The sequence below is a fragment of the Nesoenas mayeri genome (genome assembly GCF_963082525.1).
Source record: "Nesoenas mayeri genome assembly, chromosome: Z".
In the NCBI taxonomy this organism is placed as follows: domain Eukaryota; kingdom Metazoa; phylum Chordata; class Aves; order Columbiformes; family Columbidae; genus Nesoenas; species Nesoenas mayeri.
In genome coordinates this window covers 11,236,083-11,308,171 of record NC_137542.1, presented here as the reverse complement: position 1 = coordinate 11,308,171, position 72,089 = coordinate 11,236,083, and the positions used below count along the sequence as shown (strand labels likewise).

Below are 72,089 nucleotides of genomic sequence, written 5' to 3'. Positions count from 1 at the left end.
AAACATAAAGAATTAGAGTATTCCTACATATTCAGGGACCAACAAAATTAGTCCTATGGACTGTCAGTAGAAATTGGGTGTTTCTCTGCATTCCTTATGTATTTAAATAACTTAAATCTGACCTCCTAATGGAGGTTTAAACACAGTTTAAACTCTGATCTTCCAATACTGAGTTCAATAAATATTTGCTCTGATAGGGTATGCCTTCCTAAGGAACAGGCTTCCTTCTTTTGTCCTGTTTTGAGAACACCTTGGACTTAATAGTAACTGACGCAAGACCATGAAATAAAGATGTGCATTTATCTGGTGGACTGTCTCAAGAATTTAATACCATCAAAGCGAATACTCTCTGCTGTTAGGCTGGGGTTACCCATGGTGTGTGTTTGATCTGATATGCCAGGGGCAGCAGCTCCTGTGGTCATGTATCCATGGATGCTAAGCCTCTCATCTGTGGGTTTAAAAGTGATATTTGAAAACAGGCAGGTGGGTAACAGTAATAAGGGATAACTGGGATAATAGATAATGGGGATGACAATTGTTCCTTACAGAGATTTAATGAAGTTGTGCTGTCTAATTGCTTGGACTTTTCTAAAGGTCTGGAGAATTAGCAAAGATGTAAGAACCACTGGCTGTTCATAACAAACATAGAATATCTCCTACAGTAAAATGCCATCCTCAGCATGACTGCAATATTCACTGTTATAGTAAGTGCTCTGACTACGGCTTAAAAAAAATTCAAGACTAGAAAATGTCTGTTGAGGCAGAGACAATGAACATAACCAGACAGCTGTAGAAGAGTATTTCATTAGCAAATATTATTTTCATCATTTGGTTAAAGAGTATTACTTTTCCACTCCTCCTTAAACCTTATAAAGATGTTAACTTTTTTTAAGTTGTCACGTGTTCAGAAAGCTCTATCAAGTCAATATCAGTAAGTATGATATGGGAATGTGGCAGCTGCATTATCAAATGCCTTTGCTTCCCTTCTTTGATCTTATTATTCTGCTAAGAATGATTTAGATTTTAATTTGAAACCACACAACCTTTTGGAACAGGGAGTGATTTGAACATTATGTTAATGATGGGTTCAAATGCTGACTAGATTGCAGCAAAGAGTTTGACATGTGCAGCAAATGCTTCACCGCTGAGTGCTGTACTCAGAGGAATTCTATATGCTTTTAAAATAAAATAATACAGCTCAAGACCAGAAAGATTCGCTATGGTTATCTCATTTGCCCGAGCAAAAAGCATCAAGTTAGACTATAGACGGATATCAATTTTATCTCCTAAATCTTCTCTCATTATTTTAATAGTGAAAAAGAAGATATTAGGCCAGTAAACTTCTTTTAGGGATAAATCTAAAATTGTTTTATCATTCAGTTGCCTTTTCCATGATGGATATTATTTGAGATTAATCTGAACATTTTAAATCTATATCTGTATATTTCTCAGCAGAGATATTCCAGAACAAGAGATCTGCCTCAAAGATAGATGGGATGCCTGTCTTGGATGCCAAAGGAGTGCTGTTTGGATGAAGTGCTCCCTATGGCAACTTGGGAAAAGTCTGCCACTCCAGTGGAAAAAGGTTCATGCAGTTCCTAAGTTCCCAGAGAAAATGTTCATGGATATTCTATGGTATTATGAGGTTATGTATTCATCATAGGCTGAGATTCAATGCACTGGAGCTCCAGTGACAGTGTGTATCCAAAGTCATTCTGCTTTCTTTGGACACTTTCAAAACAGGATGCTATTTCTCTTTTCTGTTAAAAAAATATGACCTTTCCTTCTCACATTTTATTCACTAATAGACTGAAGTGAACCTTTCCTGACTGCAACAATGTTTAGTAGGCTCACATTTGCAAAAACTGGCATTATAGTAGGTCCATGCAGTGTGACCCTGCATTACTAGAGTTCTGCTTCCTGGGCTTTAACCTGTCTGTCCTTGCTCCAGCTCCACAGTCTTGTCAGGAGAATGAATCACTGTGGTCATTCTGTTGACTTTGCCCTGTTGCAGATTCCAGGCAGGCTGTCATGCCTGGAGAAGATGAGATCTCATTCTGGGAAAAGTCCTGCAATAACATGCAGCAACAATCTTCCCTGCCAGAATCTTCTCCACTGCCATCTTGTCTTACCTCTCAGTATACTGGTAGCTACCTGGTTATGGATGCCAAACATTCTCCCTTGCATTTAATGGATCACAGATTTTCCAAGCAGCCAGTTTTTATTGTGAGACTTTCAAACCTTTGGGCTTTTGTAGAAATGACTTAATTTATCTTCATGGCATAAGTCCAATAATGTATTGTCGTGGTTTAATCCAAGCTAGCAATACAGCCATGATAGCTGCTCACTCACTCCCCTCCACCCCTCAAGTAGGGAAGAGAATCAAAAGGGAAGAGACAACCTTGGATTGAGATACAGTTTAATAAAATAACAAAACAATACTAGTAGATATATAAAAATAAGATAGAATATAAAATAAAGTTACTCAATGCAATTCCTCGCAAACTCCATCCACAGCAAGCAGACAGTCTCAGGAAGCAGCACCTGGGCCAAACAGCTGATCCCAGAGAGAGAGAAACCAGAAGATCTCGACTCTCCTTAAATATGAAGCATGATGCTAATGGAATACTCTTATTGATCAGTCTGGATGTCAGTCAAGCTCTGCCCGATCCATGCCCCCCTTCCTCGCTGCCTCACACCTGTGAGCAGAGCACTCAGAATGTCCTTGGCTGTCAGACCAGAGCAATTGAAAACATTAACTCTGTGCTGGGGTGTTATCTTCTTGTTCTCAAACTAAGTCCAAATAATGATGGTGCTAGCTAGACACACACACACACACACACACACACACACACACACCATTTCTAATTGCATGAAGAAAGTTAACTCATTTTCTGTCAAATTGGTACATGTATAGAGAAAGTGTTTTATGTGTTGGGGCTACCTGACTTGGGTCCTTAAAGAGAATTCACAGCAGAATAGATGCTTCTTTGATGCTCAAACCTTCTGCTTCCTTAGACAGACTGCTTTAAGCCCACTTCACAAATGCCCAATATATCCACTCAGTTTCAACCTGATTATCCATTTCAGCAGGCAAAGTAGTATTTCTTGTTTAATTTCCAAGGAATTTTATTTTCATCTATCCATAAAATGGTAATTGTTGGGAACACAGGTTTTATTAAGCAGATAAACCTTAATTCGTCACATGCATTAAAGTTGAAATTAAGGAGCACTCATTCTTAGGCATTGATTGTATGCAATCTTGGTCTCACTACATATTTAGGAGGGATGGGCATATAGATAAATGCACTTGCATTCTTGTTCATAAGAAAGTGCTAAATATGTTTCCTTCTCTGTGGATAATTTCTGGGTTTAGTTCAGAGTGACTGTTTTGTTTTATCCTGAAAAGTACCTGTGCTGAGGCATTGGTAAAGTTATTATATTCTCTGTGAATCCACTGAAGTGCCTGGGGATTCTTGTGATTGAAAAGAACTATATAAATTTAAGATATTATTAGTATTACTTTTACTAATAATAATTCAACCTTAGAATAAAGTTTACGCCTGAGTTATTATAATGCCCTAAACAAATGGGTTTATGCAGCAGCAGAACTGCTGACACAAGTCTTCTGTAACAAGACAATGCCAGCAGGTATTACTATAACTCAAGAAAGGGCCAGTCAAAATGACACAGCCATTGTGTTGATGTGTTGTATATGGTTGTGAGTATTGGTGCCAGCTGTGTCATAAACCACTCCCTGGAAATAATAACCCTGACGGATAATGGAAATGAATTAGCATTTTCTCCTTAATCAGAATGTTTTGTAAGCCTGACCATAAAGTCTCAATATCCAGTAAGGAATATTTTCAGCTCCCTCAAAAAAAAAAGAAAAGTTTCAGTGAGGTTATGTCCTCTGTTTAATAAAGTTGGCAAGTTTTATTTTCTCGCTCCTTATGAAGCTCTGCATGAGATGTTGCTTCAGTGGAGAGTGACAGTCATACAGGGAATAGCAGGCTGTTTACTCTTAGTAGCCCTGATTGCTGCATGACAGCAATGCTGGAAAGCTATTCTGGAGTTGAAGTCACAAGTTGTAAGTTGCAGCAGGGACTCAAAGCAGACTCACTTCATTTGGTCACTTGTGGGGAGGTGTGGTAGCAGGGGATGATTCTGTATCCATATATGTTAGGCACTCCCATTGGCTTGTGGCAGAAGAAAGGTTTTGGGTTTGACTGATCAATGCCTTGAGATCTTTTAAGCTATCTCAGGTAATTGCAATACATCTAAACAGACAATAGATATCCTCAGTTAAAGTTCAGCAATCATTTTATTATCTGACAGTTAAACTCAGTTGCTGGAAGTTTTGGAAATGGATGTCTTAAGTGAAAGCCCACGCTTGGTCAAAACACATCCCAGCCTGCAAGGAGAAAGTAAGAAACATTACACTTCCCAGCTCCCTCACAGTCCTAGTTTTGCTAAGACTGCTATTTTTTTAGTTTATGAAAATTCATGTTTCATAAATAAGGCTATTCTGGAAAATAATCTTAAAATTGGTTTTAATGACACCATAGAAACATAGAATTGTTTGGGTTGGAAAGGATCTTAAAGATCATATAGTACCAACCCTCCTACCATGGGTAGGGACATGTTTCACTCGATCAGATTGCTCAAAGCCCCATTCCACCTGGCCTCGAACAAATCCAGGGACTCGGCATCCACAACTTCTCTGGGCAACCTGTTCCAGTGCATCACCACCCTCATGGTGAAGAATTTCTTCCTTATCTAAATCTACCCTCTTTCAGTTTAAAGCCATTACCCCTTGTCGTGTCACTACATGTTCTTGTACAAAGTCCTTCCCCAGCTTTCTTGTGGGTCCCCTTTAGATACTGGAAGGTTGCTATAAGGTCTCACTGGAGCCCTCTCTTCTCCAGGTTGAACAACCCAAATTCAGCCTGTCTCCATAAGAGAGATGCTCCACCCCACTGATCATTTTCTTGGCCTTCCTTTGGAGTCATTCGAACAGATCTATGTCCTTCTCATACTGGGGACCCAAAGCTGAATGCAGTACTCCAGGTTGGGGTGTTCATAGAGCAGAGTAGAGCAGGACAATCACCTCTCTTGACCTGCTGGTCACACTTCTTTTCATGCAGCCCAGGATATGGTTAACTTTCTGGGCTGCATGCACACATTGCTGGGTCATACGGATCTTCTCATCAATGAACACTCCCAAGTCCTTGTCCTTCGGGCTGCTACCAATCCATTCTCTCCCCAGTCTGTATTTGTCCTTGGGACTGCCCTGACATATGTGCAAGACCTTGCACTTGGCCTTGTTTAACTTCATAAGGTTTGCACAGATCCATCTCTCAAGTGTCTCAAGGTCCCTGTGGATGGCATCCTGTCTCTCCAGCATGTCAATTGTACAGCACAGCTTGGTGTCACTGGCAAACATGCTGAGGGTACACTCAGTCCCATTGTCTATATTGCCAACAAAGATGTTAAACGGTACTGGTCCCAATACCAGCCCCTGAGGAATGCCACTCATCACTCATCTCCTCTTTGACATTGAGCTGTTGACAACAACTCTTTCAGTGCAACCATTCAGCCAATTCCTTATCCAGAGGGAGGTCAATCCATCAAATCCATGTCTCTCCAACTCAGAGAGAAGAATGTCAAGCAGGACAGAGTCAAACACTTTGCACTACTCCAGGTCTATCTCTCCATAAGATTTAGATTTTTGCTTTGTCTGGAAAAGTTCATTTGGCTCTTTTCAAAACCCAGATTTCCTTGCAATGTTAAAAGTACACATCAATACATTTACCAAGATTTTGGAAGTAAACAGAAGTTCTTTTTCTATCATGCTTATTAACAATGTGAACTTCCTTGACAGTTTATCCAAAAGTCTTTTATTAAAAAGACAAATAATTTTTACTTTAATCATATATTTCTTCCTCTTTTCCCAAAGCCTCCCTAGTGTTCTGAAATTATATTGAGTTTGGTACACACATTAAAAAGAATGAAATGTTTTAACTACAGATAAATTACATTAAATTAATTTAGACTCCAACATGTATTACCATGTGCCAGAAAAACTAAGTTTTCAAAATGTAAGCTCTATCTCAGACATAGTACTTGTTTGTTTCCAACATATGCAGTTAGAATAAACACTAAACTTTCAGACTCAGAAGTCATTCTTAATCTCAGTACAAGGGCACGACACTGGTCAAGTAATAAGACAGGTATTTCCTAGATTATGTCTTTGTCTTCAGTAATTGTAATTAAGCGAGCTGCAGCTGTATTTATCAATCAGCAGCATGCAGATAAATACAGATTTGTCATCAAGACTGTGCCTCTTAAAGAGCTGTGCTGTGAGTTACTGGTATGGAGAAGACAGCTGTACCAATGAGGCTGCAAAGTTATTACTTGTTGACTAGGATGTCCCTTCTAAAAGGAAGTGCGATATGAGATTTTCCCTGCAGAATTTATTAGTAGGCTTTTCATCAAAATTTGGAAGTCTGAAGTTAGAAAAGTCTTACCTAGTGGGTAGATGACAAAAAATGCTTCAGAAATACACATATAAGAGAGGCTCAGATTTAAATACTATCAGGCCAGTTAGAAATAAATACAACCCCCCCAAAATAACACTTCACAGTATTACAGTATGTTTGAGATTTGAAGGGACCTCAGAAGATCATCTAGTCCAATCCCCCTGCTGGAGCAGGAACGCCTAGATGAGATTACACAGGAACATGTCCAGGCGGGTTTTGAATGTCTCCAGTGAAGGAGACTCCACAACCTCCCTGGGCAGCCTGTTCCAGTGCTCCGTCACCCTCACTGAGAAGCAGTTTCTTCTCAAATTTAAGTGGAACCTCTTGTGTTCCAGCTTGATCCCATTACCCCTTGTCCTATCATTGTTTGCCAACGAGAAGAGCCTGGCTCCATCCTCATGGCACTCACACTTTATATATTTATAGACATTAATAAGGTCCCCCTCAGTCCCCTCTTCTCCAAACTAAAGAGACCCAGCTCCCTCAGCCTTTCTTCATAAGAGAGGTGCTCCACTCACTTCAGCATCTTTGTTGCCCTGCACTGGACCCTCTCCAGCAGTTCTCTGTCCTTCTTGAACTGAGGGGCCCAGAACTGGACACAATATTCCAGATGGGGTCTCACCAGGTTGGAGTAGAGGGGAAGGAGAACCTCTCTGACCTACTAACCACCCCCCTTCTAATACACCCCAGGATGCCATTGGCCTTCCTGGCCACAAGGGCACATGTGGCTCATGGTCACCCTGCTGTCCACCAGGACCCCCAGGTTCCTTTCCCCTACACTGCTTTCTAACAGGTCATTCCCCAGCTAGATGCTGAGAAGCAACAAAATCTAATTGAATAGATTATTATTCTTATCTGTAGTGTCCATGTGAGCAAGAGGTACCTGGTACGATCGTGCACACCAAATACAGAAAGAAGAGTGATGGTAAAACCCATTTGGGCACAGAACATGAGAAAGATTGGCAAGTTCTGTAAAGTCTCACAAACTTAGGGTGTTCAGATGCATGTGTAAAACTAATTTACAGCACTGACTTTTAGCTGGAAGTAAGGAAGCTAGATTAAAAGTCCAACTGAGAAAATGGTGTGATCACAGATTGTCTTGTCTTTGCTTTTTCCGCATGCATCCTTCTGACTTTGCTATCTAATGTACCAAAGTAAAGAGGCTGCTTGTTAGAACAACATGAGATGCAGTTTCTTCTCTTTTAAATCTCACACACACACACACACAAAATACTTTTCATACAGAATATGGATTGGTTATTTGTGCCTACACTTCAAATTTCTCCTCCTACAATCTTTTTCTAATGAAAGTGAAGGTAGAAAAACTGTCAAATCAGCTGTGTTGTTCTTCCCTTAGTTTGCTGTAAGTGCAAAGCAATTACAGTTTTCCTGTTATCTCAGCAATATGTTACCTTTCTATTCCTTGTAAAAGCTTTGTATTTGACTTACACTGAGGGAGAGAAGGGGATATTTTCTGTATGGGCAGGCCAAACTGCTGTGATAGTAGATGAGCTAGTCAACTGTTGCCTTGGATCCTGCCCATTGCAAAGTAAAAAACTAAACTGAAGTTCTTTCCTGATTCCCCATGGAAGATTTGGCTTCAGACAGCATGAAAGTTCATAAAGTTCATATTAAATAAAAATCTGACTTGCTGTTCAAATTTACTTGATAGTATGACCTACTACATTTTCAGCTTGAGTTTTTGCTTCAGGGATGCTAATTTTTTTCAGAATAATTTCTAATAGCATCTAATGTTTCCACAGGTAGCTGTTTAAACTTTGTTCATCCTTTACTGCTACTGCATTTTAATTTGCAGTCCTGAAAAATAGTAAGTAATGGTTAGCATGATCTACTCAAAGATGTATAGGGATAATTCAGGCTGTTTGTGTTACAACTTATTTTCTAAAATTAGAATAACTTTAGCTCCAGTGATCACCCCAAGAGTCCAATGACAAATTTTCGGTTAGCCTTGTAGTTAATGCCCATTATCCACAGCATGGCCATGGAACTATAATGTCAGTGCAGTCTTTGATAACAGATATACCTCTCTATAAAATCTCCCGGTGTAGACAGCAGTGACATTTAGCGCTGAGAAATTGAGGTATGTAGATAAAGACCAAGTGACCCGCTCCAAGTCATAAACAGGGGAAATGTCTTGGCCACAGAGCAGCTTAATAGGGACAGTTTCATAACCACAGGATCCTTTGCCTTTCTCTGACACTCAAGAACACAGAAGAAACTCTCCCTTGTCATTAGATGTGGGAGCTGCTACTAGTGCTGGCCATGCCCCTCCAGCACCAGGTCTTGCTACAGATCTGGTGCCTGCACCATGATACCACAAATTCAGTCCTGTTGAAGCCACGTGCATAGATGAGCTGGAAAATACTAATTTCCTGTGGTTTACCCTGCATGAAGTCACGTATCATACCTACTTAGAAACCTCTGCATACTTCTTCAAGAGATTATATTTGCCCTACCAGTTGAGTGGATTTACAGATCTGATCTTTCTGCTCTCTAATTTGACCCACCATGTGCTAAGGACTTGATGGTTAATGCTCTCAGATATTACATGTTTTCATTAAATCCAAAACTAAAGTCTCCTAAATTTCTTTCTGTATATTAGACACAAGAGCAACTTTCAAGAGACATCATCTTGGAGGAGGAGAAGGGAGAAAACGGGGGAATTCAGATGACTGTGGTCTATTAAACTGATTTGTAGCAGAGTGACAGCGAATCTCCTTCTGCACTTTCTGTGCATTTTGGGGAGTGTCATTCTGTGGCTGAAGCAGGACAGACACAGGTCAGTAATTTTTAGGAACAAAATCTCTGCCTTTATAAATGATCATCCCTATACCAATCTCCTGTGCTTAAATAGAACCACTTGTAGCCAGTGGGAGATTTATAACCTACTCTAGGCCAAACAGTGACCCATGAAGGATGTTCTGTCTTGCTTTGATTTGGCATCCAGCCAAGCTGTGTCTCCACTGTTACAGTGTCTCCAGTTACAGAGAAACCTGCAACTCAGCCTTTGTGTGGTCGCTTGAAGGTGTGTGAGCGCATGCTGAGCTAATTGCTAGTGCTGAGCATCACTTCAGACTGAAATATCTGTGTCTGTATGATGATACATGAGTGTCTGAAAGATGTCAGATCTCTAATCAAATGTCTTTTGCCTTGGGGGTTGCCAGTAACCTCTCTGCAGTATTAGTCATTCTGGCAGGTAGTTTTCCAGAAGCTCACAAATGCAGGAGGCTCTGAAAAATAAGGAGATGAAGAAACAGCTCTTTTATCCAAATAAGCAGTATCCGAATCACCATTGTTCTGGCATGCTTTGGACCACCTTTCAGCAAACACCCCCACCAGAAAGCTAGATTCTGCGCTGTTGAAAATCAGTAAGGATCGTCTTCTTTCCACTCAGGCATGATGTTTTGCTTGCTGTGATGAAAAACAATGGTTCTTTATGTATAGGGAGGTCTTTTTATGTTGTGAAAAGTCAAATGTGCCTTAACACTGCAGGCAGTGTTTAAGAGGAGAAAGAAACTGAAGTCGAAACACAGGTTTTATATATATGCCCTTAAGGAATTTTTTTTTTAGCCTGTGTTATCACACCATGCTTTTATACTGCAGCTTAATATACACATGAGAAATTTCAGGGCTGTTGAGCATGCAGATTTTGCTAGCAGATGAGCACAAGGTTATTGAGCATAGGTGTTTCTGTAATTGTACAACACTCCCTATTCACATGCCCATGAGCTCTTATTCCCTTGTGAATTGTGCTGTTCTCTAGCATTAGAGTACCGGGTTCTAATAAAAAACCACAAATAATATTGCTTCACAGTGACCCCTTCTGTGACTCATCTTTCATTTCATGAATGCGTGCACCTCAGGGAGTAGATGCTTTTGTGCTAAATATTATTCATCTAAGCAAGTGTGTGTGCACAATTTTCCCTCAGATGTTTTAAACAATAACATAGTTCACACGCCAGGTTGGATGTACTGTGCAGAACACAACAAAAGCAAGAGAATCCTCTCAATTCGTACGCTGCAGATTATTACTGAAATGGTCAGTCTGGCCCCCATATTTGGCTACCATAACCTACATTGATCATATCTCCACTGAAAAGAATAACATTGTGCTGAAGATACTTAAAGAAGCAGGATACCACATCTGTGTGATTATCTCTATTGCTGCCATGCAGACTCCATTCCAGAAAACCTGTATGCTCTGTTACCCACTGCATTCAGCACATCCATCTACCACGTCTGCAAATCTGATACTTGTGTGTGTAAATGAGCAATCAGGGGATAGCCTACCTGATTCCTACCCACACCACAAACTCTGCTGTACCTTTCTACTTTTTCACTCATACATCTGCTAAATCTCTTGACTACTCTAGCCCACAGACTGTAGCAAAAGGGACACAGAAATTACTGGTTTATGTTAGTCTGGCTTTTATTTTATTTTACAAAATCACATGTTTGTAGCTATCATTGTTTTAGGAGCCATGATTAAACAACACAATATGAATTATCCTGATTTTTTCCTCTTTGACTTATTCTGAGTACATGGAAATTCATGAGCCATCAGCAGGAGGTGGCTGTGCTCAGCATCTCTGATAATCAGCCCAAAAGCTGGAGCTACAGTTACCGAGCTGGTCAGTGTTCTGGCACTTGCTGCTGCTTGGTTTATATTTTTATATTACGGTATCATTTATTATTCATTTCAAATTTAAAAATACACAGCAATGCAGCAGACAGCTGCCTTTCTTTGCTCTTCGATTCTTTTATATTGTTCCTATGCAGACTGGAATCAGTTGCCTGGGTAAACACGAGGTTCTGTAATAAAAAGATTAGTTCTCCCCTGCTCCGCTACACAGAGTCTTCCCTGATTTTGGATCCCAGCAGCCCTGCTTAATTACTAATTAGTGTTCTTTCTATTTCTTCCCATGTCATTTGTGTCTGATAGTGAAGATTGTTTAGCAAGTTGACTTAGCACCTTCGCTAATTGCTTTACAGCTTTGATTTTTTTTTTTTTTTTAATTGGGGGGAGCGTTTGAAACACATTAGCTTCAGTAACCCTTTCAGATGCCCTGCTTCTATTATCGATAGTATTCTTGGTTACAAGAGAAAAAAGTCTGAAGCCTTTGTTTTGTGATAGAAACAAAATGTATATTTTTTTGCTGTGCAGTGAAAGAGGGTGAGATACTGATGGAGGCTGGAAGCTGTAAAGGTGAAATTGAAGGTGTAAAGCTACACAAGATGGCAAAGGTTGGCAGTGGAGGGTTAAAAGTAGTCTGGAATGTGAGTTGGGAAAACAAAATAGAAGGTGACCTTCCTTTAAGAAAGAATTTGTAATTTGGCTCTCTAGCTGTACTGGGAAGTTTACTAATCCAGCTGCAGTTGTATGGCAGCAGCATTTTAAAAACATATGGTCTGGGTCACAATTCCCCAAGGCCCTCCTGATGCATGCCTAAGATCTTGCACATAAAGAGAAAAGTCAGGTTAATGCAGCCTGGTTTACTAATTGTGACATTTACATCCATGTATTCCTCTTGGTATTACCCATCCAACTGCAAATGTCAATGAAAAAACAATACACCTATTACTGTGCTAGTAAATATTGGAAAGAATAAAAGTCTGAAAGCAAACTTAAAAATCTAGATCTGAAAGACTACAGAAAGGGATGGACAGGCATGATAGAACAATAGAAATTGTTCGCCTTGCTATGAGGCTCTTGATGTTATTACATTACCTCATATTCATATGCCTTTCAAGATGCTAGCTGCTGCTCTTCTGGGATCCACAAACTTCCAAATGCTGCCACAGCTATAAGGCCTCCCTTGCATCCTACACTATATTTTTTTGATTTAGCAAGAAGAGTTAAGAGGAGCAGGAAATCTGTAACCGTGAATTTCACTAATGGAGGCGGAATGATAGAAGAAGGAAAATTTCACACAATTTTTCAAGAAAAAATAAAATCCTGGTTTTCAGTTCTTTTCCCCTTCACAAGAAGCAGTCGCTGCTTTGCCACTTCACTTCTCAGTCCTCAATGCATAGCTGGCCTGTAGTGCCTATCTCTTCGAGGACAGAGAGCAGCAGGCTCACACGGCCCCTCTGGGCAGCAGCCTGTTGGCTGCTCTGCCTGCGGGGACAGCACTCACCGCCTGCTCTGCCCAAACAGGCAGGAGGAGCCACACGGACAGCAAGCAGGGCAGAGCCCCTGATGGGCTAAGAGACCCCTGCCCATGCTGGGATGGTGGGCGGACAGCAGCCAAGGGTGACCAAGCCACCACACAACCGCAGTCTCAGAGCTGGATTCCATTCCTCTGAGCTACTACTGCACTCTGCTCAGGCTTTGCAACGTGCAGGGCTGATCTCCTTGCATTTTCTTACGGCTGATTTTTGTCACAGTTTTGGGTGAAAGGTAGAACTTTCCTCTGTGCAAAGCCCCACTGGATGGAGGGGTGAAGGCGTTTCATTCCAATCAATGCTGCTCTGGGTTAGAAAAGAGGCTGGCTCCATCAGGAATGCGGCATTGCATCTCCCCAGGTAATGCTGGCAGCTGTGGAAGAGGAATTACAAAAGGCAATACCACTGCGCAGGGTTGAGCTGGGGAGGAAGGCAGAAAAGTGTGCTTATAATGGTCTGAAATTTAGTGGAGCAGTTTGCAAGATAAGGTGAGGTGGGGAAAAAAATAGGAAGTTGAAAATTGTCACTGGAACACAAAGAAAAGAAATCTATGTTCAGAAACAAAATGATAGTCTGGAAAATGGAAAAAGTTTTAAAAGAAGTTTTTATAATGTCAGGGGAAGTTACATTTGAAAGCAATTTTTCTGAAATGATCAGAACTCTTTGAATTTGCAGAGCTGTCACCTTCAGAAGAGCACAATTTGCTGCAATTAAATGACCTGAAGAATAAAGTAGTACTTAAAGTCAATTGCATTTCTGAAGAGCGATGCAGAAATGTGGAGCTCAGACTCTGTCAGCAAGTATAGAATAAAATGAATGGGACCTGAAGATGTTGTATGATAAGAAGGTGAATTTGTGAAAGTAACTAAAACAGAAAGCCTCAGCTGAAAAAGCCTGTGTAAGACAATACTCTGCCTCCTAATCAGAAGAAGAGTCTTTGATATGATTATTCAAATCAAAGAGCTCTTCTGTTAAGTATGCCTTTATCAAAATATCCATCAGAAATATTGTCCTGTAATGTTTAAACTCTGGGCAAGTGCTGAAACGGTAAGCTTGGAAGTACTTCAAGGGAACAAAGCAGAGTGGTTCTAGATGCAGGATGACAGCCAGGCATTTCACACACAGTGGAAAGCACTCCTGCAGTCTGTAGCGCTGTCTTTTGCAGCCTCCACATACCATCAGTATAGACAGATACCACATCTGGCTGGCTTCCCTGCCTATATGAATATGGGACCACTCAACACACTGGCAGCTTCCTCATCTATTGCCTCCTTCTTCAGCCTGTGCTTAGGACTATGTAGTGCTAGAGAGTTCTACACATCAGACATTCAAAGCAAATAAATTTTAAAAGTGCACAGTGGCCTCACAAGATCAGAACAGGCCATTTATCTGTCACTGTGAATATCCAAGGGTGTCCCTTTTTTAAACTGCCATTTCAGCAGGATCACAAAAGAGAGAAAGCAAGGACACCAAACAGATCTACATTTCTCTTTGCAATGGTGTTTCACATCCATGGGTTTCAGGTGCATGCATGGTGGGCTGGCTCACGACTCCTGCCTTGTGGATGCTTTTATTTTCTTTTCTGATGACGGACAGAGATTACAGTTTATTAAGCCAGAAAGTGAGTGGGCAGAAGTCTCAAACCATCTCCTAACTACTCCTTTTGCTGCAAAAGTATCATAATACACATCTCTGCTTACCATGCTGTCCCAGGACTAGCCGCAGGTTGATCTCTAAGGGGCAGGGGCTGGCACATCCTTGAGCAGGGTCTCAGGCAGATATTCCCATGGCAAGAGCCCATGTCGCCCTGCAGAGTATGAAGGCGGACACAGAACCACAGCACTATAGTCTCTGTCTTTGCATTTTTCTAATCTAAAATCCTCCCATGTTTCCACCACAAGAATCTCACTTCAAAGCTGAGACTCTGCAGGGGTATGAGCTTTACTAATCCATCAGCATATTGTTTTGTTGTTGTGAGCGTGAACATAAGGAATTATGGAATTGCTGGCTGGATGCTGTGTGACTGAGAGTTAACAGAGAGTGCTGCTTGGAGAAGGCTTTTGGGCTGGGTTGTGAAAATGTTATGCAAACCAATACGCACAGTACAAGTAAAACCAGAGGTGCTCTTTTGAAACTGTAGCCCCTATCATGGCTATGATATCCCTTACACTCAATAATACTGAGGGTTTTTTTTTTAACTTTTCCATCTGTACAATAGATTTGTCAGACTTTTTTTTTTTTTAATCTTAATTTGCCCAAACATCAGCCATTTGTTTCCAATTACTTGGGTAACAAGCAGAATGGTGTTTTCTGTGAATGTGTAATAACTTTTTACCCCTCTGAAACCAATGGGGTTTGACCAGGGACTGTTCAAACAATATTTTATTTCAGTGAATTGGCACTGACTTAACTTTTCTAATAGCCTGCATCAGTCACGCTTACAAGGAACACTTCTGCAACCACTTCCTAAATTCATTGCTCAGGAACGAGATGTTCAAGTGGTAGTGCTGCTTTCAGGTCTGTTTCATGTTGTCTCTCAGGTTTGGCATAGCTAAATTCAGTTATGCACCTAGGAGAATGGCAAAGCAAATAAGAAGTGGCACAGTGGATTTCTAATCCTTAGCATGCTCCAAAACCACAATCTTTTAGGCTTTTTTGCAGGTTTTGTTATGTTTGACCACGAAGTTTAGAGTTGAAGGAGGGATCTGGAGGGGACACTAGCTTGAGGTCATCCAGTGCAACAACAAATTTTATGTGTGTTTGTTGCTATTTTTTTAACAGTCTTCAAGGGATGCTATGATTCTACAAATCTTGTACCTGTTATAAATGAGCTCTCTTCACTGTCTTCCAGCATCAGCATCAATACCTTCAGTACCATCAGCTTCCACAACTGCTTCAGTAAGACACCACCTGACTTAATGCTTGTCTCATCACTTTAATCATTAGTGTGCTTTCTGACGTTATTAGCCTTATTACATCTCTGGCTTCTAAAGGTGATAATCTGAGAGTTGTTCTTTCAACTAGTATAAAACCACTTTGAACAGAATCTCTGGGTGCAAGGCATTAGGTAAATAAGTTTCATGTAATTGTTTCATTTTAGAGGTTAAATATATATGCTTGTGTGTTGGAAAGCTTTTGTGATTATTTTTGAGTAGAATGGAAATAGAATGGAGCAGACTGCAAGCCAAGAATAACATCTTATGGGATACTCGTACTCCACCCTCTTCTTTCCATTGTTTCTACATACCAGTGGGTCTCAGACCATCTGAAAAGTCAAATGCCATTTTACACATGCAGCCATGTAATAGCAAGATTTGATGTACCCATACAGGTACACTTACTCCACTTAGTCTGACTTAGAAACTAAAATCAAAACATCCTCATGGTGCAGGCAGCAGCTCTATTATATTATGCTGAAGAATCTTATGGTCCTGAACACAGATATGCAAAGGTCTCACCCTGCTGGAAGTAATTTGAGTTTGTGTTTTACATCATATTTCCTTATTTTATCATCCTTTTTCTTTTTGCATGACTAACATGAATATGTAGAAGATAACAAACAGAACTGTCTTCGTCTAACTCAGTGACCCCAAGATTTTCTTATACTATATGCTATATGCATATACTATATACTATATACTATATGCTTTCCCACTGTTACAACAACAACAACAACCACCACAAAAAAAAAAAAAACCACACACACAAAAGAAAAACAAAACAAAACCTTCAGCACTGTAGCACCCTATTGTTTTTCCCTCGTACTACTGCTGTCGACATCTGCACGGCAAGAACACCAGAAACCAAGATACTGGCAGTCAATCTCTCCACATAGCTGGGTTTGAGTTCCAGATTGCCATTGTCATGAGACCACCCCTCTCTTTCTAGAGTACAGCCCTACAATTACCCTGGCTTTAGTAGCCATTGCTTCTTGATAATCTTTTTTCTCATAAATTTCAACTCATTTCATATAGTCATATCTCATATTAAATTACCATTCCACTTGTCATAACATGTATTTGCATCCTTGCAATTTTTTAAAATTATATCCAGAATTTTTGTCTTCTTTTTCATAAGTCTGATATTTGATTTCCTTTATTATATCTGAGAACTCACTCCTAGCTTATCCAGGCTCTGGACATGAGGCCACTTTCAGGAAAATTCTAGGACACCCTCATTTAATTCCTATACCATGGCACTACATTCCTTCAAATCTAACTTGCTATCCCTGTCATTTTGGAAGCATGCTATTCTAAAAAGCTGCAAAAATATTCCCGAGCAACCTGACGTAACTCTGAAGCTAGCCTTGCTTTGAGTAAGAGGTTGGACTATAGAGATCTACAAAGGTCACTTCCAAAGTAAGTATCTGTCATAGAATCATAGAATCATTTAAGTTGGATCAAGTCCAACCACTAACTTAACACTGCCAAGTCCACCCTTAAAGCATGTCCCCAAGCACCACATCTACATGTCTGTTAATTACCTCCAGGGATGTTGACTCCATCACTTCCCTGGGCAGCCTGTTCCAATGACTGACAGCCCTTCCACTGAAGAAATTTTTCCTAATATACAACCTAAACCTCCCTTAGTGCAACTTGAGGCCATTTTCTCTTGTCCTCTTGTCATATTACAGTATGGACAGTCAGAGAAAAGGCCACCTAACTGAACAGAACATATGTCTAAACCTTAAAGCCAGTTTGAGACAACTCAAATAATATATTTATGCATTGTTTTCAGAATTTCTTGAGGGAAAAAAATGCATTTGGGATATGAAGGATATGGAGCTATTTACAGCATAACAAGCGTAGTCCATTTACAAAATAAAGAAACAATCATCATGCTTTTTTCAGTTCTGAAGAAATGCTGTGACCATGAGAGAGATGAAATATAATGTTGGGAACTGCTGAAACGAATTATGGTAGATGATTGTAACACTGCATCCTCAGTTATGCCTAATTTGCTCTTACAGCTGTAACTAATGAGGTAGATAGGAAAATAATGTCCATATGCACATGTGAACATATGTTTTTATTTAGTAGCAATAGCAGAAATCATTACGTTGGCTAATAAAATGAAAGACCTGGTAACAATGATGCCATGAAGAACACAAAAGTGTGAAACACCTCCACTAGGCAGTAGGAAGAGTCCAGGAAAATGAAGTGCAAAACTTTAAGCAACAAGAGGGTTTCTTGTAAATGCTGCTGGTTCTTTGTGTGTAACTGATTGTGGCAGCCCATCATTGACCTATCTTTGGTTTTATTGTAAATACAATTCATGATAACTGTAAGTGATTGCTGAAATATGATTCAGTCCAGCTCCTCTAGCTACATATTTTCCCTCCCTCCCTTGCATTGTGTCTCCATGCAATTGCAAAGTGAGCTGTTTCCGTGAGATGGCCCACCGGAAAATGTTTTGTGTTATATATATAAAAGATAGTTATTTTGAGTGGATTTAATTTCCACCATGTCAGGTCTGTTGGAGTTGAACATACAGCAATGTGTTTTCTGGACTGAGCACAACAGCAGTGGTATGAGTATGTGGAGAGCAAGACCTGCCCTTTTGACAAGACACAGTCCCCCTAGGACTGTTGGTGCAAAATGGGTTAGCACGCCACTATGAGTTAAAACCATAAATACTTCATGTTGATAACAACGACTGTTTGGACTCTATTGCATGATTTCTCTGACTCTCACATAGAATTTTTTCTCTTTTTCTGTCATCTAGCCCTTTCCAGTACTTCCTATACTACTGCCTGAGGGTTTCCTCCACTGAGGTGTTGGGATGCTCGTATTACTCAAAACATAACAACTCCCTAAACACCTTGTAGAATTGGCAAGAGCACTGAATACATGCCAGGCAACTCTAGGCCACTGGCCTTTCCTTGGAAACTTTCTTATGTCTTGTTTTTCCACACATATCTTGTCAGGTCTATGACCAGTTAGGATTTGTCCTTCCACCTCCAAATAGATAGTGTTTTCTTACCTTTTTTTTTAAAAAAGACAGAGGTAGATGGTATCTACAAATGAAGGAATTGCATCCTAGATTTCATGTGGCATGACCTAACACCTCTGCTTTCCTGCCTTTTATCAACCAGCAGGTGAGGCATGTAAAACCGCTGTTGTAGAATGAGAGACTGGTACCTTCAGTTATCTGCTCCAATCCATTGTTTTACCTTTGTGGGAAGGAGAACATAGGGAATTTATTTCCATTATTACTTGCTCCCACTGTTTTTCCTCTGTTCTTCTTGCCCGCTCTTGCAAGACCACTGTGCACCATACGGATGTCAGCGGAGTTGTTGCTGAACATAGCACATCACAGGTTTTATGGGCTGTGCTCCATTTCACAGTAGTGAAGAACATGGAAAACCAAGGCTATTTATGCTTCCCTGTGCTCAGCCAAGAGATTCACTTTACAAGCGTGTGGGTTTGCTGGGAGGAATAAACTAGTTTTCAGTAGCTCTTTACATGATGAAATCTCTCTTCTACTGCAAGCTCCATCCCCTTTGTATGCATAGGTCCAGGTCAGGAGTGTGGAGGTTCACTTAAGTGCCTCATAAACCTGCCCAGAATTTTTCATCTTGAGTTTTATAGAGGATGCATTAAGAAGAGCTTTGCCTCAGTAAGGCTCATTAATACAAGTCTTTCATACTTAATTAAAGTGCTTCTTTGTTAAAATAATAAAGCACTGTGGAAGATTAAAAAAAAAAAAAAAAAAGAAAGAAGAAACAAACCCCAAAAATTACAGCCTTGATTTTACCATAACGACCACAGATACTAGGCATTGCTTAAAGCTACCCATGTACCTATGATGGCTTACATAGATAATTACAAGGTATTCTGGCAGACCAAGTGCCAATTCTTTACCAATTAATTCCTCAGCTAGGAATTACCCAGAACCGAAATGAGGTCTCTGTATACCTTAGGTGGGCAGATGTTTGGCTATTCTTTGACAAGGAGATCTTGATTGTTTTAAATATAGGGCTAGTTCACACTTAGCTCTCTAATTACCTCTTAAATGAGCTTGATCCTCTCTGAATTTCACATAGCGTAAACTACGGAAATGACAGGACTATGAGAAAAAAAAAGGTGTGTTTCTTTGTTTTTTATCTTGGGAACTTCTTACATTGACATTTTTATAATAAGCCTGAAGATCCAGCTAGAAACTCTTAACTAACTGGGAGAAAAGACATTTTTATTACTCAAGTTTTCATCCATTTTGAGAGTTCCTATTTGCAGTTGTCTTCAGAAAGCTCAAAAAGAGTGTTAAGTTTGCAGTGAAGGACACAACTATACCACATTGCCATTGAAATCTGTGACTCCTGGTATTCTTTTTTTCAGTAATATGCACAGAATATGAATTAAATTTGTTAAAACTGTGACTCACTTTGAGAGGGATAGAAACCATAAAGTGACACGAGTGATTTCATAGAGCAAATCTGTTTGCTTCTTCTAAAGGTATTATTTTTTGGTGGTGGAGAAAAAAGTTATTGCTTGCCTTTACTCACATAAAATCTGCTGTGAAAATGAGAAGTAAATCTTTTTCTGCCCACAGGCAAGAATAGTTACCCAATCCATGGATGTTTCTTCCAGCAATGTTGAGTAGTTTCTGACGGGGTGAATTTTTTTATACAACAAAGAAAACATTAAAGTTTCAGCTTAAATATAGGTGAAAGTCTATCTCTGAGAGAAAATACAGGGCATACTAATGTAAAGTGTCCATAATGCATCTCAGTTCCACGCAAGGACATATGATGCTATATTTGCATCTAAGTTTTGCTTATATCATTGGCTATAGAAAAAAGGGATAGACTAACTGTTTAGGAACTGGAGTGGATCTACACCTAGTTCTACAGTTTTGCTGGCTGAGCTACAGCAGCTCATTTAATATCTGTGTCTCCTGGATCCTAGCTATGAAATGCGGTGACACTTCGCACACAATGCCATTGGTGAAGTAGACATAAATGCACTTGCAATTTAGAGATCCTTAAATATTCTGCTCATTCTACTCAAATGACAGAAAACCAGTGTGGGGAAGAAGGCCTGCTTTGGAAGAAATCTAAAAAATTTTGGGATCTAATAAAAAAATTGGTAACATTTTATTTTAAGCTGCCAGGAGAGTATGACAGTATGACATATCACAGTGATTAATTTACCCATATCACCTATGACGCAATGTAGATGTATTCATAGACTGACGCAATCCACATGGGTTTGATTAGATTGGATGGCCATTTGAATAACACAACCCAAAATTATGTTTTGGAGTGACCCTGTTTGAATGGATAATTCTGTCCTATAAGCTTAAGTGAGTATAATGTCCTTACACTGGCTAGAGGAAGAACTTTTTTGAGCAAAGCTCTGAGGTATAAGCATTTAAACTGGTACATCTACTTTCACTGAGTACAGTTGATTGGACCTGAAGAAATGGCAGGAATGCTTTCCAGCACAGACCTGCTAACAGCTTTTCCCATTGGAGGCTTGCCCAAGGAGGCAGAAATACTGACTGCCATATATCTGCACCAGGAGAGAGCTGCAGCTTTATTTTGGGTTGGAGTAGGAAGACGTGCTGAGCTGTCACCCTCTAGCTCTGTTCAAACATGTGATATTGACACAGAATGAATGCATAGAAAGAAACTTTCCCTATGCCATAATCATGGTAATGTCTTTGCAGCAAAGTAAAATATTCCTCCAGAGCAGTCCTGCAAAGGGAAGGAATCCTAATACATGTCTTATCCCTGTAAGAGTTTTATCTTTTATGGTCATCTATCTCTCTGTGACATCAACTAAGCACACAGCATGTCACCGTCACAGTAAATTCTTCATTTGCATATGCGAGAATAGGGGACACAGTGTGTTCTTTTGGGTACCTGTTTGATGCCATCACAGAGATGAGCAATACGCTGCTGGCCAAGCTGACCTGAGGACAGATCAGCTTAACACACTGTGAGGGTTTGACTGAAATCACGTTAATTTTCCACGTGGCTAAAAAGATTTTCTTCTTAGCTAGCATGGTCTTTTGTTGTAGATTTATTTTAAGAATAGTGAGATAATACTGCTTTTCTCTGGGATAGAGTTAATGTTTTCCTTTCAGTGGCTAGCTGCAGTTTTGAGTCAGTGCAAAAAGAATTTAAGAACTCACTAATACCTTTCAGTTGTCAGGGAGACCAAGGACAACTTTGGCCATCCAGCTACAGGTATAAATTGGTAAGGGGAGGGCACAGGCCAGGCAGCACATAGACCAACATCCAGATTGACCAATGAAATATTCTCTAACATAAAAGTCATGCACCATACATAACTGCAGTCAGCTTGTGTGGCTCGTTATATCCACTCCAGTTCAGCTCCATTCCATTCAGGAGTTGCATTTGGAATTGGGTCATAGTTTGGCCTTTTGCCATTCTACCATTTTGTAGCTGACTTTTGATTCTTTCTCCTTTTGCATTTTTTGCTCTCTCTCCCCAGGACTGGTGGTCCAGGACCAGGGTGCTCATTTCTCCAGGACTAGTGTGTACACATACGCAGGCACGTCACAAGAAGAGCCAGAGGCCATGAATGCATTGCAAAGAGCCAGTTTTATTTTAGTTACCTCTCTACTGGGGGATCTCTGAAGCTGCACCTGAGCTCCCAGGCAGAGGTGACACCAGCGGGGATGCAGGCGCTGGTCAGTTCAGCCCTGCTGGAAGATCCCTGGGCCTGCTGAGCTCACCTGTATTTCAAGGCTTTCTCACAACAAAGCAGGAATCTCAGACACAGTGATAAGGTGCCTGGAGTTTCTCACAGGCCTGTGTTATCTAACACAGAGGTTCTACTCATCAAGCACACAAGGTCAGTAAAACAATTAGTGTGATGTGTGTGCTTTTTCTACACACAGGTGCAAGTCACTCGAGCGTATTTACGTTTAACTAACCTCCTTGCCAAATCTTCCACTATATCCCCATACAACTAGCTGTTTGGCACGAACAGAGGTTGTGAGAATTTACATTGAGTATCACTGATTTTATGTTTAATTTTTATTTTATATATACTGGTAGTATATTATTATTATAATTATTTTGTTGTCTTATTAAATTGATTTCATCTCAACCCATAAGTTTCTCCCTTCGCTTTCAGTTATCTCCCCTATTTGGGGGGTTGCAGAGGGAGTGAGCAAGCAGCTATTGTTTTCTTGATTTCTAGCTGGGGTTAAACCACAACCCATGCTGACATGGCCATCAACATGCAAGAATGTTTCTTGTGCTCCTAATCATTCTCAGGAAGAAAGCAGAAGCTAATACCCAGAACTTCATTGGATTATTTCAATTATTGGAAAACCAGTGGCAAAAATTGCCAAAGAAGAGCTGAAGGAATTGGTAAAGAAATATGCCATTATCATTCAAATAATAAGGCATTTGTTCTATGTAAATATTACCTATATATATGCACATAAGCACATGCAAATCTATATACATAAGTATAATGTGTACAAAAATACACACTAAATTATAGGTAATAGTGCAAAAGAGTTCAGAATGTGTCATAATGAAAGCATGTTGCTTGTAATCCAGATGTTTGGTTGCATTTAACGTTATGTCAACTCCACATATAAAATCTGAGAGAAGACAGAAATGTAATGACGAGTTCAGTTTACAAAACTGGCCAGCTTTGCAAAAGACAGCATGCAAGCACAAATGAATTTTTTTGAAATCATATACAGAGTAGTTATGCACCAGCTATGCTATAGCAGCTGTAGCAGCTATAGCTATGCAATAGTTAGTATTTTGAAATAAGTAGGGTGGGGTTTTTTACCAAGGCACATAGAGTATTAAGTTCAATGTATGTTTCCTAAACACATTCGAGAATATTTACTTGTGCTTCTGTATGTTCATTTGAGAAGCATCGTCTCAGTCTCAGGTTGCAGTCAGGTCATAGTGGTCTGAAGAAGGAAACCAGTTTGTACTCCACAACTGCAACAGCTACAAGGAAATCAGAGATCTTTTAGTGCTCCACAGGTGGAAGTATGGTTTCCTGTGAGTTTCCCTCTAAAATTCCATCAGGTTCTCCTTTGCTATACTTTTAGGGCCTTTTGGAGATATTTTTGACTTAAATGTTAAGGCAAGCAAAGGCCCATGTAGTGTGCTTTTCTGCCTAACACAGATCAGAGCTCTTTACCTAATAATTTCTGTACCAGACTCATAACCTTTGTTTGTGTTGCGGCATCCCTCTGGGAGATAGGATCTTGGTTTCAAAATGTCAAATGATACGCAATTATTTGCTGAGCAATATCATGAGTATAATATGAATTGGGAAATGAAGCCTGCTCTTTTAAGTAGGGAACTTGGCATATCTTGGCATCAGCTGAACATATTGTAATGATCTATTTCTGTATCTGAAAAGTCCAAAGTAAACAACTGGATTGATCAAGCTATCGCATGAGAATTGGAGAAACAGACTGTGCACAAGATGCTATTTTTTGCTGCCAGTTCCAAGGTCCTAGAAATGGTTGCATGTATAAACACGTCTGCTTGTCATAGATCACTCCTGTGTAATGAGGCAAGCAGCACATGGTGCTGTAGAAATTTAAAATGTGCCAAGATGAAGGAACTGGCACCAACGCACAAGCACAAAACTAGTCATGCAGATTACCAAGCAATACTAACTGAAAGCTTAAATATGAACCCTTTTCATTAAAAAAAAAAAAATGTTTTCTGTTTACTTCATTGCAGCCATTTGCTACTTTATGAACAGAAATTTATTTCAATTACAGGGAATGCTGATGACAGGAATAATTCCTAAGGGCAGGCTCTTTATACAGGGACAATACTTACATGCTGTCTCAACAGAACAAGGCAATTCCTATCACATATAGAATTAGCAAAATTGGCAATAATAGTGCAATCGAAACAGGCAAGTTTGGTAAACTTTCTTTGCCTGTATTTGAGATAAACCCCAGGTGATATCTCCATGTCAGAAGATTCCTGTTCCACAAAGAGTTCATGAGTTTGCTATAAAAGACATCAACACAGCTGTACTTATTTTTTTATTTTGAGGAACAGACTGCTTGCATAATAAAATTTGGGCATGCGTTCTCAAAAAGAGAAATGAAATGAGGAAAACCTCACTACCACCCTTCCTCCCTCCAGCACTCACACCGATGTTCCTCTTTCCCTCCACCTGTCCTTCTAAAACCTCTGTTTCCCTATTTCTGCAACTCTATATTTCAAACTGGAACTCTTTCTATCTAAACATCCTATTTCCCCACCTCTAGCCAAAAAAATAGTTGCTACTCAGTGTGCTTGTCCTCCAGTCAAAGCTCACCACAGAGTTTCCTTGCCCTGTTCCTATGCAGGTGGGACAAGGCCACAGCAAAGGCATCACATTGCCCTGGGCCTTCATTGGCCTCAGAATATTTGCTGCTCACTCCGTAAGATCAAAATGTCATAAAACTGCCCACGTTTTCTTATGGATTCCTAGAGGAATGACATGCGCGACTGTGGTGGGTTTTCAGTCACTGAAACTTAAATTATGTCTTAATGGATTTTTTCCCCTTGTGATATGCTGTGTTCAGAGAAAAGATAATTTAGGGGTCTGAATATATAACCTATATAACCTATATATGTGGCAAAATTCTTAAATGTATTTTGTACCATTTTATTTGACCACTGATTTTTGAAGAGCTGGTCATCCTCAACAGATTGTTGCCAAAGTCAATGATGTGGAGTATCTATGGCAACTTAAAGGAAATTAAAATATGCAAAGCACAGTGTTTCCAAAGAAACGCCATTTGATAAGGTAAATCACTGCAAGAATCTTTTGTCTTCACTCTCTTCCAAATTCTTGCAGAAGTGTATGTCATGCATATTCAAAAGGTGTTTCCCATAGTGAAAATTTCACAATTGTCTCTATTCTGGGATAGGTGAATGATCTCCCAAAATAGCCCGACTACTTTGCAGCTGAGAATTGTGTATATATGCATGTACAAAAGGTTGCAAGATTGCTGCATGTTTGGTGTCTCAGCACTTTGCAGTTCTATAGCTTCATCATTTTAAAACTCTCTACAAATATTTTCTAGCCATTAAACAATCATTCCAGGCCTGAGCAAAGCTGGGGTGTTTTTTCATCTAGAGTCTTGAAACATGGACTTGTTCCTCTTAAGATCAGTAGCATAAGTTTTAGTTAAGACTGGACATTCTAGAGCTATTTCATGACATGACATTATACATTAGGAAGATGGAGAAAAGCAATTACATGGATTTTTATTGCTCTGTAGGTACAGGCTCAGAGTTGTATTTTCCTGATGCAGATTTGGTGAAGATGATTTCGCTTTCAACAGTGACCCCTTCTGGTGTGCAAGGAGAGAATCTACATACTGCATACAGCCTTCTGAAACTGTCATTTCTAATATGAAATACATTGCTTATAAAAATTATTACTTTTCAGTCATGATCTGAGGATCATAAGTAGAAAAAAAAGGAGTCTGCTGTAAAGGCCTAGCTTCCTTCCTGACCTTGCTTTATTAAAACATCTCTGAGTACTCTTGATTTTTTAACACTAAACGCCATTTAACCGAGATCAATGCCTCTTAGTAGAGTTGCATTATTTAGAGAATACAAATCGATGTTCAGTCCTGTGCTAAACATAGAAAAGACTATAAGTAGTGGTCTCGGGGAATTATATCTGCCGAATAACTCATTATTTTTTTCTGAAGGTGAAATACTGAAATTTCCATTCTTGCTAATCTGTTCCTCCCATCCTTACTTCTACTTTTTTCTTTGTGAGCCCTAACGCCATTTAAAAGTTTAATGGCTTCTTTCAAGACCATTTGATTGTAATGATCTGTGTTGCAGAGCTTTCATTCTCTACTCGTGCTCTGAGATACTCTTCATTAATTTGTCAGGCGGAGGCCTGCACTTTTTAAGCAGAGGCAATAGAGTTCCAAATAAATATAACATACAACATAGCCAGAAATTAAAATCCTGAGTAGACTCATTGATGCTGTTGTCTTCATTTCTGCAGACTGCTAGCTTGTCTTCTAGGCATGCTACCATTTCATTTCACTTGATGAGCCTTTAAAATTTGTGTCTTTCTGGATGAAAAATTTGTTGTTTCTTCTGGAGTAGCATGAGACGTTGTCGCATTCCTCTGCAAAGTGACAACATTTCATCAGTACAACTTTGCTTCCTCAGTGCTGTTCCAGCATTTGGTTCCAGTTATTGCTAGTTTGAGAGGTTTTTTCAGCAGGGGGTGGAGGGGCTGATCTAATTAGATGTGGTTCCAGTGGGAACACTTCATGGTTTGTGATATTGTGGAGCCTCTTTTTCCTCTACACACTGCAGTACAGTTGTAAAATCATAAAGCCCAGCAGAAGCTGCAATCAATTTACTTGTTCCTTTGCTCTGAAGCTGAAGCAGCACCACCATGGACACTCCAAACAGGTGCTTTTGCAGATCCCCAGGGCAGAATTCATACCCTCTCAGGGTGGTTTCTTCCAGGACTTGCATGGCAGCAGAAACTACTCCTGATATTCAAGCAGATTCTCCATTACCACTGTACAATGCTGCCACCCTGCTGGTCTGCCCTTCATGAATGCAGAGGTATTTCCACGGTGATACCTGCCTTTAAGTGACTCGGGTTCACTCACCTCAGCTGACTGTAGTCTTCTCATAGTGATCACTGCATCTCAGGCTTGATCTCTGGGCGTGACTGTTACAACATCTCTGGTTGGAGATGTGAAGTCAGGCAACAGAGCACACCATGGACACAGTAAACACCCCATCGGAGACATAGCTGGAGCTGCTCCCTTCTGCTACCTAAGGTGGGTTAGTCACTACAGAGCTGCTACAGTCCTTCCCACAGGAAGGATGAACATTTGTCACTGTCTTTGAACTTTGCTCCTTTCATCTTTCTGTCTCTGCCTCCTACTGATTTGCTGTGGCAAGCCAGGGAAACAGTGCAAGTTTTCCCGCTTGCTTTTTTTCCCCTGTTCCTGCTGTGGACGTCAGACCCTGTCTCTGAGGTCCAGAGGGTTGTCCTGTGACAGATACAAGTAAAGGCTACAAGTGCAGCCAAACATTTTCAGCAGGAGCTTAAAGGTGTTGCAGCTTTGTGGGAGGCCAAGACAGTCAGGGAAGCAGTGAGCACACCCCAGATGGATGGACCTTTTAACTGAGGATAGGGAGGAAGATGCTAACGGGGAACACAGCGTAAGACCCACAAGAGAAGGTGCTGCCATGGCTGAGCCTAAGATGGGGCAAGAGGACTGGGGAAGCTACGACTGGGACAGAATAGCCTGAAATTATGCTCCTTCAAACAGGTGATGGGACTGGATGGGACAGATGAGAAAAGAAGATCTCTTGATACTCCTCACCCAAAGCCCCCAGACAAGCTATGTAAACTGATTGTGTAGGACCCCATTAAGAGCAACTGGTCTGAAGTCAGAGGGAAACAAACTTCCATTTTTTTCTTGCAGTTTTACCAGTATTGGAATGGTTGCTCATTGATTACACTTACTGTGAAAAAGAGGGTATGAATACGGAAATTATTTGTTCCCTGTTTCTCACCTACTGCAGGATTAGCTTTTCTCCAGACTCTGTCAGGACCTAATTCCTCTGCTGGAAAAGAGGAAGAGCAGCATCTTCTGAGTATCCTGTTAAGATCATCAAGCTGCTGCTTGAAACATTATTGACAATGCTTATAGTATCTCCAGAGTACTGAGAGATCTGTTATAAAGTGTGCTTCCTTTTCTTTACAGTCCACTGGATTCTAAGGTTAGCATTTCATTCTTTTTCTCTGTTTTCCTTCAAAAGGGCAGTGGAATGTTTTATTTAAAAAAATAAAATTTAAAAAAAAGAAGTTCGAATACAGTCAAAAGTTTGAAACAGTTAAAAATTACAAACTGGATATGATTTATGGTATATTTTCCTGGGTTTTATTGCTAACTATATGAAAATTTCCTTGTTCTGTTTGCTTCTCAAGGTCATTGCACTAGGCTGTGTAAAAACTTTTAATGGAAAACCTCTAGAGAGCAACCATTGCCAGAGAATTTTGTACTGTGGCATCCTCGCAAGCAAAATACAAAAAGGGAAGAACACAACCATGCCAATTTCCCTCCAGAGTTAACTTTCAAAATTTTTTCTTTAGATTCTTTAACTCTAACAGTGAATAGTTTTTATCAAAAACCAAAATAAAACAATACATAAATTAAAAACCAACTAGTATTAATACTGTACAGATTTTTTTTTCCCTCTGTTACATTTCAGTGTCCTGATCTTGCAGCGTGACACAGGTACTTGGATGCCTACAACAACATATGGCAGCGTAAAGTGAACAGTAAACATGAAAAAACACTTCTTAAAAGGACAGACCCCAAAAATTCCAGTGCCCAGTTCCACAAACAGTCAGCCAAATAAGAGGGAAAACACACGTGACATAATTAAAATGTATTTTTCAAGCAGTCAGTCACTCTTCTCTGTACAAAGTAAGCACTGAAATTTTTATGCAGTGAACAGATGCATAGGTGTTTCCACTTAAAAGAACCCCTTCGAGGAAGACTCAGGTTTAAGACACTATAAGTTGAGATCTTTTCTTCCTTTTTTGAGTTTTTCCTCTGATTGTTATCAGATGTATCATACTTCTTGCATACTTCTTTTCCTGCATCAGTCTGCAGCAGAACATAGTGAACCTGTCAAGAATCCTTCTAACTGACTGATCAAAGGCAACTAGAAATTTCTCAAATGAATCTGTTTAATCAAGGTATCTAAGATACAGAAGATACTTAGGGAGCTTTGCAGGAAAGGGACACTGACTTGTCATAGCTTCTATGCCATTCTGAAGTTCACAAGAGCAGAGTAACTCCTGTCAAGGAGGAAATTCATTGAATAAGCAGTAAGTCACTGAACTGCGTTGCTGAATCAGGTTTTAAGATTGTACTCAGGGGCAGTGGGAATTGTGCATCAGCTGAAGTTTTGGCAGAATGGAAATATTTTCAAAATCTAGCACATTCTTAACGCATATCTTGAAGAAGGACCATTTAGTGCTTAAGGCCCTGGTCTGCAAGCTGCCATGCTTCCTACACTCCCACATAAATGTCCTTCATCATAGCTTAAAGGGTTTGGGGTGAGTTTTTCCCCAACAAAAGTTATCGAGCAAAGTTACTGATTTCTTTACCCTTCCTTAACAATACAGTTGCCAGTCCTGCTGCAAGATTGCATGTTTCTTTCCTATAACCCTTACGCAGGCAGTCTTCTGAATGTTCATCAGCCAGAAAATACCCTAACTCCACACACCCGCCCAACATTCGCACTGCGGAGTGCACCAAAGCAGGGGTCCCTGCAGCACTGATTCTGGCCCCTGGCTCTGCTCCACTGAACCTTGTCAGTTCCACTCCCAACACCTTGTGCAGCTTGGCAGGGGTCACAGTATGAACCAACAGTATAATAACCATACCTTGGAGATGACTTTGGATTTAATTGGATGCATAGATAAGACTGAATCCACTTGCCTGCCTGTATAAAGTGAAAAAATTCCAGATAGGACTGTGCCAGGACTTGTAAAGGTACACCATGCTGCTCTTTGACAAGCAGTGTCTGCCAGATGGAGCCCTTTGGAGAAGAAATCTGTTCCTTTCAAAAAGTCTGAAAGACTGTTATCAAGTCCAGCACTTCGGAAGCCATTGTTCTCTTGCACTATTTAACAATGCATTTTCATCTGCATAGCCCTCTGTTGCATTTCTGCGATTTGTATTAACCCCTTCTGAGCTCAGTGATGGAGAACTAATTTTATGCAAGAGAACTGAAGAAGCTCAGTTTGTTTCCTCCAGTGAAAAAGCCTTCAGGCAAGGATGTGATTCTCTCTGAATACAGCAGAGTAAACACTGGGGAAGAATAAGGACTGTTTAAGCTAATGGATGATGTTGTGAGCCACTACAGCAGTCTGTTTGCAGACTTCTGGAAAAACATCCCTATAGATCTTCATACTCCCTTCACTTCTGGAAAGATTTGTCAGCATGGGGTTAGAAATCATCCTCTCTCCCTTCATTTTTCTCTCTCAAATGGAAGACTTTAGTCCTCTATGTAGTTTTGCAGCAAGTTGCCAATGCAGTAAACAAAATAACTGGAATTAAGAGAATGATCAAACCAAATTATCCTGCTACTAAGTCATTCTGTGAATCAGATGTGAAGAACTTTTTAACCCATGAAATTTTGTAACAAACTTATGTCATCCGTGCGTACAATCCTGCTGCTGTCGTGCCTCTGGGAAGCCGTACTGATCTTGTGCTTCATACCAAAATCCTTATATGACAGAGAGCTACAGGTCGTGCAGCCCAGAGGAAAGTGAACTCCAGAATAACTCACAGGCAGGAGACAACACCTGCTTGTGATGGCTCCCATTGCTTTGAGGCAGTACAGGATGGAGCTGAGCATGCAGAGAGCCTCTGAAGTGAGCTGGGTGCTGGCTGTAGTGGCCCCAATTGTTCATATATCCTGGTGGTCCAGGATGAAGGTTGCTCAGCTGCCCTTCTGCCACCACAGTTCCCCCTCTGCATGTGATGTTCCAGGGTGGGCATCACATTCATATAACTTTCCATTACCACTATTGTACCAGCCAATCAAAGATCTCTACTTTTTAAAGTACTAGATCACTGTAGGATGGCAAGATAGATAGTGTTTCATTTATAGTTGAACTGAGCAGCAATCCTTACAGAAATGGTGGTGTACATAGTAACTCCAGTTCTAACTGACTTCTGGTGCCATTGAGAGGTCCTTCAGTTAACAGGGTAGCTTGGCAAGGACCACACTTAAGTAAAGCCATGGGATGAGCAGTTCATAGCCCCTGCAGGACTGGTGGCATTATGACACATTCACTGCTTTCTGTGGCGATGGTAAGGGTGGCTCCTGGGTTTTCCTAGTTAATGATATTACGCATAACAGACAATATTAAGAACACAAGTATACATTTACCCACAGGTATATAATATGTGTCTCAGAGGAGAGAAATGTCATCCTCTTGCTAAGGAAGAACAGTAAGTGAAACAGTAAGTGGAACACTTAAGTGCTGACGAAGTTGCTGGAACGGTCCTGAAAACAAAATTAATCTCCCATCTCCATCAATGTCTGACTAATTGTTCAACAAGAACCTGTCTTCTTTTTGTATTGTTTCTCTGCAAATGTCACCATCCTTACTTGTTTGCCCATTCTTGCTACAGGTAATACAATGATGTTTAATTTACATATAGACTAAAAATTACCTTGAAGCTTATTTATTCTTTGATGAGGAAAGGCAGTGGAACACCATGCAGATATATAGGATCCATTAAGTCCAAGTTATACTAAATACTAGAACTAAAAACTCTGGAGTCCAGTTTTGCTGGGTCAATACCACAAACTGGACTTTGGGAAATTGCTGTTTTCACAGCACTACAGGTACAAAGTACTATTCCAGATACCAAGAGCCACTGCTCAATTGTTGCTATTTCTTTAGAGTTTAAAAAATGATTACACTTGCTCTGGTTATCAAAAATTACTCTGTTTGGTTTTGTGTCTCACAGCATTAGCTTCAGCACATTACAAAACTTTCCTCTTCCTCTCTCAGTCTCAGACATTGTCAGCCCAATATGCTTTCAGATCTGGCACCACGAAAATAGCCCTCCCTACTCCTGCCTCTGCCTCAACTCTGTCTCTCCACACCAGTTTCTGTATCAGGATACTTTGCCTTGATCCCCACAGGATGCTGGTCACCAAGGAGAGCTGCACAAGCCTGCCACTTCCAGTCTCCTATGGTAATTCAGCAATGACAGTGAATGCTTTTTTTCAAAGTCAATCATACGGTTGATGTCAACAAGCTGAGGCAGTCTATTGCCTAGCAGTTGAACACCCAGTTATCACCATGTCTTCAGTGATGCATTCCCTGCATAGAAACCATGAATTAGAGATGTAAAAGTTGCATGCAGTGATGTAAATGAATAAAATCTTCCATTTTTCCTTAGTTTCCTAAGGATATTATTAAACTTTTCTGTATTAATTTACTGAGGTCTTCTACCATGCATTAAGCTTCATTATTACTAAACATTACAGATCTTTTATCATCTCTGACTGCTTGTTTTCTGTTTAATGAGAATAATCAACAGAGCAATTGCTGAGAATAAGACAGGCATACATAGTTTTCCTAAGCTTACTAATTTTCTCTATGCTCTACGTATTGCTGAAACTTCGTAGTCAGCTGAAATATGTCTTCACTGGTCTTTTCTCTGTCCTTTATCAGAAGAGGATGATGCATACTTTCCCTTTCTGAATAATCTTGCAAGCAGAGCATAAACTTAAGACTTTGTAAATGCCTTTCAGGTATCAAAAAGACTGCCAGGATGCTGCCGGGCAGCAGTTCTGTCAGAAAGGGGAGCACAAGGACCTGACTGGGGCATGTGGCAGCAACCTCCTCCTCCCCAGGGCCAGCTCTGCTGTCCCCAAGCACAGGCATCTGCACCACTTGATGGATGATATTAAGAACACGGGTTATGTTCAGTTTTAGTATGCAGGTGAAGTGCATGTCAGTGGACTTCTAGCCATATTCACTTGTCTGTAACTTTATGTCTAGGCTGTGATGGCTAGTAAAAGAAGGGTAATCATAACCTTCACAAAAACAAAAACTCTGCTTGAAGACATTTGTCTGTCTGATTGTGCAGCCCTACAGCCATGGCTGAGCACCCACTTAATCCAGTCTCCTTCACAGCCAGATCAGGTGCAGGACATTTGGTTAAAAACAACTGGGTAAGACAAACTGCCAACTTAACTGCTCATTATTGTGCTAAAAAGGAGACCTAACTTAAAACTTCAGGAAAAAAGCAGATTTAATGATTGGTACATGTTCCTTGACAATAATTCCTTTCAATAGTGGCATATAATGGGACCTCTAGCATCCTTAAACTGCAAGGCACTGACTGAGCCTGTAAGCTTGAAGTTCTTGTGCTGATTCTCACTTGGAGCAGTTCACCTCCAATGGCATCATTTGAAACCGCTGGACTAAATCAAATAAGGAGAAAGAGGAAGTGAAAAGGCACATCAGTATTGAGAAATGACTCTGTAGAGGACTCTCCAAGCTCGCAGAGTGGCTGCAGTTAAGGCTCCCTCAGTGCTAATGGGGTGTCTGAAGGAGGATCACATTTCTGGGAAGCAGGAGTAATGGCAGGGTAATCCCATCCCTTCTCGCCTCTGAAGAAACACGCAGGTGGCGCAGCTCTCACCTTCAGTGCCTCCCTCACTTCTCAATCAGCAATAACCTCCTTTCCTGCCTTGTTTTCTCCCATCACAGCCTACCCTGGCCTCTGAGACACAGCATCAGGCTTGACGCCACAGAATGAGAGGCACCACAGCAGAGAGGAGAAGAGAGGTATTAAACAGCTTTCATTAAAAAAATGAATAAATAAAAGAATAATAAATTGCTGCTATTTGCTGTTGTGGTTCACAAACATTGCTGAAAAAAGGGGTAAGTATCTAACACAGAAGACAGAGTGCACAAGAGGGCAGGGTCAGCTATACAGTGTAAATTTTTCCTCCTCTGTAAAATGGAGAGTATAACAAAAGAATTGCACTCTGGCTCTTCAATAATATTGAAACCTGAAGTTGTGTCAAAAAGATATGTGCAAGGCAAAATTACTAGTTTCATTAAAATCCTTCCACAGAATAGCCTTTTTTAAAAAAATGAATACAGCCTCTTCACTGCTACCGCCTCACTCCTGTGTTCATTTTGACATACGAGATTTAATTTTTTAAGACACTGCCCATGAGTCCATTTTGAGAGATAAGGGACAGATTCCCCATAGAAATCACCAATTTTTGCTGCAGTAATTTTTTTCAGTCCTCTGATCACTTTGATTTCAAAGGAAAGGCCACCAGCTTTATTTTTTTCTAAGCTTCTCTTTTCAGAGATTGAAGTTTCATTACATCCTCTTACTGTATCTTGCACATTCTGATGGATGTTGCAAGTATAGAAAGGCCATATATGAGTAAAGAAACCAAAAAGAACATGCAGAAGTATGAATAAATTAAATCTTGAGCTAAACATTTTTCTTAAACCTACCAATGCTTAAGTTGCAACATGAGTCATTGTAGTTATTCCAAAATCCTCACTTTTGTAAGGTAACTATCTTCAAGAATTTATGATGACCTTACATACCTATTCAATGGCTGTATTTTTTTTTCCCATCTTGATAACTTCAGTATAATTGTGAATATTGCAATCTTTACCCAGACAAAATGTCTCTTTTCAGTGGGGGTGACATTCTACCCTCTTTTTTTTGTTGTTGTTGTATCAGGTACTTTTTTTCCCAAAATGATATAACTACACCTATACCTACCCTACAACCACTATATGTGTGTGTGTATGCCTGCATCTTGGTACATCCCCACTGCACTCATAACATGGTGTCATTCTGCTCTCCACAGAGAATTACATGCACTGCTCTAGCAGCACTCTGACAAGTCTACTTGGAGCTCACCTGTGACTGGCCTGTTTTAGATAGGGTGATCTGGCACACGTATTGTCTAACCATCAGATAATCAATACAAATAATGGTCTTAACCAGAAAAAATCTGATATTTAAAAAGCTTGAGGAAAAAGTGGATATTGTGGACCTGGTAAGATGAAAAATACCAAAATGAATATTGAGATGTTGTTTTCCATTTCTATTTCATTACTGGGTTGATGGCATTTACATCTAAGCACATACCAAATTTAAGAAAAAGGTCAAATGGATCAGCGAGCAAATAACTGAAGGCACTCCTAACTCACAGCCTGTGTGTGCACATAGTTAGGGACAAGGATTATAAATAAGGAAGAACAAACTTTGAATTCACCTGAACTGCTGCTAGATGGAATGAAAAGAAGAAGCTGATCACTTAGAGACAGACTGACTGGCTGATTTGGGGTGTCTATAGACTGAGTGGGGTAACCCCCTGGGCAGTGCCAATGGGGCTCTCCAGACACCCCTTTGCTCCCCAAAACCCTCTGCTTTCCTGAGGTTATTATTGCTTGCTCCACCTTAAAGCCCCCAGCTGACAGTTTGATGAGGATCGTACACATTTTACTACTGGTGGACCATATTTTTTATATCAGACAATACTGTGATTTTTTATGTTGATGTCCCTATAGCTTTTCCTTAAATGGGTAAGAATTTTTTTTTTTCCCCTGAGTAAATTAGGTATTAGTTTATGACACAAAATCTAGGCTTTTTAAAAGCTATGGCTTAGAATTGTTCTGTTTTTTTCTCATCTGTTTATCTGTGCAACTACTAAGGGACTTGTCCTACACACCATTTTCTCCCCTTTGGGTGAGGGGATGATGAGAGTTATTGCAACAGCTGCAAGAGCCTTTGAAAGGGAGACTTTTGGTGTAACTTGGGCACTGAACTACTGTTGTCTTGGAAAATGTCTCCCTTAATGACATGCTTTGGCATCTGTTTTAATTTTGGTTGCTGACATAGCAGAGAGGATTTTGTTTCCCTTCATTATTGTGTTCTCTAGAGAGTTTCCACAGAATATATATAACACTCATATCTTTCTCTTACAATACCTGTGAGATGGATAATACTAGCAGCTTGTGTATTATTTCTACACCTTTAGTCAGATCTATTAAGAATACCTTTGTTTAGTGTTTGAGAAAACAAAATATATTTTTTTTACTACCATCCTGAGGAACTGGTTATTTCTCTGCATCATGCTGTGATACTGCCTTCAGTCACATCACTCTGGAAAGTGCCCGTGTGGTTTTTTTTCTCTATTATATTAAGACATAAGAAGATTAAAGTTATATATTTCATTTAGGTGATGTTTAGCTTCAGATGTTCCCAATCCAGAGTGTTTATGCCCACTTAGATACTCAGGAGGGTAATAATTTAAAGTTCTTTCAACTGGCATCAGAAGAGTAACATTCATTTTCTAGAACTAGCTAAAATTAAAGCCTAAGTCATTGCAAGTCATTTGAACTGTGAATCACAGCCTCCATGACTGGAAGTTTCCAGATGTGCAAGTACTGAGTTCTCCTTTGGAGCTTTCTGAAAAGAAAGGATGTGAGTTTCATAGCCACATACAAGTCTGCATCAAAAATAGCCTGCAGTATAGGAATGCTACTGAATGGTGCCTGTATTCAGTGCCATGTCTTTGGTCTAAATATTTACAAATAAATAAGCCATGCATCCAAATTTTGCCTAAATTAAGTACACACTGATGCAACTGCATAATAACAGCATGATCTCAGTTGGCCTTTTGTCCACATGAAATAGGATTTTAAGACAATATCAAGGAGGACTGAGTTGCAATAAATCCTAATCTCTTTTTAAAAATACAACATTTCCTCCACATTTCCTTCTTTTTTTTTTTTTTTCCTTTAATTCTCTTAACTGTTTTGGGGATTGTTGATCTGAACTTGGAAGAGACGTACCTGACACTCTTCTGCATGAGTGCCTGGTTTTTATGTCCCCTTTCAGATGTCTGTCTTCCTTAAATATTTCAGTCATACCAAGGGTTGAACATAGGAGAATCATGCTGTATTTTTAGCCACTCCCACCTTGCTTCCTCCAGACTCCTTTTCAACATGAACAAAATCCAGGTCTGGCCCCAAGGCAGGCAAGAAGAACCCCTGGATTCCAGAACACCATTTCAAGAGCATGGCCTTTAATCTCTACTACCTCCTGTAGAGACTGGCGTGAGCATGAGGTCAAATTAGATTTCCTCATGCCAAAATGCATATGCATGTTGCATTACTCATGTCTTAGAGAAAGATTAAGCTTGTTGTAGCCAAAGCAGAGATCTGTGACACCAAGAAACTGAGAGTGCACTGCTTAGGGTATAACAATATTAGCTTGCCTTGAACCAAATATAATATAAGCATACTAAGGAGTCTAACCAATAGCAGCTTGTAAGCACTCTGTGCCATTGTAATAGCATAGACACACACAATGCATGAGCATTTTACATACGTGTCTGATCAACGTGACCACCAACAGGGGAGGCAAGTGTACATATAGCTGCACACAGGAAGCATCCAACCAAGAAAAAGCTGTCAAAGAACGAGATAAATAAAAAAGGCTGCACTAGGCAGGACATCCTGCTGCATACAAATGAAGGATGAATGACAAAGTCAGAACTGAGGTAAGCAGTAAGAGAAGCAGATGAGATCCCTCTTTCAGGAGGCGGAAAAAGAGCACGCAAACATCAGGCAGGGAGACAAAGACAGAGAACGAAGAGGACAGGCTCACGTATGATCAGACTTCTCTTGTCGAAGTGCTCTCAAGCATGATCCCCTCCACCTCCAGGACCAAGGCCACCAAGGACTCACTCATCACTTCATGACATCAGCTTTGTGGCACCGCATACACAGAGATGATTTAGGATATAAGTGTTAAGAACAGTTTTATGTATGTAATTAAGATGATAAATATTGTGCAAAAGGCTTTGTTAATGAATGAATTTAATAAAGGCTTTTGAGTTTAAAATTGGCCTGCTTTATCACTCTGCTAAGAACTCCAATCGCGATGATCTCTGACTCCCTACATGTAAACATATATTTAGTTGCAAGATTACCCTCCTTCTAGCTTTAATGATCACAAAGTAAAAATGTAGACAATTATCTTTTATGAGTGCCACGGTCCTGGATTATAAAGTTTAACTCATCATTGCTGTGAGCAGACTATGTCTGAATCCTACTAGGACAAGTGCCTCTTACTGCTGTTCGCTCCCCACCCCCAGTGAGATGAGGAAGAGAATCCAAAAAAAGTAAAAGCCAACAGTTTAATAGGACAGCAAGAGAAATACTAATACTAATACTAATACTAATACTAATGCTAATACTAATCTACAAAATGAGTGATGCACAGTGCAGTTGGTCACCACCCTTTAACCCAGCCCATCCACGAACAGTGGTTCCTGAGCTAACTTCCCCACATTTATATACTGAGCATGATGTCATATGGTATGGAATATCCCTTTGGTCAGTTTGGATCTGCTGTGCTGGCTATGCCCCCTCCCAGCTTCTTGTGCATCTCCAGCCTCCTTGCTGAAAAGTCCTTGATTTGGTATAAACATTGTTTAGCAATGACCAAAACATCAGTGTATTATCAACATTCTCCTCACACTAAATTCAAACTACAGCACTACACCTGCTACTAGAAAGAAAATTAACTCAATCCCAGCAGAAACCAGGACAATGCCACCTTTCCTTTAATTTTATATCAGAAGGATATAACCTTGCTAGTCTTCATCAGATGCCATTGTTATTACATTTCTGCAGCTGATACTATAACTGAAAGCCTTCTCTGCCTGTATGGTGGGCTTAATATTTTTTGTATTTATCTGAAACATTGAAGGAATTTGTCATTTTCACTTTTAAAAAGATAAAAATTAAAATCATACTCCACTGGGTATTAGGAAATTGGTAATACCTTAAAATATTTAATAATGTACTGAAAGTTCAATTAAAAATATCCCTGTGACTTTGCAGGCTGAAATAAGACAATGTGATGAAAGATCCCCAAATCAGGATTCTGTGAAGTACAGATTAGAATCATTTATGCAATACTATGCAAAAGAGAGTTTGTTTGAGTTTATAAGCTGATTACACTGCTCCCTTGCTCTGACTAAAGTGCCTTGGCTGTCCCACTTCAGACTGCACTGATAGTGCAGCCAATTTTGGATTCCAAAAATATATATTAGTATATGTAATGCCATCAGGAACACACACAACTTCTCTGAGTACGCATTAATCATGATTTCTGTGAACTTGGCAGGTGTTTGTGGATCTAAAGCTTATAACCTTGTGAGACACGTGACATTTTGTCTGGTCCTCAGTACCAGTGGGCTGACTGTGATTCCTCCCTACTGGCTTGTTAAAACTTCCTCTGCTCTTTCCTGCAATCCTGTGCAATGTAATGTACCAGAGAAAGCCTTGGCAATAACAGTAACTCATTTAAATCCCCAAGGATTCACATATGCTCTTCTATATCTCCTCGTACGCCAGGGTAGTCAACTGAATCCCTAAAAGGTATTTCTTTCCCTGATCCCAGGGATATCAGGTCTCAGACCAGCCTGCTCTCTTACCTACTGCATCTTCTGGGGCTTATATACATTGCTAAGATGGTTCATTTTTTTCAGTTTACATATTTACCACACCACTCCTCCATATAAGAAATGAGTCACTTGTTATGTACCTCATTTAATATCACCCTTGAAGTGAAAGACAAAGTAGCATCATAACTTCTAACATAGCATCATCATTAATGTTCTTAATAAAGTAAGCAAGTGGAGTTGGGGCAGGGGGTGTTAGAGTGGATATTGAATGTGTTTGCATCATGATCATATATTCCTTATGTTTCAGACCTCATGCATTAGAGAAAACCCCCTGATGGAAGAGCTTCCTGCTCACAGACCGCTCTATCAGGTTTTTTGGGCATAGAAATGTACTGTGATTGGACCACAAGACCTCTATTCTGTCTGTTTACACAGCTCTTTGACTTCTTGATGCCGTATTAAACTTCTTCCTCCCACCTGGGTGGCTGAGGGTGCTGCTTTTTGCAGAGTGAAGTGTCTTAATCTGTTTAGCATAATATTTAACATCATTTGCACACTGACAAAATGCTCAACAGAAATATTTGAATGGGAAAATGCAAGTGGCTCATTACCGGCTCTTGACTGAGATTAGACATGACCGTAATTAATCACTGCAGGATGACATTAAGTTCCATGAGGCTGACCTCCTTCACAATCTTTGAGAGAGCACAATAATTACAAAAGGTAGATAAGGACATGGTGTGGCTTCCTGTCTTACTCATTTGTGTTCTGTAACTTTAGGATGGTTTACAATTTCATATTGTTTCTTCTAGCAACAGAATAACTTAATTGGCTTTTACATGTGTCCTGTTTGTACAAGATATAGTTTTCTCACATATGCATATCAAGATTGGATTCGTGCTTTGCATGAAAATACCTGAAAAACCTCTCATTAATATGGCTGTAGAACTTACGGGGCAAGGGTCATCAGAATCAGGATGGTCAAGGATACTAATTATCAGATATACCACTCCTCACCATGAGAGATCAAATACAGTAATCTTCAGACCCATAGCACACAAAACTCAAATTACATCTGAAATCTTAAGTGGCAAACAAAGAAGTGGTGAGATCGTACCATCCCCAAAGACACTGTTAACAGATTGTAGCAGTAACAAGCTGGAAAACAAGCCAACAGAGACCTATGTGACTCTATTCAACAACTTTCTAACTGTTATTATGTTGAAGAAATCCTTGGATTCTGAATGAACAAAAATAACTGTCTGTCTGTTGCCTGTCAGACATGCAGAAGTCAGGTAATTTAGTGGGGGGTGGGGTTTGGTCTTTATTTTGAATATACATTCTGAAAGACTCTCTGGAGGCTGAACTTTTATCTTCAGAAGAGGTTTAGCAATAAGCCTGTCTCAACATTGTTTCAAGTGTCATCTCGGAGGGAAAGCACATAACCTGGTCACAGCCATGCATCTTTAGGTTGTCAGCTGTGTTCCTCCAGTGGCTGTGGACACTGGTGTTTGACACCGAGCCATTGGAAAATCATGTTAGGTAGTATGACAGGCCACCCAAAATCACTTCACAGACACCAGCAAGGGACTAGATGAGAGAAAATTGAACACTCCTAGCCTTTTTGCTGAGAGCCCTGAAGGTCAGTAGGACTCCACCTACTCCAGCAGAGACTGAAAATCTTTGCACACCAAATTACAGTGACCCTTGACCCTGGCACTGGCCTCACACACATAATAGGGGATATCAAATGAAATCACTGTGTTTCTTCTAAGTAGCCCTCTTGCCATAGACATTTCAAGCATACGAGAGCTGCAAAAGTGCAAGTGCACTTTATATAATGACATCATTGTGTGCCAAGCATTTGGCTCATACAGGAACTTCTGTGGCAGGGATACTATTAGACTTCTCTGCTGTCATTTCTTTTGCTGCATATCAGCTCCCACGGCATCTGCACATTAATTACAAACACAGATTCAAACAAGCGACAGAGGCAATGGTACCAAATGTACCTTTGACTAGATAAGTATCTTGACTTCTGTGTATTCAAAAAGGGCACTACAATTAAAAAGTGTTTGCTTATTGTAAGAGAATTCAAGCAGCTAGGAAATATATGACTCCTGGAAGTGCTCTGGGGCTTGCTAGCAAAAACAAATACGAAAGAACGTTTTTTTTGTTTGTCCCCAGGGGAAAAGCATGGTACAACCAACAGGTCAAAACAAGATGCTCCCTGCTTCTTTATCTGCACTGTAGCACAAGAGAGAGTGCACTCAAATTCCGCAAGCCTTGAAAGAAGCCCTCGAGTGTCAGGTGCCAACTGTCGCAAAGAGCTATCACTTACCCATCTCCCCTGCAAAGCAGAGCTGCTTGGAACTCATTAGTGACAGGTATGTTGTGTGCAAGACTGTTAAGTCCCGCTACAGATTCTGATCTGGAATATTTATTTTAATAAGAGATGAGCTTGTTCCTTACCACTTTCATTACATTTCCTGATAGAACACAGTAAACATAAGAAAAGGTATATTTCACAAGTATTAGACCAGCATGAATACCGCAGATTTACCCTTGCAGTGTGCTAAGGTTCTTGTAAAGTGCATGATTAGAATAGGGTAAAAAACACAGGGCAATTCTCCTGTTTTGCTTCAGTAGCCATAATGACTGATAGATTACTTATACCTGTCTGTGAACAGTAAAATAACTTTTAAGGTCTCTAATTTTTTTTCTTTTTAAAAAAAGCAGAATTTCTGGTCTTACATGCTGACAGATTTTGAATAACAAATGGAAATTTTGGCCTTCTAAACCCTGCTTCACACATCAGTTTACTGCCTCTGTCATTAATAAATCTTGGAAAAAAAGTGAACCAGTAGTGCAGAAAAATATGTTGCCTTTTCCTTATCAAATTCAATACTTCTTTTAGTGGTTTTGGGTGTTGTTATGACAATTAAAGTAACTTCATATTCACTCACTACTTCTCCAGAAAGAGTTTATTCATCACCACCTGAACTTCAATGTCTCATCCTCTAATATCTCATATTTCTATTACTCATTTCTGCCGAGGACACCAGCTAATTTTCCCTGCATTTTGGAAAGAAAACAATTATTAATGTCATCGATGAGGGTGAACAGGACTTACACTTTGCTTGAAAATTTCAGAGACATATTAGACAAGTTCCTTTGAAGTGTTGCATAAATGATAAATTCTTGTCACAGAGTGGCAAAGTAGAAAGCTCTTAGATCCATATTTCTAAGCCACCAATTTTATTACTCCCTGGTTACATTACTATTTTTAGATATTAATCCACACTACTTACTCAGGCAAAACTCCTTCTTGAAGTTCCAGTGTTCTGCCAAAGCAGAAAAAATGACGAGAACCTGGTTTTGAGTCGAGTTTCTCTTTGCTTCTGAAGAGGAAACATAATACTGTATGCTCTTTGTTGTTCTTATCTATCTGAATATTTTATTTTATTTCCTAAAGAGAAGCGTTTGTTATACTGTGTGTATGGTGCTTCACTGCTACAACCATTCCTTAGAAATTCAGAACTTTGTCTGAAACTGCTGAGTATTTTCAGCATCCTCTAAAAGTACGACTGCTTTTTTCCATGAGGCAATGACACATGAGGTCATGTTACGCTGTCCCCTCTACATCAATTCTCACAGCAGAGTGGCTTTAAAATGCCTGATAGGACTGTGATCCCAAGTTGAAAATTAACAGAATGTTGCAAGAAAAATGGCTAAGAAAGTAAGGATAAGGTTCTTCAGTGACAAGAGAAGAAAAAAATGAAAGCAGACCATAGAATAGTTTGTGTTCCTTAGAACTTCAAAATGCTGACTCGAGTAAATATGCTGGCCAAGAAATGCCTAGGTTGTTAACATCGACAGGCAGGAGATAACTGTAGACATGAGGTGGTGAATGTCCAAAACTAAGCTTCTGAATTCTCAAGCACAGCTCTGCTATCTGGGCTGCCTGTAAAATGTAGTAACACCTGGATTAAACAGAAGTGACATACAATAAATCCTCCAATGAATAAAAGGACACATGCCGTAATATGAGGCAAAACCCTCAGTTAAGAGGCAGATCACATGTGTTTCTACAGACATACTATTTACATGGAGAAACCATGTTTGCAAAACTGGATAAGACCCTGGAAATAGAGGAAGTTCCTTTGAAATGCACTTAATTTTAAGCCCAGGGATGCCTGGGTACTTGGCCACCAACACCAAAAGTCCATAACTGCAAGCACCAGAAAAGCACAAACACAACACTCTCCTCAGCTCTCCAGGACCAACTGCAATCTCCTCAATGAGAAGAAAGTCAAGACTGAGTGAATGTGACTTTGAGAATGAGTGTGAAAGTGTGTGTGTGAAATTTTCAAGGATAACAGGGCCAGCACCACCAGCTCATAAAACTCCAGTATCCAAACACACTTTCTCTGTCATGCTCATAACAGTAAGATGTGAAAATAAAGTACAAATGAAACACCTAATAAAAACATGTTACTAGGTTACGTAGACAGAAGCTTCTGTAAGACATAAGACTAAAACAAATATTTGATGAATCACAACACATTTTTTCAGTAACACTCAGAAAGATTCTCTAATATTTGTACATACCAAACAAGATAATCAAGCCTGAAAGATAAGGACAGAGAAAATATTGAAGCCAATACAGAACATCACAGATGTAACGCACGAGTCCGTTACCAAGCTCTGTATGTAACATTACAGAGCAGGAACAAATGAAGGAGTGCAGAAAGCTACCAAATCTTTTTTCCAATGAAAATAATCATACACGTTATGAGGCAGTGTTGAATTATACCCACATTCTTATTCTAAGATAAAGCTATCATTGACAGCTGCAGTAAATAACATCCTGCACTGCCCTAAGGCTAGGTTCTCTTCTTTTCAAAATCTAAAGGAAATTTTTGCCACTGATCCCAGTGGAAGTAAAACCAAATGTAGAGAAAGCAAAAAGACAGAGCAAAATAAAACCAACATCTTTAACACAGATTTATTCCTGCAAACCTTACTGACACTCAAGGTTTGCCTGTGTAACATGCCAGTATTTGACTTGGCTGTAAGAGATGAGTATCTGTAATCATTTTAAGTATCACAAAAACCTGTTTGTTTTTCTAAATTGACATCATATACTAATCAGAATTCTTTACAGAATTCTTTAGCTCAGGGGGCTTGTTAAATGCATGTGACATGACTGCTAGCCAGCTGTGTGGTTGCTTGAAGAAACCTAGTCATCTTCAACATTCGTAAAATCTATGCAGCTGGCAACCCCTTCATCGTGTGTTTACACACCTGGCTTGCACGTACCCATACTGAAAGACACATGTGGCTCTTTCCAGCTGATAAAGTGCTGAGCTGTATATGGATTTTAAGTACTTTCCCCTAAGGAAAGGCTATGAGACTTAGCACCTCCCATGATCCTACAAAACCATCATTTTTCTTTGTTGCCCAGTCCATTTGTCTGTAGGACTGGCTTCTGGGTCACATACAGCTCTGGGAAGTTCAAGCACACGATTTGAGCTGGAGCTACAGCCAGCGATGGCAGCACAGCAACAGGAAGACAGGGTTGCTGGATAATCCAGTATGTAACTGTGAGAGCAAGAGAGCCGGCAGGGAATGCCAAAGATGCCAGTTCTTCATTGCCTTGCTGAATATCCAGCTATTCCTCAATAAATAACTCCTGCCATTTTCTGTTGCATATTACTCCCAGGGCATCTGCTTGAAGGTAGGTGTTATGTGTCTTGAGGCTCCAGAAAGACCTACATATGACCTTTCAGTCTGGCTAAGTGGGGTGGAATATATCTCTCTGGCTTTTGAGCTGTAGGAAAATAGCTGTAGTAATTTTGTTTAGCTCAAGAGGAGGAACAAAGTTCACACACCTAATGCTCTCTGCCTAAAATCCAGCTGAGGTGTCTTCTGTCACACGTGGATGGAAAAGCAGCAGAAAAATAACCATTCTGCTCTAACACGTTAATTTTGGGTACTACAATATTTTTGTCAGAAGAAAAAGATTTTTCAGCAGCTGTAAATGCCTTAATAAAGCCAAACAATTGTGATGTGGAGATTAAAATGAGCTGGCAGTGAGACAATGAAGCGAATAAAACAGCTTGGTGGACTAGCTCAACATTCATAGCTTCATAAATTTGTGATCACCATTCAGCTGGAGCCATTTCAAGCACAGAATGCGCCAGTTTCACTAAGACTCTCTTCAAGTATTTTAACAGAAGAACTATGTGTTCAAAACACTACTAGAAAACAAAAAAACATTATCTAGCTTGTGGCAATTGCCCCTAACCCTGTTCAAAAGAACAGGAAGTTCTGGTTACATTTTGTTTTCCTCTAAAATTTGAAGCCCTTAAATCTGTGAGAAAGACAGACCTGACCTGGCCACACAGTATGGTAGCAATAAAGCTATCCCCAATTAGTTGTATGCTTAAAACAGAATGCTATGTCACACACCCATAACAGAGGAGTGACCAGCTCTGTAAGTATGCGTGAAGTGTTTTCCACCTGGAAATCAAAGTGACAGTGCGTCTTACCCAAAGTGTATGCCTGTCTGGATTCTAAGGTTCCATACTTTGTTTTTTACTCTTAAAATGTCTTGTGCACTTACATTTAAATGTATGGCAAGTTATAAATATGCAAGCAGACAGGAAATAATTTGGCTCTGCCAGCTCCTCATCCTTTCAGCCACAAAATTATCTTTCTATGATTAATACCCTGCTCAGATTTCTGATAGTTAGACTATGAGAGTGATTGTTGGGGTGCCTGCCTTCTTGTTCAAACAGACAGATAACAAAAGCAGATCAGATACGGACATCAGCATAATGGTGAATGTGAATGGGACACCCAAAACTGTCTCAGGGGATGTTCGTCCAACACGGATAATGCTAAAGATGAAGATAACTATCAGATGGATTAAACAGTAATCAGGCAATTAAGAGAGACTTTGGAAAAAAGAGTCAGCCTGAAAAGCAGTACAAAAGCAAGAGAAACATCTGCTACAGTGGGGAAGCCAGCACAGTGCAGCAGAGCCAGGGCAGCCCCAGGACACCCGAGAGCTGCTGGTGCTGGGGTGGACAGAGCAGCCTTGCTGCAGAGCACCACTGGGCACCTGCACCCCACCCCTGCAGGGGAAACAGCGGGGGCAATCCCTACTGGCATGTGCCCATAGGACCTTGCACGGGGCTTCCTCAGTGGAACATTGGTCTATGTCACAGGGGTGGCAGAGGTGCAGTTACGGCTGGAGTACCCTGTCACACATATCAGTACTCAGGAGAGAGGACACGAGCTTGTGACCTACATACTCCATCATCCATTTAACTGGGGGGGCAGTATACACTGATGCCATTATAACTTTTGGAAATTATAGATGGGCATATAAAAATTTGTTGTGAGTATTAGTGTTTTGCAAGCATTTAGTGTCAGTTTATCTACTACATGGCTGATGCTGATCCTGAATACATAGTTCATTGATTGCCAATTAATTTCATGTCAATAAATACAATAGAACACCTAGGTCCTGATTTGGCTATGGGGATTTGAACATTTCTACAGTTCTAGAGCAGTGCATGATTTCAAGTCCAGCAATTTATGCCTAAAAGTGCATTGTGAGAAACCTGAAACAACAAAAACAATCTTTCAGTGAGGATGAGACCCATCTGTGTTAGCAGGCTTTCACAACTTTTATGTAGACATCTGCCTTGCACCACGTTCCCAAGCCCTCCAAACACCCTATAGTTCCTCATTGTAACCCTTCTTTGTAATGATGAACAAGGAACCCATACCACATCTTCACGGCTGATCATGTTGGTGAAAACTTAGTCAAAAGCAGTTCTGATATATCTGATCAAGTCTATTACCTGCAGCTGTGTTTGCTATGATTCAAGTGACGCCACTCCCTAGAGTTTATTATTTCAGGAACACAGTCATCTTGTGTGAGGCATGTACCATGCTACCAAAGGTTAGTGCACCAGCTTTGTACGTTGCTTTAACATGTTGTGGTACTAATAATATATAAATGTAGCCAAGATAAAAGTGAAAAGCAAGTGGTTTCTTATTGAAAAAACATTCAAAAGCAGATGCATGACAGCTAGTGATTCAGTCAAACTGACTGACTATAGAACATTGCATATAGATAGAATTCAGCAGGAAGACTTAGGATGTCTGCTTGTGGTGGCAGTTGTGACCTTGGCTAACCTCTGAGCAAATTTTAGCGCTGGGTCCCAAATTGGACAACAATAGGAAGAACCCAGCGGTTGCTTTTGAATTTGGATCTGACCTTTCCTGAGGAAACTTGCTTGTCCGCAGCGACTTTAAGTTTACATTAAGTCTTACATAAGCAACTTCTGCTAATAGAGCAACGTCCTTTGGTGACACTAAGTAGACCTGGTAAGGCTGGGCCAAAACAGAGGTGGTATCACAATAACCCTGCTGCTTTCCCAAGACACAGACATTGGCTTCAGAAAGCATTTACCTTTTTCCCAATAAAAGCTTGTGCCAAACCTACAAGCATTGACCTCAAACACATGAGAAAGCTTTTTATCCATCTTGGGCATGTTACCTACCTCTTATGCAGCTTCTGCTGACTCTGCGGCATGTTTCAAAAGCTTTATGTAAGGGTTCATGAAAATGCTGTGTATCCAGGAAAATGGCTGGGCAAGGTACTGCAAGATATGTGATGTTTTAGATTCAAAACTTGAACAAACCCAAGTCTCCCTTCAGAGTTTTAGTATGAAAATATTTGGAATTTTAAAAAAAAGGCAAAAGGATTACAAATTGTCTTTACTGGCTTTCATGATGTCTGTTCTCCAATGCGTATAAGTACTAGTTTGTGAACAAACAGTAGGGTACAGAAGCGTCCATCAAAAATCACAATTCCTAACTGATTCTGTTCAGCCACACCGGCCTGTGAGAGGAATGCACGGTCTGTGTATGTTTTGATATCCAAAGTTCAAGAGTGTCTTTCATGGCAGCAGACAGGTCTATGAGATGACTTTATACTCTCCTGCCTGTTGGTAGATAAAGTCTAATGAACTCATAGAGAAGACTTAAAAACATTTCCTAAACCTGCCTTTCTTAGTAGAGTAGTACTGGTTCATCTTCATAAGCCCTGGAGGAAAGTACAAGGTTACCACTGCTTGAAACTCCCTTAAGGTGTCTTGACTGCCAGCAGCACGTACAGACACGACAGACACAGGGACTACCTACAGCTGTTAAAAACAGCATGCTGTCACAGACTTTCATCAATACATCTCTGAGATTTACCCATTAAGAGAAGTAAAACTCAACAGCAGAAGTGAAACTGAGGAAGTAGTGGTTTATGTAACAGTCCTAACAAGAAGTGCTGCCCTTGTTTCTCCTGCCTTTTTCATTTTTAACACATATCGAAGAAAACTTTTTGTTGAAATTGTTTTTCCAGCATCTTTCAGACTTGAAAATTTCAAAATGTACATCTTTTATTTTAAAATATGGTCTTGGGTTATGATCAATTTTGGTTTATTGTTATAAAGCTTAATAAGACATAATGATATATGCTTGCTTCTGCACAGCGTTATTCTCAAAGTTAGATTTGCCTGCCCACCTACCCAAACAAAAATAAATTTGTTTTCAGTAGGACGAGCCTGATCTTTTGTATAGCTAGGTTGTACAATCACACAAATGTTAATAGAAGCATAAAAAGGCAGGTAGGAGCACATACCTGTGGCTGGAAAGTGAGAATAGACCAGGCCAGATGTTTTCAACAGCTGTGTGAATTTAGATTTGACTTAAGTCAGCTGCACCTGAACAAAGCCTTTGAGTCTTAGACAGACATCAGAAAAATATGTCTAGCATAGTAACCTGGATCATGGAAACTAGCTTCAGCTAGGCTCTTACTGCTGTGAAAAACTTGGTTTTACAAACCACACCTGAGAGATAGACAAATCATGAGCAATTACCTGTTATTTATTGAAAATGACATGTCTATCTCCACATTCCAGCTAAACTCTACATGGATTATTGTATGTTTGTTTTAACTTCATTTATTGTCTTTTTGAGCCAGTATACTTCCTCAGTGGTGTTGGAATAAAACAACAGAGCTGGGTATACCTCAGTGGTGGATTCTCCTTTTCTTGAGTTTCGTGCTTTCTTTATTTCTAATTGATGCTGCAGCAATATGGTGTAGACTCCGCTGTTCCTATCATTTCGCCAGGTCAAAACTACTCCGGTGCTTACTATAGCGGTTCCTGTTTGTCTGTGCTTGGAAAACTACCCTAGAATCAACAAAATACTCACAGCTCACATGACCACTGCTCCAACATACATAAAACAGTAGCACATTTGGAAATTTTCATAATAAGTTTTCTAATCAATGCTAGGCATCTGTAAAGACACTGAATTTGGTTTTCCATTTTTTATATTTCTGGCAGCTTAAGAGGAACTGACAGTGTGATTTCAGCAGACAAATAAGAGTTAATTACCTTTACTGCCTAAATCCACAGCTTGTCTATACAACCTGCACAAAGCTGAACTGCTGCTGTGCAAAACTTAGGGGCACCTGTCCAGACAGAGGAAGCTAAATGTTCCCCAAGCTCCAAAGCAGCTACTGTCTGAAAGCTCTTTACTCATGTATATTCTGCCTCCAATCATCCATTTACATAGATCTTTTGCTGTAATTTTACCATTGTTACGTGGGCTTGAAGAGATATAATACTTTTCATTAAGAGATTAAATCACCCTTTCCATATGTAAAATGGTCATGAAAAAAAGAATAGTCATGGGAGTCTCCTTAGGATAAAACACCTCAGCACTCCAAAATTCTGGATCCTTAACTTTCATTTGAAAATTGCTAACTTCCACAGAGAGGCTCTAGAACTGCAGACTGCTTTCTATCACAGTAATTAATGGTTGCCTACACTGCCATGTCTGTGCATATGGCGATCTGTAAAGTATCAACACGATAATGACAGCAGTCTGGGATAGCACCACTCAGATACAAACACCTGGAAGGATGCAGCTAGAATCAATATTAGAAGTTTTGTGAAATTAATTTATATTCATAGGTCAATCTCAAATTTGTATGGGCCCTAGCACTTACTAAAGCCAGAACTTCTAAGAATAAGTTAAAACTAGTAATGAGAGACTCCATAAACATGACAGTGCCAGTACAAGCATAGCTCACTGTTTTTAACACAGATGTGAAACTACAGCCTTAAACCATCAACCAGCCATATTGTGGAAAGTCCCACCTTTGCCCTGTTGTAGGAATGAATAGCTGGGCATAGGGGAGTGCAAGCTTTATGGTTTTTTTCTAGAGCTGTACCTGGCGTTCAGTTGCTTATATGTGCATAAAGCATAATCTCAGCACCAACTGTTCCTGTTTCTTGCAACCTAAACCAACCCTTCCCATTTGCTCTGGTTTACCTTGTGTATTAATTTTGTGGCAATCTTATCTGACTGGAAAATATTGATTTTATTACTGCAAAGTTAGCTTTCTTCCAGATGAGTGTTTTGCAGTGGTGCAAACATGCATTGACCTAAGTGCAATGACAAGCAACAAGCCCGGCAGTGGCTACACAGCAACTACAGGACATTCAAACATGGTAAAATGAGAAGCACAGCAGCAGCTACGGTAAGACCTGAGGCTGGGCACAGATTGAGAAGACGAGGAGATCCCGGAGCTGCGGTGCTGCCAAGAGAATCGTCATGAAGCAGCTGATCTCATGACAGGGGCTGATGCAGAGGGGATATTGCCAGGAGAAACTGAGGGAGATTTAAACACCCTCTGAGGGAGCACAGGCAACCAGAAGCACAGTGAACAGGGCCAGCAAACAGGGGTGGAATAGTTAGCGTGGCAGTTGGAGCAGGCAGGGCAAGAAGGCAAGGCAAGGAAGCTTGGCAAGTGCCAAGTGATTCACCTCACTTGGTTGTTGTCACCCTCGCAGAAGGAGCTGACTACGGTTTCCACACAGGGTAAAGCTAAATACTCTGCACTCAACAGGAAGGAGGCAGCAACTCAGACAGAGCTGCCACGGGAACATGCAGCCACCCAGACCTCAGGCTGCAGAGAATGCCAGAGCCTTTCACTGGTATGGAGTGGCAACAAACAACTGTGTGAGGTGTGAGCAGGTGGGTGACCTGCTCAGCCTGATACTAGAGCTGAGAGACAAGGTGGAAACGTTGAGAAGTATCAGGGAGCTGGAAAAGGAAATTGACAGATGGGATCAAGCTCTGGACTTCCAGGGCCAGGTAAGACCACCAACTAGAAATGAAGATCGAGAGATTCCTGTATCCTCCCCTGGCCTGACTGAGGAAGGCAAGCCAAGGGAAAGGGATGAACAGAAGAAAGTTCACACTTGGGGTGTCAGGAGAAGCACCCACCTACCCACCCCAGCTTCACAGGTGCCTCTGTCCAACAGGCATGAGGCTCAGGATATGGAATGCGGCAGCTTGAGAAATGGGGGGAAATGGCAGCATGTTCCTGCCCAGCGCAGAAGAAGGAGGGTCCCTGCTGTGACACCCCACCCTCACAGGTTCCCTTGCAAAGCAGGTATGAGACCTTGCAAGCGGAAACAAACAACAACATTGAGGGAACTGGTTCAACTAAGTTGGAGGTGCCGCAGAGGATAAGTCACCCTGCACCCTCCATCAAAACAGCTCCCACAAAGAAAAAAAGGCGGGTTGTGGTTATTAGGAGACTTATTTCTAAAGGGAACAGAAGGCCCTATATGCGGGCCTGACCCACTTCTTAGGGAAGTCTGCTGCTTCCCTGGGGCCAGGCAGTGATGAAACTGAAAAGGAAACTTAAGGCAATCAAGAGAGACTTCAGGGCCTTGGGATGCACGGTCAAGCAATCAAGAGCACAAGTAGTGTTGTCCTCTGTCCCCACAGCTGCAGGGTACAATGAGAAAAGATTCAGGAGACCCAACAGATCAATACCTGGCTGCGGGACTGGTGTCACTGGCAGAATTTTGGGCAGAGTTAAGGAGGCTGGTTGGCAGGGTCCCTTGCAGGCAGTCCTGAAGGACAAAGGAGTCCAGGAAGGCTCATCTCTCTTCAAGAAGATAACCTTGGAAGCACAGGAGCACGCTGTCCCCATGTACCAGAAGGCGAGACAGTGAAGAAGGCCGGCCTGGAACTTAGCAATAAAAAGATAATTTATAACCTTTGGAAGGAGGGGCAGGCTACTCAAGAGGAACACAAGAACGCCGTGAGGTTATGCAGGGAGAAAATTAGAAGGGCCAAAGCCCAACTAGAGCTGAACCTGGCCATCACTGTGAACGGCAACAAGAACTGTTTCTATAAATGTATCAGCAACAGGAGGAGGGCTAAGGAGAATCTCCATCCTGTGACAGATGTTGGGGGAAACCTAGTGACAGAACATGAAGGAAAAGCTGAGGTACTAAATGCCTTCTTTGCCTCAGTCTTTAATAGCCAGAACAGTTGTGCTCCAGGTACCCAGCCCCTGAGCCAGAAGACAGGGCTGGGAAGCAGAATGAAGCCCCAATAACCCAAGGGGAAATGGTCAGAGACCTGCTACACCAGTTGGACTCTCACAAGTCTATGGGGCCAGGTGGGATACACCAAAGGGTGCTGAGGGAGCTGGTGGATGATCACTAAGCCATTCTCTATCAGAAATCCTGGCTAACTGAGGAGGTCCCAGTTGACTGGAAGTTGGCTAATGTGACACCCACCTACAAGAAGGGCTAGAAGGAGGATCCAGGGAACTATGGACCTGTCAGTCTAAACTCAGTGTGGGGGAAGGTCAAGGAGCAGTTCATCTTGAGAGACATCACATAGCACATACAAGAAAACCAAGTGATAAGGCCCAGTCAACTTAAGTTTATGAAAGGCAGGTCCCCTTTGACCAACCTGATGTCCTTCTACAAGGTGACCCCATCTAGATGATGAGGGAAAGGCTGTGGATGTTGTGTACTTAGACTTCAGTAAAGCCTTTGACACCACATCCCACAGCAGTCTCCTGGAGAAGCTGGCAGCTCATGGCCTGGAGGGGTGTACTCTGCAATGGATAAAGAACTGGCTGGAGGGCCGGGCCCAAAGAGTTGCAGTGAATGGAGCCAAATCCAGTGGGCAACTGGTCATAAGTGTTGTTCCCCAGGGCTCAGTATTGGGGCCAGTTCTGTTTAATCTCTTTATCAACGATCTGAACAAGGGGATTGAGTATACCCTCAGTAAATTTGCAGATGACACCAAATTGGGTGGGACTGTTGATCTGCTGGATGGTAGGAAGGCCATACAGAGTGATCTGGACCAGCTAGATCACTGGGTTGAGGCCAACTGTATGAGGTTTAACAAGGCCAAGTGCCAGGTCCTGCACTTGGGTCACAAGAACCCACAACACATGTTTGGGGAAGAGTGGCTGGAAAGCTGCCTGGAAGAGAGGGATCTGGGGGTGTTGATTGACAGCTGGCTGAACATAAGCCAGCACTGTGCCCATGTGGCTAAAAAGGCCAACAGCATCCTGGCTTGTATCAGGAACAGTGTGGCGACCAGGACTAGAGAAGTAATCATGCCACTGTACTTGGCGCTGGTGAGGTTGCACCTTGAATCCTGTGTTCAGTTTTGGGTCCCTCATCATAAGAAGGACATTGAGGTACTAGAGAGAGTACAGAGAAGGCAACAAAGCTGATGAGGGGTCTGGAGCACAAGTCTGATGAGGAGTGGCTGAGGCAACTGGGGCTGTTCAGCCTAGAGAAAAGGAGGCTGAAGGGAGATCTTACCGCTGTCTGCAACTACATGAAAGGAGGTTGTAGCATGGAGGGTGTTGGTTTCTTCTCCCAAGTAGCAAGTGATAGGACAAGAGTAAATCGCCACAGGTTGCACTAAGGGAGGTTTGGATTGGATATTAGGAAAAAATTCTTCACAGAAAGGGTTGTCAGGCATTGGAACAGGCTGCCCAGGGAAGTCGTGGAGTCACTATCCCTGGAGGTGTTTAAAAGGCATTTAGACAAGGTTCTTAAGAGATATGGTTTAGTGCTAGAGTTAGGTTATGGTTGGACTCAATGATCCTGAGGGTCTCCTCCAACCTAAATGATCCTATGGTTTCAATGCAGCTGAGTAGCTAGGCAATGTCTGGTGTTTCTGTGGTCTTTCTCCACCAGGCTGAACAGCTGAATTCCACTATATTCTGTATTATCCCTTTCCCTTTTTTCCTACGTACTCCCTTATTTCAAAGCATGACATCAGTCATAATGATGATTCAAGATGCCAAACTAAAAACATAAATAAATAAATAAAATTGAAATGTGTTTGTGTGTCAGCTCAGAGCCTGAGCTCATTTTCATCTTCACTGTGTTCCACACTCTCTATTAATTTATTTGCAGATTTACAGCATCAGGCTTTATAGCCAGATGTATTCTCTGTCAGGGGAAAAAAATCTGCCTACACTGCAGCCTGTCACCACTTCTCTGATGCATTCACAAAAGACACCTGCAGAAATGCTGTTAGTCTCGTCAACTCATATGCAATGGGATTGTTACTCTCTCCTCTGTCTGAAGAAAATATGAATAACTGAAAGGAAAAAAAATGAAGACAATGATCAATATCACTACAACTGGTAGAAATATCTCTCTGCCAATAATACCACTGCAGCAATTACAAAGACTGATCTACTATTTCAAGAAAAAAGGATTTGTAATTCCTGCTAATATTTCTTTGCACATAACATGGTCATTTAAACACAGAATTCTCAAAGCAGCATCTAATGGGAAAATTGTTGCAGCCACACCAAGTGTCTTATGCAAGGCCACGTGACAATTCAGTGACAAAATAAAGAGAAACCTACCTCCCCATCCCTGAAGCCCACTTTTCCCACACCATTATCTGATATCAATGCACTTTTCTTACCATAGACCTTAGTATCTACAGCTACATGAGTAGTTTGCATTCATATTCACTGTTGAAATGTAAGCGAAATGCATAAAAAGTGTTTACAAACTGTATAAATCTACATTTAGACAAGCGCTTAACAGTGAAATTACACTGACTTCAACATCTAGTCTTTGAATTCAGTAAATTAGAAGGATCAGCAACCTTCAGAACTAGAGTTTAATTCTGCTGTTCCTCCAACATCTTGTGTTATAATTACATAACTTCTGTGCGGTCATCTACTTTATTTGAGCTCTGCTTCTCAGAATTTGTTTCAAAAATCATTAACAAAACTAATTTAAAATGCAAATAACCCACATTTCAGTTGTTGTGCCCTGTTAAAGACTTCTTTATGGGTCCCTTCAGGCTGCTGAAGACACAGCTCCTCATAGTACGGCTGAAGGGAGAGAGACTGCAGGAATAGAGCAGTGTCCTTACATCAGAGGGGTCTTTTCCTCTTTAGGTTGTAAATAAATAAATGCCTCTTCCATGTAACTGACAACAGTGATTCTCATTCAAACTGGACTGAAGTAATGGGATGTGAAGGTGCTTACTGTACACCTGTAAAACTAAATGAAGCTCAAACAAGAGCATCTTTGCTGCTTTGCATACAGTATGTTTGGATGGTAACCTAATTCTGTCAACTTCCTATTTTAAGCTTAAAAGGCCCTGCATGAAACGATGCACCTGGCACCACGCACATTGCCCAGGTCCCTGCAGCTGGGGCTTCTCCCGGCTTTCTTCACAGGCTGCACCTGGTTTGCTGCCAGCCCTGGAGCTGGTTTGTGTTGCCCACACCCGCTCTGCGCGCCCCGCTCCTCCCCGGTCACACCAACACCGACCCGCTCCCCTGCAGGCCGCGCTGCCGCCCGCCATTTTCCCTCCATCACCGCCCATGAGGTAACACCGCCTCCCCGCTGCCGTTGCCATCAGCCAGCACCGCCCTGCCCGGCAGCCCACTGTCTCATCTCCCCGCCCGCCGATCTCCCGGGAAAGCGCCGGCAGCCGGCACCGCCCGCCCCCGCCGAGGGGTGAGGGGAGAGGCCGCGCCTGCGCGGCAGGGCCGCTGAGGCCCGCGCTGTGTGGGCAGGCGGGAGGCCGGTGGCGCATGCGCGGGGCGGTGGCTGGTGCGCAGGTGAGGCGGGCGCGGGGCCGGGGCGGTGGGGCCGAGGGGTGTGCTGAGTTTGGAGCGTCGGGGCTGTCCCGTCGGGGAGGAAAGGAGCCGACCCTCCTCCTGGCTGGGCTCCAAACTGCCTTCCCGGGAGGTGGGTCCTTCCCGAAGTCCAGAGCAGACCTGCAGGGTGCTAGACGGGCCTGATCCGGGCTGGGAGCGCGGCGGTTTAGCCTCCGGGCTGTTGCGGCGTGTCCCGGTGCCTGGGCTGGCTGCGGCTGGCTCTCCTGGGAAGGCTGTGGTGGGATCAAGTCTCTCGTCAGCCCAGGGGTGTAAGGAGGCAGAAGTGACCCACGCTTACTGTTGTCTTCCTTGGAAACCGTGTGGTCACACCGAGAGCCCCGAGCGGCCTCGGCTTCCCCGCTGCCATCCAGGCTGCTGCCCGCTGGCAGACAGTGGCCTAGTGTTGTGCAGTCAGGCCTGAGAACATAGGTGTAGAGAAAGGTGCTCTGCCCTCCTGCCTTGAGGAAATGCACCTGGACTGTCTCACCAGGCACACTCATGAAACGAAGCAGTGCCATAGGTGAAGCAGTGGCAGAGGTCCGGCAGGTTACAGCTGTGTCAGTGAGATGAGAGTTGCCACTCCTCTGGTGGGGGGTTATCCCCTGCTGTTACGTGGGGTGCTGCGGGCAGAGAGGAGAACAAAGCTGACTTCTGGTCATGTGAGGTTTTGCCAAGATAAAAGCATTTTAGGCTTTATAGTTTTCCATCTTGGGCTGAATTTGGTTTTTTGTTTTTTGTTTTTTTCTTTTAATGTGTTCATGTGACTCTAGCATAACTTTTAGGGAAGGTGAAACTTCTTGTTATCTTCTGCAGCTCCATTAAAATGGGGAAGTTGTAGAGTTGTTGGAAACTAGCTAGACAAAAAAGTTTAAGGAGTTGTGTCTACACAATATGAATAATTTTCCATCAATACACTATAAAGTATTGAGCATTTGTCCTGTATCACAACACGGCACATGTCACCATGATGTAAAGAATAGATTTTTCGTAGGTCAGTTTTCTTACACAAGTTAAATATTACGCGGGCTTGTCATACTCATATAGTGAGTAGAGGGTGTTTGAGGTCTGACTGACTAATGTTTGTAAAGCATACCATTCATTATGTGGTAAGTATGCTTACTTCCTTCTTGAATTAAGTCTACAGTGAAATCTGAGGTGTAGAAGTCAGGTTGACTCTTGAACTGTTATTTAGTAGCAAGATACTAATGAGTGCTGTTCTAATTTTCTTCTTTTCCATGAAAACTTTTTGTAGGTAATGTAGGCATTTTGGTATATACATGAGAGAGGAAGCAGGCATGTCAGCTCTTTGCCCACCACCATCTCCTGCAGTTGCAAAAACAGAGATCTCTTTGAATGGCGAATCACCTTTGTTAGCTGCCACTTTTGCTTACTGGGACAATATTCTTGGCCCCCGAGTGCGGCACATCTGGGCCCCAAAGACAGAACAGGTACTTCTCAGTGATGGTGAAATAACTTTTCTTGCCAACCACACCCTGAATGGAGAAATACTTCGGAATGCAGAAAGCGGTGCAATAGATGTGAAGTTCTTCGTCTTGGCAGAAAAAAGGGTAATAATTGTGTCATTAATCTTTGATGGAAACTGGAATGGAGACAGAAGCACATATGGACTATCCATTATACTTCCACAAAGTGAACTTGGCTTCTACCTGCCGCTTCACAGAGTGTGCGTGGATAGGTTAACACATATTATAAGGAAAGGAAGAATATGGATGCATAAGGTAGGTTTATTGTTTATCACTAAAAACAGTTGTCCGGGTTGTCTTGAGCAAAAGCAAGAATTAAGATTCTGTGACACCTATTGTGTAGCAATCCAGCCATGAAAAATCAAAGGAAGCTGACCTCTCTTATGAGTACACAATTTTAAAAGTTGAAAGTGGTCAATATGTTAGAAAATTCAAGGCTGGCATTTTAGCTACATAATTTATCCTGGTAATAGTATATAACCTTTACCAGGCTATCTCAGTGAAATAGATATCCTGTACAGTTTTTAATTTATCTTGTATAAATTGTTGCTTTTAATGGTGTTAATTAGTGTATTTAAACTAGGCAGACCTGTGAATTTACTGTGTTGCAAATCATTGTTCTCGCTGTTGAGGTCCAGAAGGGAGAACTGATGCAATTAATGTTGTCATCACAGTTTTATTAAAAAAGAAAAAAGAAAAAAATATGTAAACGAACAGTTTGGCACATGTTAAATTGTGTAAAAGTAATGGGAGAACCATGAAAATACATCTGCTTTAGTCCAAATAGTTCTGCTTTCAAAATTCGAAAAGGAAAACATGCTAAATTCTTCTGAAGAATTTTAACTCTTGCCTTTTGGTACATTATGGATATTTCCTTATTAAGTGAAAATTGTTATGTATTTTTGTTTAAAATTAATATTCTAATAATAAAAGTTAAAAACTCTGTTGTCTTCATGGAGTACGAGTTGTCTTAGAGCAGTAGATTGCATGTCAGCTGTAATGTGTATGGTAACTCATGTTTGATAAAGTTTTTGTTCCTCTTCTGTTTTGAGACTTCTAGTCAACATACTTTAAACTTCCTTTTTGAGAGCTCTTATCTGAACTAATTAAGATTCTAGAAATAATCAGCTGATGTTAATTTTTGTGGTGTTGTTTCCTTTTTGCTACATGAACAAATGCCACTGATTTTTTCTGTATTGCCTGGTCATGGCTGGCAGTGTGTTCCATCACGTTGGCTCTTGACACTTACACGGTTTATTTTTCAGAGGAAGGGTAGGACATAAAGTTCATTTTCGATATAGTAGAAACATAAATATTTCATTCTTAATCTAATCTTGTGAAAGTCTGTTGGTCGTTAGTGCTTTTGACGTAGGTGAATGCTGTCTCATGTTGTTGATTATGTTGGTTCTCTGTCATTTATTGTCCTCTGTACTGACTTGTAATATAAGTGGTCAAATAAGAATTGACCATCATTCTTAACTATACTACATCTTTTCTCTTTTTGGACATTGATCCATATCTGTATGTTTCCACAGTAGAAATTGCATTCAAGTGGCCTTGAGAATGACCAAAAAAATGTTTTCTTCTCGTTTCCTCAGAAATTAGTTATTAAGGTCTTCATTCTTTTTCAGATGTTCTTGAATCAGATAGGTCAACTGGGTTAGCTGAGACAGTGATATATTGTGAAAAAGACATCTATTGTCATTCTCTTCTTGATTTTGTTGGGTTTTTGTTTTTCTTGAGGAAGATCAAAGATCCTCACATATATCCACAGCTGTACAGACTTTACCTTAGAAGAGAGAAAGCTGCTTTGAAAATGTACAATAAAATTTAGGCATGAGTTGTATAATGATGATACTGAATTAAAAGAGGCTCATTTGGTAGTTTGCATTTTGGGGCAGTTCAACACCTATGCCTACAACAGCGAAAAAAATGTTAAAGTCATATGTGAAAAGAACTATCAGTTCTGGAATTTCTCATGGATGTCATTATCAGCTCTTATGAGTTCTATGTAGAGCCAGACAATTCCAGGTAGGCTTTAGAAGAGAAGAAACCTGACCTGAAGGACTAGGAGAAACATGGAACGGTATTCAGCTTGGCTAGGAAAGACAAGAAACTCTAAGCAAATTGTCTACATGGGATTAGAAACCCCTTTTATCTATTTCAATTTTATGTTACAGAGGTTTGTCTAAGACTTTTGAGCAGTTGTATTTTTAAAAAGAAGTGGCTTATACCATTTATTGAGCTTTATCTTCATGAAGACTGACTTCTTTTAAAGCAAAGGATATTAATTGTCAAGGATGTCTTACTTCACTGACACTGAACTCAAGGATGGAGGTGCCCCGAAGGAATCTGCCTCGTTCCAGGATTGTTTTTCACAGATGCTTCTTTTAGATGGTTAGACAAGATTTATTACTGGTTTGGGACAAGTTATTGTGGCTTGTTCCCTATTCATCTGCACAAAAAAAATTATGTAAACTCTTCTTCCACTTGATCAGCTTTATAGGTCGGTCACAGGAAACTAATGAGTAATCAATAAAAATGCAATAACCTGTCAGCATCTAGCAAAAGATATTATTAGTTCTTGCAGCATTTTCTATTTTTTGTGTATTGTATTAATTTTTCCAGTGATTAATGCAGAATTATCTTTGTGAATAATAACTTGATTCTGTTGTAAGTTGCATTTTGAATACCATTTGCTACTCAGCTATTGCTGAGTCTGTTTTGAGAATTTTGTCCAGTCTCTTGTGCACTGTGTTTTGTGTGTTTTGAAGCCTCATGTCTCCTGCACAATGTTTTGAAGAATTGTCAGTGTCTCAAGATGTGGAAAAAAAAAAATCTTGTTTTTCCTGCTCTCCCTAAACAAATGATTTTTTTCTCATTCTGAAGATCTCATTTTTCTCTTGCTGCATCAGGAACCATCAATCTGTATCTTATCCATTTAAAAATAAACATCCATACATAGAGTGGAATGCTGCACCATAATCTGATCATTTGGCATTTTCTTGATCTGTAATGAAGCAACATAATGTTTTGTCGTTGTCATCACACCCTCCCTTTCCTGCTACTCCTGCCCAAGCATGTGAGAGATTTTGTGGGGCGCAGAGCAGGGAGCATTGATTTGCTTAAAATGGCATAAATTCCTGCTAATGTCAACTCTGTAAAAGAAAAAAGACTTGAACATCGAAATTTGAATCTCAGAAGCATGACTCCACAGGGAAGAAACTGTACCATTTGACTGTTGTGTGCATACATATATAAACAAATACCAGAGCATTTATATTAACTGCTTCTCTTGCTCAGGAGAGGCAAGAACATTTCCAGAAGATTGTCTTGGAAGGCACGGAGAGAATGGAGGATCAGGTAAGGGCCGTCTGGTGGATGTGTCTGATACACCATCACAAAACTATTTTGACTGCATCTGGTGACTGTAGAAGTTGGTGCTGCTTCTTATTTTTGGGATCCAGGAAGATACTTTGGACTGACTGATGACCTGCCATGCACAGGAGGCAAAATTTCTGAAGATAGGATGATCGAAGCTGTGGACAAGTTGAAGGAAAATATATTTCATCACTTTATGGGTAAAGTGGAAATCTATGAAGAGTATTACCTTTCAGAAAAGGAAAGTCGTTTACTTGAACTTGAAGCTCTGTAAACATAGTAGCTTCCATAGATTCATGCTTGCCTCCTGTCAAGGATTTGTTTTCACTAGGTCATTACCTTTTTGAGTTACAGAGACATATGGAGTCTGTCATGTTGGAATGTGGTTGGAGACATAATGGATAAGACTGTGAAAAGAATTCGATTTCTGAAACTGTAAATGTGAAATTGTAGCTTCAGTTTCTTGTGATAGATAAATAATCTTGTATGTTAATAACTAATATGCCTGTGTTTGTTTTCCTATCATTGTTAAAACTTCGGACTTGGATCTAAAATGCTTAATAGTAATTGTACCTAATAAGATATGGTCGAATCACCTCACTCCAAATACATCATGTGGAGGCCAATCAAACTGATTGTGAAAATTAGCATAGGACCCTGGAAATACATTTTAGACATGATGTTGAGAAACAAAATGTATGTATACACGTCAGAATTATCAGCAAAGCCCAAGAACCCTTTGTGTCAATTTCGGCTCATACCACACTTCCAAACAATCAGAAGGTAAAGATGTTGTGCATCCCATATTGCAAGTTCATGTTAGTAGTAACTTCTAATATTGCACAATGTGCTTTTACTTCAAGCCTTTTATTTATTGTGCAGGGTCAGAGCATCATTCCAATGCTGACAGGAGAAGTTATTCCTGTAATGGAACTCCTTTCATCTATGAAATCACACAGTGTTCCAGAAGAAATAGATGTAAGTCCTTGTGTTCTTTGCATTCTGAATAAAAAAGCGGCTTTGGCACTCTGGTTTGGCATTCTCTTCTTGGCAGACAAAACCCCACAGTTGTCATAATTCTTGTACACTCCAGTTGTTTCACATGAAGTTCTGCTAAATGGTGTAGGGAATAGTTTAACACAACTGTTTTGCTTTGGTAAATATAACAGTACTAACAGTGGGTGTTATGGTCAGCACTTAGCAAAATTGACCACGTAGGATGATACTGTTTTTAAGAGTGGAGTGGAAAGGCTGTTTGATGCACAACAAAATGAAGGGAGAGGTAAATGGTTTTAATATTGATAGCTGTTTCAGCTTGGGTTAGTGTTCCCATGGAAGAAATAGAAGTGATTTCACATGCACTAATTTAAAGTATTCTGTACAAGGTTGTAGGAAAAAAAAAGCACTGGGAGGAATCTGACTTGTGACTGATGAAGAACATTTAATAATCAAGTGAATTTCTTATTTTCAAAATGCTTTGATTGCAATCAGAATGTCTTTTTAAGGTTGTACTTTTTTGGACAGTCTTGCAACTTGGCTTAAATAGTTCCCAAACATTTTCCACCTAACATTAAAACCAAAAATCAATTAATTTGAAGGTGCTGCAGATCCTTGTCTAACTTTTGTGTTTATTTACTTTCATTTCAGATAAGTGACACAGTGCTAAATGATGATGACATTGGGGATAGTTGCCATGAAGGCTTTCTCCTCAAGTACGAATTTCAGTTTTGATTTATGCTGTAGTAATATGGTTTAAACTTGTGTGTACATATATATATATATATATCTGTGTATTTGTGCACGTGAACATGTATTGGATTAGTTTTCTTTATAGGAGGGAGGAGAATTATGTATAATTTGGCTTTTTGAGATTGTTGTCTATAAAGTGCTGTGGAAGGCACTATCTTTAGAAGAATGGCTCTGGACAAATAGCTGCATCTGTATAGACTGTGTTGTCACAGAGTCATTTGCTTGATAAGAATTCCTATAAAATATGATTTTTTTTATACTGATGTTTAATTTTATGAGAACATAAGTCAAAGTCTTACTTTTTATGAAATGGGTTGTGTTTACTCAATGAACTATGAATAACAGTCATTAAAGGTATGGCATATAGAAAGCTTATAATTAAATTGTGTATTTATCTTTTTTTCCTGTTTTTAATGTGTAAGTGGAACTAGTTTAACTTGAATACAACTTGATCTCTTCCTGTGCGAAAGCATATTTCATAGATTTTAATTTATGTTCTGTTACTTTCCAGAACTTCTCTGGTGTAACTGCATTTGTTTACATAGTGCTTAGTGCCATTTATTTATATAGTGTCACATACATTTTCAGTACTAGAGGATCTATGTCTTAAATTAACTAATTCTTCACAGTATTGTAGCATTTAGATCCATAGAGCATTTGAGAAATAATGAAGTGAATATCATGGAATGCATTATTGTAAACAACTAGACCACTGATGATGAGCTATTCTCATGCCAGATGGAGATTTATTGGGCAGATAGTATACTGTAGGGTCACAGTTATCTCTTCTCAGTACTTCTCCCTGGAAATTTTGTCCTGAAAAGAATATAAAGGGTCCAAATATCTGCTTTCTAGCTTACCACCAAAGCTTATCAGCTCATCTAGGTTCAGATTTCAAGTATTAGATATAATCTTGTATGGATTTACATGTCATTGAATAAACATTGGATTAAACTAAAAAACCTGCTGTATCAACAATACCAACCCCAAAAATAAGCAGTCATATTTTTTTAGTAACTTCTAAATGAAACTGACCATCTTATTTCTGCCCCAAAGGAAGAATTAAGTGTACAGATAACCTTAAATTTAGATCTTAGAATATAATTGATAAGATAAATCGTAGCACATCCATATAAAGTCCACCTGTAAGATTTTGCAGTCCGAGCATAGCTATTAGTCTTTATTAATTAGAGGTGTTTATTAGAACTGGTTAATCACATACAATACCTCCTTCTGTAAGACAGCGTAAATGTACTTTTGTATATTCACAGATATTGAAGAAAAATTTTTAACAGGGTCTAGACATTCTAGAGTATCTAGACTCTCTGAAGCTGTGGGCCAGATGCTGGTTTGAGAAAGTGCAGAGAGAAAGGGAGGATGAGGATATGAAACCTCAACAGGATTCTTAAGGACAAGTTATCAAGAGTTGTCAAGGTTAGTGTAGGTGTATTTACTGCAGCCCCTAAACTTAACATAAACTAAATCAGATCTGTGCTGCTGGCAACTCACAGGACAAGGTCACTCAGCTTCCAGCATGCCTGTGTGTATTGTGAGGGACTCAAGCTTGTGATGTGCTCTTGCCCACTGAGTTATCAAGAGCAGAACAGTTTTCCTGCCAAGTCTCCCAAAACTGATCCACAGTTTCAGAAAACGAGGACAACCATAGAACTGATCTTCTTTCAAGATGCTTTCAAATCCTTCATTTTTAATATGTCTTCTGTTACTTTAGATGAATCATTTTGTACAGATTCTGTAATACAGTTAGAGAGTAGCAGTAGACAGTTTTTATTTGCTCTGTAACTGCTGTGTGGAGTTTCTGAGTGACAGCCTTTTTATTCACCAAAATGAAAATGTAGATACTGCTGAACTTCTGGATTTCAGTAGTAATCTGCACAACTGTGTGAGGTCCTATGGGTACAGGCCTTAAAGATACGGGCATGTATTTATACTAGGAGCACTTCATTCTTCTTGTGAAGATGATAATTGTGTTATCTGAAAAGACTGATTATATGCATTAACCTATGTTTGCTTTTTGTTTACAGTGCAATTAGTTCACACCTGCAGACCTGTGGTTGTTCTGTAGTTGTAGGAAGCAGTGCAGAAAAAGTTAATAAGGTAATGCACTTTCTAATAAACCAAACTTAAATACTGATTGTTAGGAGTGTTATTGTGTTATTTGGAACAAGGTTTATCTGTAAACATACTTGAGGTTGAAAAAGGATGGAATATTGTTGTCTGGTTATTTTACCTCAGCTGATTGATCTAGCAGTTGATAATTCTGCCTGAAAATTGTCTTATCAGTTGTATTCTGGCAATTATAAGAAAACTACTGTATTTAATTTAATTGATACAGTATATAAATGAGTAGTAAACGCATCTGAACTTTTAAAATCGGATTTGTTAGCTAAAATGTACAAATTTAAAAGATCTGAACTGTCTTGCGCAGTTCAAGCTCTCTCAATGGGTATTTTCATGTACTCTTAAGAAATCTGTATCTGCACAGTTTCTTTTACACTGGGGAGTAAATGTACTTCTGTATCATGAACTGTGTGTTTTGTGGAACCTCAAAGCTGTTGAGTCTCTAGTCACACATGTTGAAACAGGTGATCTACTAGAACCTTAGACAATTCCATCACTTTTTTCCTTCATAGCTGTGTTTGTGTTGACTTCATCTTCAGTTGGTTTAAAACTTAAGTAGTGTACAGTTTAACTGGTAGATCTTAAATTAGGTTTGTCTCAGCTTTCCAAAAGAACCAGAAAGAGGCAAAATACAGATATAAACCCCTAAAACTGAGTCGTAAAACAACAGAACACTCATACTTGCCAAAGCACAACAGCAGGGGTGATGTTTAGGAGCATTCAGGTCTAGAAACAATAAGCAGTAGTAGCTGTACGTCTTAATGGCGGAGAGTACATAGTGTACATCATTTTGGCGTATTTGGAAGGAAAAAAGTCACTCTTAGAAGCTATCATTTCAGAACAAGAAAACAATTACATTTTTGTCATAGACGTTTTTTCCTCCTGCTGTTATTATTTTTAACTTTCTTGTAACTTATGAAATACTTATACGAATATATGAAAGGAAAACCAAAAGGTAAATAAAGGTAAATAAAAAAATCAGTTTCCTTATTCAGCATTCTCTAAGTATTTTTTTATATACAGCTTTTTTATTATATCAGAGTGTTAGTTTCAGATGAATTGAAAGCAATTCCTGCAAGAGATACACTTGTGTTTACTGTCCATTGGAATATTTCTTAAAGGATATTTTTTTTAGTGTGGTGCAATGTATCAGTTTTTTTGATTCAGAGACATTTCCCTTTGACTTGCATTTAATTAGGGTGTGCCTCCATCCCTTCTAATAAAAACACTGATGTTAATTTTCAGTTAGAATATTCAGAGACAATTAAGTAAATGTTGTTTTCTTTGTGAGAAAATGTATTTCACTAAATCAATTGCCTCTCTACTGTCACAGCAGAGTCCTTTAAGAAACCTCTTTGACTCAGACACTATAGGAAAAGAACAGTCTAGAAGAAGTCATCTTGAGATACATCCAGGGTAGATTTCATAAATTCTATACAGGTTCCTATGAGCAGTGTGTGCTCTGTGTCATGGTAAATTGTTCTGAAGTAATTGCTTTCTTTATGGCATACTCTAGCTTTCCTTAAAGTGGAAAAACAAAACAAAACAAAAAACACCAAAACCAACAACAATGACAAAACCCCAACTATTATATCTTGCTGAAGTGATGAAAAGCATTAGTCAGAATCTAGGTTGTCATTGTTTTAGGTACTGTGTAAATGCATTTTGCAAGGATAGAGCCTTCTCAAATACTTTACAGACACAGGGCACCAGAGATAAAGACTGAAAGATGAGCAGAATGGAATAAGGTGCGTGTATTTAGAGATGATTACACATAGCTGTTGCAGCACAGGAGTTTGAAAATGGATAATGAAGTACCTTTGTTGCTTTTAATGGAGAGTTTGAGGAAATTACTGAGGAAATAAGCATGGATACTCTTAGGAAATTGACTGTGCCTGATTGGAGACAATAGCTGCTGTTTCAATATGGAATGAATAAAATAAGAGGCTTAAAACGCTGGGAAAGTAATCACAGTAACTCATGTTTATGAGTTTATTCTATGTTTATGTAATAGGAAGAGAGCAGAAGGCAAAAGTGATTCGTTCTGTAGAGTTGGCCAAAAAACAAGCTTTGCCAAAAAGCATTGGATTTTTTTCTTCACTTGTCAAACAGTTGGAGTAATATGTTTACAGCTTAATAATTGAAGCGTGTCCCTATTCTGTGACCTTGGTAAAGTTTTGGCTTTTCTAATAAGCATAATGAACCTTTTCGTTCATCATTTGAAATTCCTAATATGTTCTAGTTGGAAATTGCATTTGAAGATCAGTTCATTCCTTACACTTTCATGTTTTTCAAAACTGTTCTTTTAATGCAGATTGTGAGAACATTGTGCCTGTTCCTTACGCCGTCAGAGCGGAAGTGTTCCAGGCTCTGTAGAAATGAGTCGTCTTTCAAATACGAGTCAGGACTTTTTGTTCAAGGCTTACTCAAAGTAAGTACACTTATGAAAGTTCTGTTCTTCTCTAGTTTAAGAACATCCTTTAATGCATGTGTATGTGTGTGTAGATGATGCAATACTGTAATTAATACACAGGTTATCTCAGTACCTGTTTTCACTGTTATACTAAGGGAATCATCCAGTATGAAGGACTTTTTACTGGGCTACAGCCACCAGTTCTCTCAAACAAAACATGTCTAAATAAATGGGTTTTACAATTTAGCCATAGTGCTTTAATGTTGTTTTGTTCCAGTACAGATTTGTTTTTTTAAAAAAAGTAACTAGAAGAATAATTTTTTCACTAAAACAGGATGCAACAGGAAGCTTTGTGTTGCCCTTCCGTCAAGTAATGTATGCCCCGTATCCTACTACACATATAGATGTAGATGTCAATACAGTGAAGCAGATGCCCCCTTGTCATGAACACATCTATAACCAACGACGATACATGAGATCCGAGCTGACAGCATTTTGGAGAGCTAATTCAGATGAAGAAATGTCTCAAGATCATATTATACACACAGATGAGAGTTTCACACCTGATTTGTATGTACTCCTCTCTCACATCTCTCAAAGTTTTTTGATTTGGGACAACCGAGCAAAGTAGATTATACTAAAAGGGTATTTTATAATAAAATACATGAGGGTTTTTTTGCATTGAAGAAGCTCCTTTGGCTCTGGTAGTTGCATTTCTTTTGGAGGAATTTCTCTTCCATCAGTAGTTTTGTTGCATTAGACATTCCTGAAATTCATTTACAGTGAAACTTCTGACCATGTATGTTAAAGTTTGTTGCCTGTTTAATTAGGGGTATAACAGAGCTAAGTGTATTTGACACAGCCCAATGGCCTTCCTGGGTTTAGTTCATTTCATCTGAAAGTTTTGCTTTAAAATTCTGCATTGGCTTTAAAAATAGCAAGATTAGAAGTCACTAAAATTTTGAATTAACTTTTAATTTCTGCCAGATTGTAAACAGTAATGCTATTGCTGTGCACAACTGCTGGACAGTTAGTGCTCCTTGATGGCATCACCTCACATGTTTGTTTGCTTTCTTTTCTATAGAAATGTCTTTCAAGATATCCTGCATCGAGACACATTAGTAAAAGCCTTCCTGGATCAGGTAATCATTGCTTTTTCAGAAAGAACAAGAGCCAGAGTTCAGTACTTTGAACCCTAGTAACAGATAATTTAATATGAATAGCTAGTTGGTTGGCTTAGTAGCTCTTTTTGATGCTAGTGCTATGATTCTACTCTGCATAACTAAAAAAAAAAAAATACTTGTGTTGTTTGCAGTATTAGTGTAATACTGAAACTCCTATTTATGGAAAACAATCCACATTTTCTGTTGCTTTGCAACAGAGTCTACAGTTACAGCACTGAGAAAGCTACCTGACTGGTTTTAATTTCACATCATTTAAAATGGGAAAATAATACTCCATCCAAACAGAATTCGAAGCCAGCTTAATGTATTGCATCTGAGCAAGTAGGAAAGGTTGAGTATATCTACAAATATGCTGTTAACATGCCTGCTTTGTTGTAATTAAGGATATGTTATGTGTGTATGCATTGTTTCTTTATATTCCACATTCTTAAAATTATTCTTGAATTTCCATGTCTACTTAGTTTTCTGGTATGTTTTTAACAGATCTTTCATCTGAAGCCTGGCTTGTCTCTAAGGAGTACTTTCCTTGCACAATTTCTTCTAGTCCTTCACAGAAAAGCCTTAACTTTAATAAAATACATAGAGGATGACACGTAAGTGAACAGATAATGGAAAGCAGCCTTTGAGAAACTTCCTTTGTTCTTTTTTACAACGCCCTTTTTTATTTTCTTGCAGGCAAAAAGGAAAAAAACCTTTTAAGTCTCTTCGTAGCTTGAAGACAGATCTTGACTTAACAGCAGAGGGCGATCTTAACATAATAATGGCTTTGGCTGAGAAGATTAAACCAGGTCTACATTCCTTTATCTTTGGGAGACCGTTCTACACTAGTGTACAAGAACGTGATATGCTCATGACATTTTAAAGTTCTCCACCGCTAACATGTAATATTGCTGTCTTGCGTGGCACGAAAATAAATCTGTCCGCATGACCACCACACTTGTGGCAATCATTGACTTGATTTGAAGATGGAGCATTAGGAACATGGTAACACTACAATCTGTCCACAGCAGGAAGGGGTATTGTTAGAGGGCATATCAACTTAGCTAGACAAGCATGATTTTAATGAATCCATTTCTTTGTGTGTGTGGGGAATTTGCTTGTTTTTTTTCTTTTAACGGTAAATGTTGCCAGAGTTTCTTTTGCCATATGGGCTGTAAATTTGAACATGTTGTGGTGTACTATAAAGGAAAGTGTTTTAATTTTCTTTACCCAGAGACTTCCTTCAGGTGTGTGTCAGTTTTCCCCTGTTCTCTGCTTTGTCAGTATTTTTAGTGTTTCCACAGAAAACAATACATACATCCTCTCTAATCATGGAGGGTGTGGAATGGGAGCCTTCTAAGAGTTTCGAAGAGTTTTTTAAGGTGTTTGTTCTTGTGTATGTGGTACAAATCTGAAATAATCTTCCCTCATCTCCCTTTTTAACACTACAGGCTCCTTCATTTAGAGCATTTAAAGGTTTTTGGAATTTTTAATATACTACAAAGTGCTATTCTTGTGTGCAAACTGTTGACTATTAGCAGCTTAAATAACAGCACTCTGCACGTGGGAACTGGGTCATTATGTAAGCAGCTTTGTGTATGTAAGTGCCAACCAGGATACTCTGTCACAGATTGCTGAGCCATCCTGCCGTGAAGTGTTCAGTGATCCAGCATAACCAAACTCTTTTCAAAACACAAACCAGAAAACTTGTGTCATTCAGCAGCAGTTGTCAGTCTTTCTGTCTACTGTAAACTGCTGCTAATTCTTCCATTGTCAGATAGAATAAGGTTCAGATTAAAGTATTAGACCTTCTCAAAAAAGCACCAAGGTAATAGCCAAACTAAAAGACAAAACAGTATTATTTTATTTTTACATTGCCATTATTACTTATGGTAATCCTTAATTCAGAGATGAGCATGCCTATGAACTAATATGATTAGCATTTTACTAAGTGAATTCCAGTCAATAATCTTGTTAATCTTCTTAGTTCATTTTAGCACATCTCCAGCTTTGCTTTGCTTGAAAATAAATACACATCTTTCTCGGTAGCATGTAGAGTGATGTGGTGTCAGGTTAATCCAGACCCATTTTTTGAAGTTTGACACATTTTTGTGAATGAACATCATCAGCGTTACCTGGTTGAATAAGTAATGACGTTTTGTGGAGCCATTTTTTGATGTACCTGGATGTAGGAGGCTTGCAGTGAGCCCAGCTCTTCATCAAAAGATGTGAGAATTAGGCTGAGTTACTTGTGCTGAGTTGCTGTTTGTCTTCCTACCATTATTATTTCTTTGTGTGTTTTAAAAAAGAGCCTGATTCTGCTAAGTTTTAACTTTCCTGTCTAAGATTGTGAAAAAAATGTAATGAACACTGCTGAAACTTCTAATGTAGAAGTTATGTTGATGTCTAAAGAGCTTTAAATGTGCTTCTGAAATTAATTACTTCAGCTTGATAGGCATTGGAAACTTAACATTGACACTAGTAACAGTAAAGCTCTGATTGTTTACTGAAGATACTGTCACTTTTTAAAATTACTAAAACCTGGAAACTTTCTCAATTGCTACTTTTATTGCACAATTGCCACAAGTGCAGAATGTATTGTGAAGTAAATTATTAAATGCATCTGCATGTTGTGTTGTAAACCTTGCTCAGGAATCAAAGTATTCTAATAAAATTCATGCACACTTTTGACTTTAATTACTGCTGATTTTTTTCATAGCATTTATGTTCTGTATCTGACATAATAATTGTTTATCCTTTGAAATAAAAAGAATCGTTTTTCCTTCTTATTAAATTAGAAATTATGCTGAGATGATGAATCACAGACCATCATTGATAGAAAGTCATATGTTATTTAATTCTTCTGTTTCTGTTAAGGACTTATGCATTTCTAGCTGAGACAGATGTGACTTGCCGTGCTTCTGATTTGCTCAAATAAGAATTTAGCC

The 72,089-nt window shown here is 40.0% G+C and overlaps 1 protein-coding gene across 5 annotated transcripts; it reads left to right on the top strand.

Moving 5' to 3' along the window:
- The first annotated feature begins 56,703 nt into the window (after positions 1-56,703).
- C9orf72 (C9orf72-SMCR8 complex subunit) lies at positions 56,704-71,821 on the top strand. Of its 5 annotated transcripts, none has more exons than XM_080362276.1 (11): positions 56,704-56,773; positions 58,065-58,551; positions 61,600-61,659; positions 62,560-62,655; positions 63,325-63,389; positions 65,469-65,541; positions 67,880-67,996; positions 68,313-68,548; positions 69,063-69,120; positions 69,646-69,755; positions 69,838-71,821. In XM_080362276.1, the coding sequence occupies exons 2-11, from the start codon at positions 58,090-58,092 to the stop codon at positions 70,022-70,024; spliced, it is 1,464 nt and encodes a 487-aa protein (XP_080218402.1). In that variant the 5' UTR covers positions 56,704-56,773; positions 58,065-58,089; the 3' UTR covers positions 70,025-71,821. The 5 variants fall into 5 exon arrangements, with proteins under 5 accessions (XP_080218402.1, XP_080218404.1, XP_080218405.1 ...); XM_080362277.1 differs by lacking the exon at positions 56,704-56,773 and adding an exon at positions 56,821-56,903; XM_080362278.1 differs by lacking the exon at positions 61,600-61,659.
- The last annotated feature ends 268 nt before the right edge of the window (positions 71,822-72,089 follow it).

Excerpts from the sequence above, each read along its gene's own strand:
- C9orf72 (XM_080362276.1), top strand. The coding sequence starts at position 58,090 with ATGAGAGAGGAAGCAGGCATGTCAGCTCTTTGCCCACCACCATCTCCT. Across the intron at positions 61,660-62,559 it reads CGGAGAGAATGGAGGATCAG|GGTCAGAGCATCATTCCAAT; the intron begins GTAAGGGCCGTC and ends TTTATTGTGCAG. Across the intron at positions 65,542-67,879 it reads GTGCAGAAAAAGTTAATAAG|ATTGTGAGAACATTGTGCCT; the intron begins GTAATGCACTTT and ends CTTTTAATGCAG.